This window comes from Heteronotia binoei, chromosome 21 (assembly GCF_032191835.1).
Source record: "Heteronotia binoei isolate CCM8104 ecotype False Entrance Well chromosome 21, APGP_CSIRO_Hbin_v1, whole genome shotgun sequence".
In the NCBI taxonomy this organism is placed as follows: domain Eukaryota; kingdom Metazoa; phylum Chordata; class Lepidosauria; order Squamata; family Gekkonidae; genus Heteronotia; species Heteronotia binoei.
The window spans coordinates 170,974,270-171,045,950 of record NC_083243.1 but is presented as its reverse complement, the minus strand read 5'-3'; the positions used below and the strand labels follow the sequence as shown (position 1 = coordinate 171,045,950).

Genomic DNA, 71,681 nt, shown 5'->3' with positions numbered 1-71,681 from the left:
TCTCTCTGCTATATCTATTTGGAGAATGAATACCGTACATTCTTTGCCCAGTCTAGGGAATAGATAATTAAATTGGTCACCTACTACTGGTCCAAATTCAAAACTTGAATTCTCTCCTGCAATTTGTCTGAATGATTTTGAGTCAGGGTGGACCACAGTGCCACTAGCAGACTAAGAGGAAGCTGCAGCCACCCCTACTTCCATTGGGAGTGGAAAGCGCTGTCAAACCGCAGCCAGTTCATGTTGACCCCATAGAGTTTCCCAGACACCAGATGTTCAGAGGTGGTTTGCCGTTGCCTGCCTCTGCAGATACTCTGGACTTCCTTGGTGATCTTCCATCCAGGGCTAATTCTGCTTAGCTCCCAAGATTTTATGAAATTGGGTTAGCCTGGGGCTGGGCCATCTAGGTCAGCCTGCTTCCATTAACTCATGCTAATACCTGTTCTCCTCCTCTGCCCTTGTTAACTAACTGACTTCTGCTCCTGCTTCAGTTCCATGAGAAATAACACAATACCTTTAAAAAACATTTTTTTTAAAATCTCCACATATTTGTAGACATTGCAGATTATTCCCTCTCTAAAAAGCAAGGTGAACTGTGTGGTTTTTTTTTTTTTTTACCATGAGCAAGAATAACATTCGATAGGAATAATGCACCATACCTTTGTAAAAAAAAAAATTCAACTCATCCTCCAGCGATCTCTTCACCTCCATCTAAAAGGTAGGTAATTATCTTGTTATATTAATTTTTGCTGGGGACTGGCTCCTTCTGGTCATGAACAAATGAAGAAGAGCAATTGAAGGGCACATTGGTGATCTAGCAACAATAATCCATGCAATGGTCACCTTCAGGCTGGATTACTGTAACTCACTCTATGCAGGGCTAACCTTGAGACCATAGTTCTCTCTAAACTGTGCTAGGGGGCACTTCTGCTTCAGTTGAGCAGTCGGGTTAAAACGGATAAAAGGAAGTTCTTCTTCACCCAAAGGGTGATATTAACATGTGGAATTCACTGCTACAGGAGGTTGTGGCGGCTACAAGCATAGCCAGCTTCAAGAGGGGGTTAGATAAAAATATGAAGCAAAGGTCCATCAGTGGCTATTAGCCACAATGTGTATGTGTGTGTGTGTGTGTAAATTATATACATACATATATGTATGTATGTATGTATATAATTTTTTTTTGCCACTGTGTGACACAGAGTGTTGGACTAGATGGGCCATTGGCCTGATCCAACATGGCTTCTCTTATGTTCACAACCTCCAGTGGAAGCAATAGAGGATGGGGGGACCTCCTTCTGCGGCCCGTAGCATTGGACCCCCTGGGACAATTTTTTTGAAACTTTGGGAGGTTTTTGAGGAGAGGCACCAGCAGCTATAATGATTCCCAGGGCTTTTTTTGCAGTAGGAATTCCTTTGCATATTAGGCCACACACTCCTGATGTAGCCAGTCCTGGAGCTTACAGAAGACCCTGTACTAAAAGCCCTGTAACCTCTTGGAGGATTGGCTACATCAGGGGTGTATGGCCTAATATGCAAAGGAGTTCCTGCTACAAAAAAGCCCCAGTGATTCCCATAGGCTACAATAGAGCTGAGGAAAAAAACAGATTTTTTTTTTTTTGCACATCCCTATTATGCTATGAAATTAAAAGACGTTTGCTCCTTGGGAGGACAGCTATGGCAAACTTGGGCAGTATAATAAAAAGTGGAGACGTCACCCTGCCAACAAAAGTCAGTATAGTCAAAGCAATGGTATTCTCAGTAGTAATATATGGCTGTGAGAGCTGGACCATAAGGAAGGCCGAGCGCAGAATAGATGCTTTTGAAATGTAGTGCTAGAGAAGAATCTTGAGAGTCCTTGGACTGCAAGATCAAATCAGTCAGTCAGTCCTAAGGGAGATCAACCCAGACTGTTTACTGGAAAGTCAGATGCTGAAGCTGAAGCTCAAATACTTTGGCCACCAAATGAGAAGGGAGCACTCCTTGGAGAAGATCCTGATGCTAGGAAAGACAGAAGGCAAAAGAAGAAGGGGACGGCAAAAAGTGAGATGGCTGGACAGTGTTAGTGATGTAACAAACACAAATTTGAGCAGACTTCGGAGGATGGTGGAAGACTGGAGTGCCTGGCGTGACTTTGTCCATGGGATCGCAAAGAGTCCGACTCGACTGTGCGACTGAACAACAAACTACACTTATCGGTATGATTGTAAGCTGCCTTGAGTCACAACAAAAGGTGGGATATAAATATCTGAATAAATAAGTAGTTTGGGCAGGTTGATAACAAGAACTGGGTTTGATTCCCCACTCCTCCACTTGCAGCTGCTGGAATGGCCTTGGGTCAGCCATAGCTCTGGCAGAGGTTGTCCTTGAAAGAGCAGCTGGTGTGAGAGCCCTCTCAGCCCCACCCACCTCACAGGGGGGTCTGTTGTGGGGGGAGAAGACAAAGGAGATTGTAAGCCGCTATGAGTCTCTGATTCAGAGAGAAGGGCAGGGTATAAATCTGCAATTCTTCTTCTTAAGCAACTGCCTGTTTGTTAAGTTAGGCAGGGTATTGACAGTGATTGTTCCTCCTCTGTTATACTGGACCTGTAATGCTGGTTGTCATATTTCACTAACAAAGTAGACTGCAAGAATCCTTCTCCACACACACACACACAAAATGCTGGTATGTTTTCTAAGACTCAGCACAGGATATGGTCCAAAGCCAGATCCACCAATATAGTGCACCTGAGATGGGCAGATGTTCTCCAGCTGCCAGGTTTACGGAGATAGTGGAAAGGAGTGGGTGGACCTGTTCTCCTGACAGATCTACCTAGTATATAGTGGAAAGGGGTGGGTGAAATTTGACTTGATTTGTTTTCTATTGTTTTAATTATTCTTAAAATATATATTAAATATGGATTAAAATAATTTATTCTGAGATTTTTACAAGGTTATGGAAGTAGTCTTCTAAAAAACTAATTTATGCTATAGTCAAATGTAGACTTGCTCACAAGTTTAATGCTACTAGTTTTAATTCTAAGGTATAGTGGTCAAGTGTGCGGACTCTTATCTGGGAGAACTGGGTTTGATACCCCACTCCTCCACTTGCAGCTGCTGGCATGGCCTTGGGTTAGCTATAGCTGTCGCAGTTGTCCTTGAAAGGGCAGCTGCTGTGAGAGCCCTCTCAGCCCCACCCACTTCACAGGGTATCTGTTGCGGGAGGGAAAAGATACAGGAGATTGTAAGCTGTTCTGAGTCTGATTTGGAGAGAAGGGTGGGATATAAATCGGCAGTCTTCTTAATTTTACTTATTTTTGCTGGCTTGTATTCCACCCTTTTCCTTTTTTTCCCCACTTAGCAGGTAGAATTTCTGTTCACAATACTGCAGAGTTTAGAGGGAACATTCCGAGTTGTGACTTTTCTGGAAACTTCGGCTGGTCTAGAATGCAGTGATGCATGTTCTTACAGGAGCACTATTAAGAGCACATGTACAACTGGTGCTCCGCCAGCTGCACTGGCTGCCAGTTGAGTACTGGGTCAAGTTCAAGGTTTTAGTTCTGACCTTCAAGCCCTGTGCAGTCTGGGATAAACACACCTTCAGGATGGTCTCTTTCAATATGTCCCCTGAAGAGCATTGCACTCACTAGACCAAGATCTACAGGTGATTCCCCAGCCCTAAAGGTGTTCTCTTACCCTCAACCAGAGGCAGGGTTTTCTCAGCTCTGGCTCCAGCCTGGTGGAACACTCTCCCTATTGAAATCCAGGCTTTGTGGGTTTGAATGCAATTCTGCAGGGCCTGTTAGACAGAGATGTTCTGCCAGGCCCACAGTTGAGGTAGCAGAGAGCCATCTATATTGGCCTCCGCTATCCCCCTGAGCATGTTGTTAACTTGTATTGCCTTTTGTCTGCCTGTTTTCCCAATATCAACAACCATTCACCTGCAACACTTGGGAGAACTCAGGTGAGAGCAAATGAAGAGTGATTGAATGGTGCCATTGACTGTTATTGTGTTCTACTAATGGATTTTATTTTAAATTGGGTTTAATAACTGATATTTTAAATATTCTATTATGTATTTATTACTTGTTGTAACCTGCCCTGAGCCTGCTTGCAGGAGAGGGCTAGAAGCCAAATAATAAGAACGTGCTTCAGTTATGATTTTCACTCTTCAGACCCAAGAATGTATCTTGCCCAGAAAACATTTTTGCAGGTTTAAAATAAAGCCTTCCCCCTTCCCCTCGGGGGTGAGGGGAAGGCAGCGGTCTGTGAACAATCTCTGGACAAAAACAGGTTACTCACCTGTAATTGATGATCTTCGAGTGGTCATCTGTGCAGTCACACACATGGGTTTTCCTATCAGGACGAACCCTACCTCGGAGATTTTAAATAGCTAGCCTAGGCGTTATTTTTGGCGCGCACTCCCTCCCGCTCTGGGGAGCAGGCATCCACTGCGCATGCCTGTAGCGCGAGGGAGGCGCCCAACCCACTCAGTTTCTTTCCCCGCCGCTGACATAATAGGAGCGCGGATATATAAGACAAGTAGCCAGCAGCGGGGACGGCTGGGCGGGCGTGTGTGACTGCACAGATGACCACTCGAAGATCATCAATTACAGGTGAGTAACCTGTTTATCTTCTTCGTGGTCTCTGTGCAGTCCCACACATGGGTGACTGATAAGCTGATCTGCAAGGCGGTGGGTGCTGGCACTAGAGTTGGAGGAAAAAATAGTGCAAAGGTTAGTGCAACATAGGCAGCACATTATAGGCTATAAGGTAAGTAACTACTCACCAAGCCCGGACCAGCTTCTTAGTCAAAGATGGAGCGAAGAACTGCCTGTCCAAAGGATGCATCCCGCCTAGCACGAACGTCCAAAGCGTAGTGCGTGGCGAAGGTCGAGGAGGAAGACCAAGCGGCAGCAGCGCAAATGTCCTCCATGGATACACCCCTGGCAAGGGCAGATGACGTTGACAAAGCTCTTGTAGAATGAGCTCTTATGGCAGATGGAACTGGTTGCTTCGCGAGCTTGTAGCACAGCTCTATAGCAGCAACCAACCACTTTGATAGTCTCTGCGTAGATATCTTTTTTCCCTTATGACGGCGGCCGTAGGCCACGAAAAGTCTGGAGTCTGTGCGGAACGATGCAGTTCGATCTATATAGTAGGCGAGTGCTCTTCTCACGTCTAGACAGTGTAGAGCTTCTTGGCCCTTATCCGTAGGCCGTTGGAAAAAGGCAGGTAAGGTAGTGGTTCTATGCAGATGGAATGCGGAGACCACCTTCGGTAAGAAAGCGGGATCTGGCCGTAACACCACCTTATCATGGTGAAACATGGTGTAAGGCGAGTCCGCTCTGAACGCGCAGAGATCACTTGCTCTTTTAGCAGAGGTGAGTGCAACTAAAAGAGCCGTTTTCCATGAGAGGAGGTGAAGTGGTATCGTAGCCATAGGTTCAAAAGGTGGTTTTACTAGTTGGCTAAGCACTAGTGACAAACTCCAGCTAGGATACATTTGCCGTAGTGGTGGGTGCAAATGTAAGATTCCCTTTAAGAAGGATTTCGCAGCAGGGTGTGAGAAGACAGTTCGACCCTGTACATGCGGGTGAAAAGCTGAGATTGCTGCCAGGTGCACCTTCAGAGAGGAGTACGTAAGGCCCTTTTCTGACAAATGCAGTGTATATGCTAAGATTTGAGGCATGGAAGCCGAGGAGGGTCTGAAATTATGCTTGGTAGCGTAGATGGAAAACCTTTTCCATTTCATGGAATATGACTTCCTTGTTGACGGTTTCCTTGCATTAAGGAGAACGTGTCTTACTCCTTCAGGAAAGTCTGAGAACATATCCTCCAGGCCGTCAGGCGAAGTCTGTTCGGGTCGTGGTGCAGAACCCTGCCGTTCTGTTGGGACAGGAGGTTGTGTGCCAGAGGGAAGTGATGGTAAGTGCTTTCTGACAGGAGGAGAAGGGTTGTGAACCATGGCTGACGTGGCCACCATGGCGTCACGAGAATGCAATCTGTGTTGTCCAGTTGAATTTTCTGTATGCACCGTGTTATTAACGGAAAGGGAGGGAAGAGGAAGTGTAGTGGACCGGTCCACGTCTGTATGAAGGCATCCCCTGCAGACTGTTGTGAGGGCGGACCTCTCATAAAAAAGATCGCACACTGTGCATTGTCTGGTGCAGCAAACGCATCTATTGACGGAGTTCCGAATTTCCGGAATACTGGCAGAAGGTATGACCGGTGGAGTGACCACTCGTGGTCGTTGATGGAATATCTGCTCAGTCTGTCCGCTTGAACATTCTGTATGCCAGGAAGATGTACCGCAGTGAGGTGAATCTGATGGGCAATACTCCAATGCCACAGGTGCATTGCTCTTTTGCAAAGGCGGGTGGATGCTGTCCCTCCTTGCCTGTTTATATAAAAAAACCGTCGCCACATTGTCTGAGGCGATCTGTACGTGTAGGCCTTGAAGAGATGGAAGGAACGATTTTAACGCTCTGTGAACAGCTAGAAGCTCTAAGCAATTGATGTGGAGCGACTGTTCGTACGGTGTCCATTGCCCCTGGACCGTGAGTACGTCGAGATGAGCTCCCCAGCCCCATCTCGAGGCGTCTGTTGTAACCACTGCTGATGGACTTGGCCGTAAAAAGGGCATTCCCGCAAGCAGGTGAGCTCGAACTGTCCACCATTCGAGCGAAGGGAGGATGTGGCTCGGAACAGTGAGGACCGTTCCTTGAGATTGGTGTTGGGGTCGAAACGCGCGGACGAACCAGATTTGTAGGGTTCGCATGCGTAGTCTTGCGTGTGTCAGAACTGCCGTTGTGGCTGCCATAAGTCCTAACATGCGCTGAATGTTGAAGGCCGCTTGTTTGGGTTGTTGCATTATTTGTGTGGCCAGCGTCTGAATGGAGGATATCCTGTCCACAGGAAGATACGCCTTGTGGTCCGTGGTGCACAAACGAGCCCCAATAAACTGAATGTCTTGAGTTGGGGTAAGGTGTGACTTTTGATGATTGACCTGGAGGCCCAGGTTTGCTAGGAGCGCAAGTGTGATGGAAATGTCCTTCATCAACTGTGTCCTTGAAGCTCCCACAAGGAGCCAATCGTCTATGTATGGGTAGGTTGCAACGCCGCGTTGCCTGAGGTACGCTGCAATAACCGCCATACATTTTGTGAATGTCCGTGGTGCCGTGGAAAGTCCGAAGGGCAGAGCTCGGAACTGGTAGTGGTTGTTGCCAACGGCGAAACGCAGAAACTTCCTGTGGCATTGGTGTATTGTCAGGTGGAAGTATGCGTCCTGTAAATCTACCAGTGCCATCCAGGAGTTTCTGGGGATTAATGGCAGAATCGATTGTAAGGTGATCATTCTGAATTTTCTGTGGCGGATGAATTTGTTTAGGGCTCTTAGATCCAGAATCGGGCGCTGTCCCCCATCCCTTTTCGGGACTAGAAAGTACCTGGAATAAAAACCTGTCCGATGATACTGGACTGGGACAGGCTCTATAGCCGCTTTGGCTGTTAAGGTGTCTATTTCTTCCTGAAGGGAAGGTGATGGGGGAGTGGAAACAAAATGATGTCTTTTTGGTGGTGCTTGGAACTCTATGGAGTAGCCCCTCAAAATAATGTTCAGAACCCATTTGTCTGTGGTTATTTGTTGCCAATTGTCGAGAAATGGAAGAAGCCTGGAGACGTGCTGAAGTGGTAGAGGTAGAAAGTCAAAGAGACTGCTTCGATGAAGATGCAGCCTTTTTAGGTGGTTGTGGTCTCTGCTGTCTCTGGTTAAAGGATTGCTTTGGAGGAGGAGCTTTACGTTTCCAGTATTCAGATTGTCGAGGGGATCTGGAACGTTTGAAGGGGGTTGGTTTCCATGATCTGGGCTTATAGCTCTGTTGTTGTTGTTGCTGTTGGGCTACCCCCAATCTTTTCGCTCGTTTGCGGCTGTCATCCACGGTGGACAGTATATCGTCCGTTGTGGCATTAAAGAGACCTTGGCCATCGAAGGGAAGGTCTTCTATCTTGAATTTTAGATCAGGCTGCAACGAAGAGGATCGAAGCCAAGCATGTCGCCTTAGGGCAATGGAGGCGGCCATCGCCTTGGAAGTGCACCCCACAGAGTGACGGATGGTGTTTATCTGTTGCTTTGAAATCCTGTTGAGCTCCTGAAGTAGCTTGCAGGCTTGTTTCTGGGAGGGCTCAGGCAGGGCAGAGACTAGCGTATTCAGTTGGGAGGAGATATTGTGGGAATACGCGGCGAAGTATGCTAGGTAATTGTTGATCTTGGCAGTTGCCGTCGAGATTGAATACATTTTCCTTCCAAGAGTATCTAACTTCCTGCCTTCCTTCTCAGGGGGTACCGGGTGGCGGGTCTGTTTGGTTTTAGAAGATGAATGCACTATCAGAGAATTCGGTGCTGGATGGCTAAATAAAAATTTCGAATCCGGTGCTTGGATCCTATAAAGGGATTCGATTCGTTTTGAAGTCGGGGGAATGGAGGCTGGGTTGTCCCAAGCTTCTTTGATGGCTTCTAGGTGTACCGGCAGCATCGGCAGAAAGGAACCAGCAGGTAAATCTGAGTGCACCAGGTCGTGTACCACGTCTGTCACCTTGGGTGCATCCGAAGTCAGAGTTACGTTAAGTGCAGAGGCCATATTGGCAATCAAGTCCAGGTATGTCTTTGCCCCTTCGGAAGGTGACAAATCCGCGGGCTTGGCGATATCTGAAGCAGGGGACCCAGGGGACATGGACTGTATCGAATCCGATGATTGAGCTTCGGATTCAGCATCAGAGTCAGGTTCGGGTTCAGGTAGGTCCGGTCTGGTTGGAGTCGTGCTTTTGGGTTCCACTGGAATCGCACCCCTAGGTTTAGAAGTCGAAGTGGAAGGAGTCGGAGACGGCTGTCTCGGTGGTTGCTTGCTCCGTTGGACAGGAGTCGCTTCCTTGGATGGGTTCATGTGATAATCGGTTCGGTACCGAGAATGATGGTATCCGCAGCATGCATGGGATTCGATGGAAGGAGACCTTGAAGCATAATGGCGTCGCCTCGGGGACATGGATGGGGACCGAGATCTCGGGTTGTAGCGATGGCGGTCCCTCCCTCTACTAGGGGATCTCTCCGGGAAACGCGCATGATGGTACCTATATCTCTCCATGCTGGGAGACCTGGCTGGGAACCGATGCGCATCGAAGTACCTGTAAGCATCATGTTTGTGCTGGATGGGATTCGACATATCGCGGAACGATCTAGGATTGATGTGGTGTCGAGTCCACTGTTGCGGGTCTCGAATCGGCTCCAGCGCAGGGTCTAGCATGGATCCATGCGGGGAAGGGGATCGGGACGGAATGGGAATAACTTCTTCCGTCTGCTGGTGCGGCGACTCCGTAGCCGGGGTGGTCACTTCCTGGGTGTCGGATCCGGGAGTGGAAGGCTCGCATTGCGTCTCAGGCTCATTCTGTTGTTCGGAGGATTTTCTCGAGTCCTTCGGAATCTTCGGGTCCTTCGGGTCTGTCGGTTTCCGCGGAGCCTTCGGATCGGACGGTTTTCTCGAATCCTTCTGGCCCTTCGGGTCGGAATGCTTATGTTTCTTAGTGTGCTTCCCGCCCTTTGGTTTAGTCGCCGCGGCCGTTTGTTCTGACGTTCTCGCGCCGTCGCCGGCTTTCGCGGCATCGCCGGACTTATGCTTGCTGGGAGCAATGGCCACTGAAGCTGCCGACCTTGCGCCGTCCCCTTGGGGAGTCAGTAGGGGAGGCGACTTACTTGCTGACGAAGATTGCGACATATCAGGCTGGAGCACAGACTCCATTAAGTGGCTTCTGAGTCTAGCGGCTCTGTTTTTTCGCGCCTGTTTGCAAAATTGAAGGCAGTGCGCACAGGCGTCCACTTTATGGGATTCTCCCAAACAGAACAAGCAAAGCGAATGCCCGTCCGATGTAGGGATTTTCGCCCTACAGCGCGAGCACCTTTTGAAAGTTATTTTACTGTCCCTTCCTTCCATACGCCCGGGGGGGGGGGTGGGGGTGGGGGAAGGGAGGTCTGAGGAAAAAGCGGGGAAGATATTTATCTAAATCTTTTTTTTTTTTTTTTTTTTTTTGAAGATAAGAATATGAAGAAATAGCGAAGGATGAAAGAAGAGGAAACTTGAGGAAAACGAAGGCTAGATATCTGAGGTAAGTGAGGAGCGCAACGAGGTAGGACTATCCCGGGCGGCGGTTGGAAAGAAACTGAGTGGGTTGGGCGCCTCCCTCGCGCTACAGGCATGCGCAGTGGATGCCTGCTCCCCAGAGCGGGAGGGAGTGCGCGCCAAAAATAACGCCTAGGCTAGCTATTTAAAATCTCCGAGGTAGGGTTCGTCCTGATAGGAAAACCCATGTGTGGGACTGCACAGAGACCACGAAGAAGATACAGAGGCTAATATCATGTGGAAACATGAAAAAAATCACACCGGCGGAATAGCTGAAACATGAGAAATCCTTGGTGTAGAAGCAGCTATGGTTGAAATCAAGCAAGGAGCTCCCCACAGCTCAGCTGCGCGGCCCCTGCGACTTTTCATGGGTAGCAGAAAGCAAAGGTTTAACCTTTAAATGGTCACAGACTGATACAAACAGGATTGGTTTGTGAACTGGCCTATCGGTTTATGATTCAGCCACAAATTGAACCATGAAAATGTGGTTTGCACCCATCCCTATGTATTTCTCAAACCCTTGTAATATTAGCTTTATAAATTATGAATATTTATTTTTGGTTCAATGCACTATCGTGTACTGTATTCTATTATGCCTTTTTAAACAAATTTAAGACAGCCAGTTTGATGTAGTACTTACCATGACCTGGGAGATCCAGACTGAAATTTCCCGTCAGACATTAAGTTCAGTCATTCACACACGCGCCCTCCCCATTCACTCTCCCTCACCAGGATTACTGTGATCATAATATGAGGAAAGGAGGACTATATGGGCCTTCTCAACTCCATGGAGGAAAAGGCAAAATAAAAAAGTCATAGATCCAGGTAGGCAGCTGTATTGGTCTGAAGCAACAGAACAAAGTAGGAGTGGAGTGGCACCTTTTTTTTTTAACAGTTTTAATCATTGCATATCTATTTTATTACCAAATGTGTCATTTTAATACTTATTAATTTAATTGTTTGTGGGATTTTATGTCGTGAGCCACCCTGAGCCTGCTTCGGCAGGGAGGGCGGGATATAAATCAAATCAAATAAAAATTAAAATAAATGATTAAGACCAACAAAGTTTTATTCCGAATAAAACTTGGTTGGTCATAAAGGTGCTACTGGACTCCTACTTCGTTCTATAAAAATGTCATAAATAGGAAATGCATATACAAACATCTTTTTAAAAAACATGGGATTGCAGCAGCTTTATTTATTTATTTGCCTCCTGCAAAATGAGCCTAGATTTCTCTGGCCTTCAGAATACCTTCAGCACACTTACCTGAATTCTACTGCTGATTCTGCATCAACTCTTGCCCCTGTTTCCAAGGTTTCAGGCAGGCTATTTGTTTTTTTAAATCATCTGTTAAAGTTCTACTTGCACATTTCAGTAAATCAAGAGTCTGTTTTGGTTTTTAAAAAATCATGGAATCCGGTTTTAAACCGCCACAAAAATGCTCTGTAAAGGAAGGACTAATGATGTCACAAAGCAGCAAGCTTCTGCTGCCAACTTGCAGCACTGCTCTTCCTCGATCTCAGCCCTGCAGGGCTAGATATACGAGCCAAGAACATGGTGAAAATGCTACCACAGCGCAACAATGCCTCTTTTTATAAACGTCTGTGTGCAGCAAGAAAATACCTACTATAAAATACAGTGAGGTCCCTCCCCCTAAAATCCTCTGCCTGTTCATTCCTATTGAAAGGAAGTTAATACAGCCAAGCGAGTCTGTGTGTTCTAAGATCCACTTGCATTAAAAAAAATTCCAAGAGTGTTGCTTCAGGCAAACAGAGAAAAAAATGGAAGGGAGTAAATTTAAGAAAGCCACATAGAATTATTTTGCCCATGAAAAAGCAATACATATTTCTTCACTTATCAGTATTTCATTATACCCCATCTTTGAAATCTGTTGCCAAGTAACAAGCCATATAGCTCTGGATATAGGTCAGAGGATCTCTCTCTCACACACACACGCACGCACAAAGAACCACAGTGCCTCTGTTGCCATAAAACCTTTATTTGTTTCAAGTGGCCAAAGACAAAAACAATCCATTTCTCTTTTGTCTGAAATGCATTATATGGCAGCAGAGAGAACAGAAGCCTCACCGCATTGTCTTCTCTCCCCACCGTGGGGTGAAAGGACAAGGGCCAGCGCCAAAGCTCCTTGACCAATTACAAAAAATAGACTTTATAAAATGGTATGCAATACAAGAAGGAGGGAAAAAAAGGAGGAGGAAACAGACAAGACAGTGACGGAGAGAATCTGGCCGCCATATGCATGAGTGAGAGTGAATGTGATACAAAGTGCATAAATGTGCCTCATCTTCCCTCTTTCTCCCCCATCCCTCCCCCCTGAAAGCCCTCAAAGATGTTAGATGGTAAACAAGACTCCCATCCATGACAATCTCACTGGAACATCTGCTGTCAAGACTCCAGCAGCTGAAGAGCAACATCTATAACAAAAAGAGCATGACATGAATTACAAAAAGTTGTTGAGGCTATAGGCTGCACCCCCGGGAAAGCCACCTGCAGAACTGAGCACTGCTGTCTGACTCTGGGTGAAGAACTTGAAGGTTAACTCTCCCCCATCCCTCCTTGGAGCAGCACATTTGAATTTAGATGAAACTCGTATGCTTCAGGCCATTTCACTTTGAAGTCTGATGCCCAGGCAATAAACCCCTTTTCCTTTCCTCATCCAAATCATCAACTAGACAGACTGTATGGATTGCATGAAATCCTGGTTCTGGAAAATGCCAAGCACATTCCAGCCCCAACGATGGACTTCTTTCAAGGAAATGGCAAGTCATACACAGCCACAGTCCATAGGTGGCAGCATTTTTCAAATAATTACAACAAGCTTGCAAACTGCAGCCTAACGGGGAACATTTCTCACCATGTTTTTCCAGTGTCAGCACAATTCTCCCCTACAGTTCTTGTGTAAACTGGTAGTGTACTTGCTGAGAATGATGCTATGTCAGGCACCTGTGTTCAGCCTGGCTCCTTGCTGTTCCCTTGCCTGACACCATTCACACAGGAATGCCCCCATAGTTCTAATGCCACTGTATATGGTGATCTATGGCCCACATAAAAAGAACCAGCTCCTTCACTGTGCTTTCTAGTCAATGCAGCCACCTGTAGAGGCTCAGTCCACCAAGAAAGAGCATGGCCACTCTGAATTTGAAGAATAAGCCACATCTGAAGGATGCCAGCATGCCAACTAACGAATTTTGCAGCACAGAGCACTTAGGTTCTGGGGTACAGAAGCAGAAGGAAGCCTCCTTCTGCATTTTCAACTATAACTTTACCCAGGGCAACAAGATCAGTCCTTTCTCCAGCTAGAGTGGGCTTATTCTGCAGCAGAACCAAGAACACACATCAATACTTGCCTAACAGGTGAGCAAGGCTGCCTTAATGGCTGGAGTTCTCAGTCCAGGAAGAGGCTCCCTGCCTTTGAATCAGCTCACTGCAGAATAATACACTGGGCATTCATTACACAGAAAACAAATTTCAGTGGCAGGCACAAGGCCTCCCCAGTCTAAGGAAACTGTTGTAAATAAGCAAAGCATATATGCACTAGAAAGCATCTATTCTGTGCAAATATTATTTTAGTGCAAATACAGGCAGCTCCGAAACTCCTAAGGTAAGACTGTCCTGGGACATATGATGGAGAGGACTTGAGGTAGAGGGATACTGGCAATGAAGAGATGCAACAGCTGCCCTTATATATCCTTCTTGCCCCAGGCAGATTAAGAGCCAGGAGTCTCAAGTACCAGGATCCTCCAATCTTCAATAGCAGTTTGGGAGCATTCTTGCTCGACAGGCACAGGCACTTTTCTTTGAGAATTCTGGACCAACTGCCAGAAGCCACAAACTCATCTTGCAGCTGCAGAACCCAAAGACCAAATGTACTGCATGTAACACATTACAGTGATCCAACATGCAGAAGGAACAGGAATGGAACAGAGCCACACTCAAGCCCTCTGAGGAGACACTTGCCTCAATATTTCCATTTCAAGATTTCTTCTTTTTCAGCTTCAGAACCTGCAGCCAATTGGGTGACGATGCTTCTGACCTGGGAAGGGTTAGGAAAAAGTTGAAGTGGTAATATGACATCACTGCACGCAGAAGTGAAAAACAGTTATCTGCTCTGCAAAGTCGAACTATATAGTGGCTACAGTATTAGAAGAGACCCAGGTTCAAATCCCCACCCAGCCATGGCAGGTTGTCGGGTAACCTTGGGGCAGTCACTCTCTTTCAGAATAACCTACATCATAGAATTGCTGTTGTGAGGATAAAATTGAGGGGGAGAAGGACAGTACAAGCCATTTGGGTCTCTGCTGTGGAGACAAGAGGATGGCTAAGCAAGCATCCCTTATTCCAAACCTCTCCATGCAACACACACACACAAACGTTTCCAACTTTCTTCAGAAAAGAAGAAACATCTGAAAACAACATTGGCCCAGGAAGCCAGAAAGAAACAACAGCAGCCAGGATGCTAACCACAAGGACTAGCATCACCACATGCCACTTTCCACCTCCCCCCACCTTCACACACCTACCCTGAGGTTTTCTCTGGCTTGGGCGGCAGCACCAAAGGCTTTCCACTAGCAATCTTGCATGATTTAGAGCGTTGTACGTGGGCCTCCTTAGCAGGACTCTGCTTGGCCTCACTGTGTGAATCCCCTTCCTCAGCAGAACGGTTTCGGCCTCTTAGCTTGGCCTGGGAACAGGAACAAGAGAATTATAAGCAGGTCTTAAAATTTCCTTACAGCTGCTCTGTACCTCCACCTTCTGACACTTATTGGCAACCTTTTGCTTTTCTTAACATGCCTGTCCCCTACAGCTCCTTTTACCATGAAGGTCACAAAGTCAGATATTAACTCCCCACCATCGCCACCAGTTAACTCTGAACATTATGATTTCAAACCAACAAGCACGAAACCTGCCCTAACACATTGGTTCTTATTATGTCATTCCTCATCCTACTTTCTATCTGCTCCATCAGATACTACCTTCAATGCTGAAGGGTTGAGGCCTGGGAAAAGTGGCACCTTCACCCCCTTTGACAGTGGAGAATTCCGGGGCCGTCTGCTCCTTGGTTCCTCAGAAGATTCTTCATCAGAGTGTACAAGAGATACTTGAGGCTCTAAAAAGAGACCAAAGAGACAGTATCATGACACGGGAGAATCTATACTAACACAGTACAGTTCATGCCAACAGCCTAAAGTACAGCACTTAGAACACACTGGCAACAGGCCACTTGGGAAAACCCTGCCAAAAATCTTAGCCACAACCAACCAACCATAAGCAATTCCTGGGAGCTTCTTGTGATGAAATAAATGTATAAGCAATATATAAGTGACACAGACCAAGCAATGCAGGTAATCGCTTGGTCTTTGTCACTTATATACGCCAGACCCAGTTTGCAGTATTCCATCCCACCTGTGGAATCTTTGAACATCCAGCTGTCCCTATCGCTCTCTGAAAGGGCACCTCCAGATCGAGTGACCGGTGCCCGATGTCCTCGCTTCCGGCCCAAGTTTGCCCGATCACGATATGCGGTACTGTCAAGGACCTCTGTATCCTGAAAGAAGCAAGGAAAGAAGAGTTCAGAACAAGCCTTCCACATTAGGGTTTGTAGAATCTTTCGGGCTCAAGTGCCATGTTCTACTGGAGAAAGTTTTTCTTCCAGACGTTTCGTTCTCGGCTGCGGAGAACATCCTCAGTGGCGTTGCAGCCGGAGCAGGCGCTCTGACCTTCTTGGCTGCTGTGCATTGAGTGAGGCCAGGGCTGCTGGAGAGCTGCTATTTCTAGGCTGGAGGGGGTGTGGTGAAAGGGCAATAGGTTTGTGGATGTGCCTTCCACAAATGCACAGGAATACCCAGCACATCCTCCTAAGTTTCTGCTCCTTCGGGAACAGAACTGAAGGCTATTCTCCATAGATATGACAAAGAAATTCAGTCTTCAGACCCATCCACCATGAACACTAACATCAAAGAATCCCATTGACCTGAACCTACCCAGCTGATATGACAAATGACACCCCAAAGTATAGTTTGTACTTGTCAATTTTCTTTTGACTGCTTCTGTCCATCCTTAAATATTTTCCTTTCAGCATATTTAAAACTGAGAAACCTACACACAAAAATATACATGAACCATGCAAGGAAAAAGAAATACAAGCCCAGTCGCCACAAAATTAATAAGAACGCTGAGAGCTGCAAGATGACAGGAAAGCATTTGCCTGCATTGCTCTGTAGTGTAACCCAACCCTGAAGTGTGAGAGGGGCGTCCTGCACTTTGGACACGATTGTTCTTCTTGCACATCAACACAACCAAAGCATGCAAGGTGGGCCCTTTGAGCAGATCAGCATATCTGGCTGCGACTCTGCCCCTTTATTGTAGCTAGAGTTAGGGACAAAAAATGTGAAGCTGGGGAGTAGGAGCAGGAGTGGAAGAGCCCATGTAAATTATTATAACACATTACTGGCTGAATTGAAATATTAGAAAGATGAATATTTCTTTCCTCTTGTTATTCGTCAACTTGGAACCACTTAAACAAAAAAGCACAAGCTCAACTGGGCAGAGGGGAATGGTGAGCAAAGTTACAAGGCCTCTGGTAACATCTGGAGATTTGAGGGCAGAACACGGGAAAGGGCGGGACCTCATCAAAGTATAATACCACAGAGCCCACCCTCCAAAGCAACCATTTCCTCCAGGGGAACTGGAGATCAGTTGTAATGCCAGGAAAACTCCAGGCCCCAACTGACAACCCTATCTAAAGTTCAGCTGTGAGGGAGGGAGGGAGGGAGGGAGAGGGATGGTGGCTCAGTGGTAGAGCATCTGCTTGGTAAGCAGAAGATCCCAGGTTCAATCCCCGGCATCTCCAACTAAAAAGGGTCCGGGCAAGTAGGCGTGAAAAACCTCAGCTTGAGACCCTGGAGAGCCGCTGCCAGTCTGAGTAGACATTACTGACTTTGATGGACCCAGGGTCTGGTTCAGTAGAAGGCAGCTTCATATGTTCAACAGGGAAGATGTGGCAAGTATTTTGTCAAGAGCTCTAGTTCAGAAACAGGCAGCATTAGGAAGACAATGATGCATTTCAAGCACAAAGCAAAGGTCCCTCAGGTCTCAAGCTCTCATATAAGTTCATATACAGAGGGGATGTGACTCAAAGCTCTTCAGAATGTCCTAGTTAAGTGCCTACCGTTAAGAAGATGAAGGTTTCCCCTGATGGTGCTCCAGCCCTGTCTGTAGTGTGGCCTTCTTGGGATATGGGTTGAGCTGCTTGGCTTCCATTTTGCTCTGGATGACTCAGGCGCCTTGCTTCCAGGGGTGGTTGACAACAGCTTCTACTGTCCAACTGGCTGATACCACCATCTCCACTGGGCCTAGTCTTTTCATCCTCCTTCACCTCCACTGAGGCAGGAGAGGCTCTAGTCTTTTCAGCTGCAGTCATCTGGTCATCAGTCAACATGCTGAGTGCTCCCTCTTCTGAATGGCAGCTATGGGAGGAAGTAGGTCTCTTCTGTTGAGCCACCTCCTCAGCAGCACTGCTGGCAACCATCTCTTCCAGCAGGTGGCTAGGACTGGACAATCGTTCACTATGAGACTCTCTGCTTGGGTGTGAGATTAAAAAAAAACAGTGTGAGACTCTTCTCACTACCCTCTTTAGTAGGGTCTTACATATTGCCATCATTCTTTCTTCCCTAATGAATCCCCCAAATTGATTAATCTTCCTACAGAAATATTTTGCTCTAACTGAAAGACTAAAGCAGTGTGAAGCAGTAGATTGGTCAGTAAAAAAAAAAAAATGAAGAAATATCTCCCACATGCAATTCAGTGTTACAGAAACAAGACTAGACAATGCCATGGAGGGGTATTCAATCCTACTATGCAACAATCCCCACCAAGAACAAACACGAACCACTGAGAAAAATCCTCTCTGTGCCCCATTTTACATCTTCATGACATAACCCAATGAAAACAAGTTAAACCAACTATTTCGTTACCAGGCGAGGCCCCAGCTTCAGCAAGCGATGGAATGCCACCCTCGCCATGCAGGGAGCTTTTAAAGCAAGCACAGGCCAAGGAGGACCCAACACCCCATTCCTTCTTGGGTACACAAGAGGAGAAGGATGGAGGGGAGGGGCTGGCCAGTGAAGGACTGTATAATTGACAGCTGCACACCAGTGCTTCCTTGGTTGCCTTTCCAACCTTCCCCTGCCAGAGTCATGTACCTCTTGCCTCCAGTGGCTTTGGACTATCAGAAACCAGTGCAAATGTCCACCATACAAGGCGTGTTAGAACTATATCATAGATTGAAGAGCTGATCAACATATTCAAAACAATCACAATGTACAGCCTCCCTAAGGTGTATCCATTCTGAGATGCTGGTAGGAGCTAACATGATCCTAAAGTGGCCGCAGGCTACTAAAGATGAAATAGAAGGGAAATGTAGTATGTACAATGTCCATAGCACCCAAACCAATGGAGTTTCCACACTGTGCCAGGCTAGAATGCAATGATGAAGAATGGGGTACAGGCAGATCCAGCGACAACTTGAGGCCAAGGCACATATCACAGGACTGCACACATTGTGACCCACCAAGCTGAACACAACAACCAGCCTGCTAGGTCTCGAGAGCCTCATGCAGACAACACAAACAGATGTAATCAGTGAGCTGCCTTCAGCTGAGCGGGTTTCAGGATGTGCACAGCTACTCTAGACCTATGTTCAACCACGAGCTAGGCAGCAATGGGGAATTATCTATGGTCAGGAACTCAAGAAGGTCACCCTAAAATGAAATCCAGAATTCAGCCATACAGAATTCTGGTTTTTTTGTTGTTGCCATTAAGTCAAAGTTGATTTATGGTGACCCGATAGCACTCTCAAGGTAAGAGATGCTTAGTGGAAGTTTGCCATTGCCTGCCTCCTTGTCATGGCCCTGTTATTCCTTGCTGGTCTCTCATCCAATTACAGGGCTGATCCTGCTCAGCTTCCAAGATCTGACAAAATCAGGTCAGCGCACAGAATTCTTCAAAAAAAAAAAATTATGAGATCATAAAACATGAAGGGTTTATGAAGGCGAAAGACACTGCAATCATGGAAAGGTCCCTTGATGAGTAGAGTACCACTCCTTGACCATGGCAAGCTCCTCCTGTCACCTTTCTGAAGGTTAAAAGGACTTGTTCATATTATTTATTTCCAGAGGGCCAAATACACAGACCCACTCACATTCAGAATAGCAATGACAAGATACTCTGAGCCGAGATATTCTGCATGTACAAACTGGAATTATCCATTCTGAAAGAACTCCTTCCAGACAGTAGCAGAGAAGGAAGAGCGCTATGCTTTCCAGGTCACTTTTTCCTGACACTGACTTAAAACCCAGACAGCCATCGATGGGAAATAGACTCCTCCTGGTCCAGTTCATCAGGATTCTTATTGAGCATTTAATATGCAGCCAGCCTTAGAGAAGAAAACAGATATAGCTTAGAAGAGAACAGCTTGGCTTGGGCAAGGTTTCCCCATCCAGAATGCTGTCCCATAATCACATATTCAGAATGCATGCTGGCATGGGTCGTCTTTGAGGTCCCCACATATAGAAGTACGATCATAATCCCCAGGGGAGTCGAGTGATGGCTGCTGCCAGACTGGAGGGAGCAGCAAGAAGGGGAAATACTGCATTCTTCCTTCCCAGCCATCTCTCTACTCATGAAATCTGTTTGGTCCTTTCTTCAGCTGTCTCCAGATTTTGAGTGTCTGGGACACAAAATTGTTCTCAACATCAAGCATCTCATTCTTGTACTATCTGGGCTAAAAAAAAGGACAGGTAATTACCCTGTAAAGGGAATACTCAGTCCTACAAGTGACACCAGGTAATCACCAGAAAGATGGGAAGGAGTGATGTGGAAGTTAGTCCAAATTCAGAAATTGGCGATTCTCTGTTGACTCAAGTTCATGGAGAAATAAACAACTCAACCAAAAACTCAGCAACTGAAATAATCCCGAACCTAAGGGCTGTCTGGGCCAATTCAGTGTTCAGCTTCAATTTAGCCGACAAAAGATTTATGCAACCAGACACTCATTTAAACAAAGCATAACAAGAAAAGGTCAGCAAATAAATCAGCATAATTAAAAATGTGTTCATGGAGTAACTGATTCAAGACAGCCACATTGTCTCTCCAGAGGAAGTTTTGGGAGTTCATTGTGAGATGTCAAGAGTTCACTATGAATGGCACATCTTCGGCATGATACCAGGTCTCCTTGGGCAGAACTGTGTGGCCCTAGTTAAGTCACATTCAGGTCCTTCTTGTTTGCTTCTCCAGAGAAACTAGCCATGACTCAGACTGCCAGATTGTGTAAGCATTTATTTTCATTAGGATACAAAAGACTACAAGATAACAACATAAATTAGGAAAACGACCCTTGGTTAGGTTTACTCCCACTGTTTTTAAAAACCATCCGTGGTTTCCTCTTGTCAACAAGGACAAGCAAAGTCACCGTTACCCTGTGTGACTGGATTTTCAAAAGACACTGGATGCTCAAAATAGTACAAGAATGAGATGCTTGATGCTGAGAACAATTTTGTGTCCACATTCCCAAAAAGGCCAGTTCTTATCATTAGGAGTAGTCTATTTTTAAAAGTAAGTCTGGTTAAAGTTTGTCTCGCTTCCCTTATGAATTTCTGCTTGTCCACACAGATTGTGTGATAAGAAGACCTGAAGTCCTGCCCCAGGATTATAACGGCACTTCAGCAAGCTTCCACAATCCTTCTGCCTCCTGGATTTGTGGGCCGTCTATACCTAAAAATCTGAGAGCCTTGTATCAAGCAGCAACAAAAGCATGTGGGATTCTAGTGGGATAACTGTGCTAGTCTGTTGCTGAAAAATGGAGTTTTGTGGCTTCCTAAAGAATAACTGATCGACTAAAACACAAGTTTCCATGTACTACAGCCAACTTCATGAGAAATATATTGTATATTTGAATGGAAAAGAAGCCGGTTATATTGATGGTGGGAAGCAACAGGACTTTCACTGTATGTAAAGAGTAGTTTTCAGTATGGAAGGGACAGAGAGAAGGGAGCAGGTGTATTTGCAACCTGCTTTTCTTATTTTGCTGTATGCCTGAAGCAAGCTGCTCCCTGATTTTATTTCCTCAGAAGTACAGGTATGGTTATCAGGTTTAAGGGCTGCCAGGCAAGATACTTCCTCTTTCACTTGCTCTGGCAATAGACTGGTACCTACCTACCCTGCTCAGGAAATCTGTCCTTCCCTGTGCAAGAGTGTGCCACTTCTACATCAACACAATCCTTAACTCACCCTACCTGCTCCTCTCTCCAAGTGCCTACAGAGCAGCCAAGAGGTTGGATAAGTTTTACCACAGGAGAACTATGAACATGCTTTGAAGGAGGAGTCTACTCCCCCAAGGCAATGCAAATTTACATCCCAACAGAGGACTCGTTCTCAGAGTATCCCAGCTGCATCATGTCTGTACCAAGGGATTGCTTATGCTCACTGACCAAAGCTCAAGAGGGTCCACAGCAAAAGCAGTTATGGGCCTATATCATGTTGGGATTCAGATCCCTGGGCCCCAGGAAATGTTGCACTTTGTATGGTGTTGGTGCCAGGCCTTCACTTCAAAGTTTGATGCGTCTGAGTGGAACCTATAATTTGCGTGATGCTCAATGTGATAATGGAACACGGCTTGCCTCTGTATTTATTTTTCTGTCCTACACAAGCCAATGCATTGGCAAGACGAAACTGATCATCGCTAAGAAAGTCAAGTCAAAGCTAAAAGAAAATCAAGGGTTGTAGAAATGCACAAAAAACTTATGGAATCAAGCATACCCCCTAATAAGGAGTCCTCCAATTTGCAGCTCAGCTGAATGGATTCTGAAGGACCAGTGAAATTGCAAGCAACGTTATAAACTGACACAAGACAGTCCGCAGAGAAAGAAACAGGAATGTATAGGAGGCACAACCACAGGTTGCAGGTATTTCTCTGTTTCCCACAAAGGCAGATGATGAATCTCAAAAGCAAACATCATCCCTACAAAGCAGGCTTTGTAGGTGAGAGCTTAGGTGAGAAGAGAGATATATCCCGTTTTAGAAGATCTGCAGAATATGCTCAAGGGAAGAGAACTTGAGCAACTGTGATTTCCCCTGCAGGCCTCGCAAAGGGACACAAGAGCATGACAGGAGGAGGCCAATGCTGTGGACAGGACAGCGAGCCTGCTGGTACAGCGTGTTGCTGAAGCAAGACAACTACAAAAGGGTGCAATTCAAAAGAAAATCTGTCTCCTTGTTCTCCAGTCCACTGAATATGGCAGGTAGCCAAACCAAAACACTGACCATACCGGAAAAAAAAAGAGTCAACATGAAAAGCAGCTTTGTGATTAGGCACTAGCCTGATCACATCACATTTTCATCCTGCACTTCCTTCAAGGTGGCATGCGCAATTCTCCCGTCCATCATTTCATCCCCACAACTACCCACTGAGATCGGTTAGGTAAAAGCTTCCAGATGAGGTCCCATTGCTGCTACCTACAAACAGGTCCTGCATCAGCCACAGTGTCCCACTGTGCTTCTTCAGCCAGGAAAAGACAGTAGTGCATAACTATGCCTGCATATTCTCTCTGAACCGGGCTGGAGAGTATCCACAGACTACCACTGGGTTTGTTTGTTTTTTAATCAGGAAACACAACAATTGAATATGTGATCTCTGCCCCTCCTAGCAGAAAGGAGGAGCACATATGAAGACAGCTCCATTTATCCTGGCTACCTCCCTTACCTCGGCTTTAAAGCAAAAGAAAGTCAGAATTGCTGCCAGACCTGGACTGTCTCTAAAGAGCAATGCCGTGGCTGCTGCCTATCCTGATTCCCTCCAAGCTTTCAGACTTCAAGAAGGAACTGCAAGGACCGCCTCATCAGCCAGACACCACAGGCACACAGAAGTTGCATTCAGATGTCACAGCAAACAATTTAAACGGTGGTCTGTCAGCCTTATGCACAAATACAGCTTGTTTGTTCTGCTCGCGTGTCCTCCTTACTCTTCTCATCTGCTCTCGCGCACAGAGGTTGACAAAACACTTCCTGGTTTGCTTAAGCTCTGCTTCAGCATTTCAATGCACGCTTCAGCAAATGGGATCTTGCTTCTCCCACCCACAAGCCGGGATCCAAAACTAGATTTAACAGAGATTTAATATCCCACTGGGGGCGGGGAGGGGGAAAAACAAAGTCCTGTTTGCCAAGGTGCCTGCATGCAGAAGTCATAGCAAACAGAACCCAGATTAAACTGGGATGTGCTCAAGCGAGTTCTGCACACAAGGAGAGGTGGACAAGTGGGATTCATACACAATGCCAATAAATTTGTTTAATTAGGGCTTGTTGTGGCACCAGATTGCAGTAGAGTACCATTACGTTAACTGCCAGTACAAGCAACAGTTAACTTGCATTGACTGGGAGAGATTCAGGGTGAGCAGCTACTCAATGACTAATTATTTACAAAATCTGATTAACAACACAGAAGCACAGCCAATGTATACTTTGACTCCCTTCTCAAGTTACTAGGCACTACTCTGCTCCCTTCCTCCCTTTATCAGAGGGTCACTATGGTTCTTACCTCTCTCCAGGGTCTTCACTTGTTCCTGGGTGTTGCATCTCACCGCTATCCAGACAAGGAGCTCCAAGGCAAGAACTTTGGTTGTGATGTTCTTCCTGAAGTTCACTGGTCCAGTCCATCTCCACTGGACCTGTTTCCTCAGCCTGCTCCAAACCTTTGGACCTCGCATCAGATACATCCTTGCTCTCAATGTCTGATCTGCAGGTCAAATCTGCTTGTCCCACACCAGGTTCTCTAGGCAACTCTGGATTCACAAGCCCTGCATCTGAGTGGGCAGATGACCTTGCCAAGCCCAGGGCCAAGGGCCAATCAGGCTGCTTCTCTGGAGCTTTTCTAGATTCATCTGCGCTGTCAGCCTTGGAAAGGCTTAGGCCCTTAAGGCTGAGATCTTGGGTCCAGTCAGACTGCCCCTCTCCAACTCCTCTGGGCTCATCCATGGCCACACTTTTAAAATCTTGAGTCTGGTCTATCAGGTTGTCAGATGTCTCCACCAAATCTATTGTCATTCTTAGACCTGACATATCCAGTGGGTCAAAGTTTCCTCCTTGGTTGTTCCTTGCAGCACTGCACTGCATTTTTTGTTCCGTTCCAGAGACATCAGTGCCTCTGACCCAGTCTCTTGCGCCAGCCGAGAAGCTGCTACCTTGCGGATCACTTCCACCAAGAACGTAAGCATCAGTCCAGACTGTCTTCTGGGCATCGAACTCTGCATCACCAGCCCCAAACACCGGGGTGCTGCCTCCACTTAAAATACCCACTTCTCTTTCCCAGCGTGTTTGGCTATCATTGTATTCGTCAATGTCAGCTGGCTTCCCAATGCTGAATTCACTGCTCTGGCACTGGGCAACCCCCAAATCAAAACTAGTGGGCCAGTCAGACTCCTTGCCACTTAGTTCAGGTTCTGGACAACTGGCATCACTAAAGCCATATGCATCAGGCTGGGCATGCTGCTGGCTGTCAACCTGAGATGCAGAATGGCTGGCACTGCATTTTCTGGTCTCTTCCAACTGCTGGTCACTGAATCCCATTTGCAGTTCACTGGCACTGGTGTCAGCACCGGTTTCTTCGGGCCAGCCTGACTGACAGGCACTGAATGCAGCCTCTTGATAGGGACCGTGATCATCCTCAGGCCCCGCAGAATGCCTGAGACCGAGTTGTGCATCCCGGTGGTGGGCAGGACTGCATTTATTAGACACATCTGATGGCTCAGTGTTCGCCTCTGAGCCCACACAGCTGTCGTTTTCAGCACTGCTGGGCCAGTCAGTCCTGTCAGCAGCAGCACCTGCAATATACTGGCTACTCCAGTCTGTGTTGCCTACAGCAAACTCCCTGCTCCCCTGATCGGCATCAGTGCAGAGCCTGGGCCAGCCTGGCTTCCTCACGTAAGACTCTGTATTTTGACATTCAGCAGAGTCAATGTCATACCTGCTGCTCCAATCAGACTCCCCAATCTGCTGGTCAGCACAGCTGCTGCCATAGGCAGTGAGCCAGTCTTCTTGGCCTTGGTTGGAATTACCCAGCAGTGGAGTCCCCCTGGCCCAATCCTGTGGGCTAGTAGCAAATTTCATATCCTGCCTGTCAGCATCACCAGCGTTGTACGAGCTCAGCCAATCCCGTTTGCCAGTGCCAAATTCACGATCCTGTTCCGTCTCGTCGGACCACTCCGCTTTGCCACTGACAGCCTCTTCAGCCCATCCCATGGCAAAAGCCATGGACTGGCCAGTCTCTCCAATGCCAAACTCGCTGCAAAGATCTTTCCGGGACCATCCAAGGAGATCCTATAAAAGGAAAGCAAAACAAAGAGGAGACCATATGGAGAGGGAAAGACTCGGAGTTTGTGCAAATTTAATAAAGAGGCCTCTCTTAAAACCCACTTATCTTAATACAATTAAGGTATTCAGCAGGCAGAAATGGACAACTGCAACTTAAGGTGTGACCAGGGCCGCCTCCCCCCCGCCCGCTGTATTCCTGAATTAAAGTTATACTCAAAAGAAAAAAATTGAATATATTCCTCTTCTAAAAGCCACATTCTTCTGAAGGCGCATCCTCATGAAAAAATGTGTCCAACTCATATGCAGATCTTGTGCAATTATCCAGCACAAATATAATTAAACTGGAAAGCGAGTGTAGCTGCAGCAAGTGTATCTGCCTTGTAGCACAGAGCCGATTCTCTACATACTTACGGCACTTATTTATCTACACAGAAGTGCTTTCAGTACAAAACAAAAACCACAGCGTGAAACGAATTTCTAAACGTTCAGGTGTGATAGGAACACGTTGGCAAAATGGTAAATAAAACTGCAAATAAACTGTAAATAAAACATGGCTATATAGAGTTAAGAAGGAAAGGAAATGGACGGTTAGCATAACACAGAACTCCATCAAGTCTCTTAACCTTCCGTAGCATGGCCTTCAGTAACAATTCATAAATCACCTAGGGTTGTTTCAATCAAATTTCTCTCAGAACGTATAAAAGTTACTGTAACATGGCCAGCAAACCAAAGATCCCACCATTCCTTTTCAGCAACATGGGCTGAAAATGAAGCTACACCTTCTCATTGGTCAAGAGGTACAACAGAACAGGCAGAACTATCTTTGATGTAGATAGGCAGGTGAGAGTTGAGGAGGGAAGCAATCAACCTTGGAAGAGCGGGAGGGATATTCCACATGGCAGAACCTTTTGGCTTAGCCTCCTCTCTTCTACGCTCTGCAGCCATCCAACCTGTTTAACCACTCTGCGGCTCACTTAAAACCAAGACCTGCCCCTCACAAAGACAAGCCCAGTCTGTTACCCAACAAGCCAGGAATGCACACCCACCTAGCCACCTTTGTATCCACTTAACCCATTCCATACCAGTCCTAAAATAACAGAATTAACAGCCCAGTGACATCGTCTACTTGCAACCCATTTTGTTGTATCTCAGGCAATTTTCTATACCTTCAGTAAGCAGAGATCCTTTACCTCTGGTCCTGTAGGGTCAACCAACTTGGGCGTATTTCTCCTCTTAGTGTCATCCGCACTAGGTGGAGGCGATGCTAGCAGTTCATCCAGCCAGCATGAGCTAGGATCCTGTTCAACCCCTTGCAGAGGGTCAGCACCACCAGTCTTGCTCTCCTGAACCAGATCCAGAACATACTCATCCTCCCGGCTAGACACAGCTGTCTGCATCTGGACATCCTCTGAGAATGAGATGCAAAGCTGTGCAGGGGTGGCAGACTGTTCTACACTTGGCAAGGGCTCCATTGCCTGCAAAGCCCCCTTCTCATGGGTTGGAACAAAAGGCAATAAGCCCTCTTCCTCCTCTTGAAAGCCACACTCTGTTGCCACCAAAGGACCCTTTAGCTCACGGCTACTGGGCTGTTTCCCATCAGAGGGTCCTCCAGGTGCAGGCATCTGCAGGACAGAAGAGGACTCTGGCTGCCCCACAGCCTGGCTCCAGGAATCCTTGCAGCCAGGAGAGCTCTCATCAGCCTCAGCTTCATCTTCTCTCCTGTTCAGACCCTCTGAACTTCTTTCCTCATAAGACCTTTTGGGACTGGAGATCATCCCACTCAACTCAGTTTCCAAGAGGCCTGTGTCTTCTGCCTCTGCAATGGGAGACCTGGGTGGAGACCCCAGTTGTCTCCCACCACATTCAAAAGTCCGGTTAGGAAATGACCATTCAAAAGACTGTGACAGGCTCCAATTGGACTCTCCCGCTGCTGCCTGCTTTAAGGGAGGACCCCCTCTTGGCAGGGTAGCCAAAGATCCCCCCAGCTCCTCCTTGCCTTTTTTGCCTTGGGGCTCCACAACTCCCTCTGAAGCACGCCGCAAAGGCAACTGAGAAAAGTGGGAGGCCTTGTCCTCTGCAGGGAATGCACATGTATGGTTCTTGGGAGAATCTTGGTTTCTGGAGAGCAAAATGGACTCTTGTGCACGAGATGGGGAGCCAGGAGGCTGATCAGAACTAACACAGTAGTCTGAAAGAGTGTTTGGGGAACCAGGAGACTCAGAGATGCCCAAGAGACAACTGGGAGTTTCTAGGCTATGATTAGCAGGTGGCATAAAAGGCATGCTGAGAGATGGTCCAGGAAGAAGTAAGCCTTCAAGGTCCCTTGCAGAAGGGCTGGGGGGGCATGGAGACAGTGACGTCTCAACAGAAACACTGGGGGATCCCGGGGGACAGGGGTCAGCAAGCGTCAGAGGGGAACCTGGAGCCTGGGTAAGACCACAAAACTCCTTAGTGGAAGATTTAAGGGGCTTAATAACATCTGGAGAGCCTGGGGGAAGCTTAGCTTGGGTGATGTGGATATCTGCTGGAAGATATGGAGCACCTGGGGCCTGGGCTGGTTCAGCAGGGGCCTCAGGGGACCCAGGAGTGACTCCAGAAGAGAGCTTGGCAAGGGGTTGATAGGTCTGTGGGACAGAAACCTGCAGAAACAAGGGAAGAAAAGGTTAAATGTTATCCTCTCTCCCTTCCCAAGGACTCCAGCTAACTCTAGAAGTACAACCTCTCTGGCCCCAAAGGATTGTTTTTCCACCTCCAGAATTAAAGAGGTCTCCCCCAATCCTGTCCCTTTACCCTAAACCACTGTGGTGTATTTCCCCCTTTTTAACAGCTCTTCCAGTAGAACCTGCTCTTAAAAAAAAAACCACCCCTCACCCAAACTGTAGACTCCACCCCCCCCCAAATCAAATAAGCCAGAAGAAAAATGAAATGCAAAGAGAGGAAAAGGAAGGGGAAAAGAAAAGCTGAGGAAGTCAGTCCACATGCTGCAGTCACATTGAGACCTTGTGCCCCACCCTGATCCTCGCCTCTCTCCAGCTTGGAAATAAAGCCAAGATGGGTGGTTCATTACTAGTGTGCTAATGGCCTTGCTCATCCCCTCCTCCCCAGGGAGAGGCAAAGGGAGTTAATCATTACCACCCTGATCTTTGTGAAGGAAGAGGGTGCTGTGCCTTCCCTGGCAGGGGATTTGGCCAGCAGCCCAGCACAGTTAGGAACTGCCTCACACATACCTGCCAGGTCACTGTGCTGTACATACTGAGTCACGGCTGCTCCTTCCCCACCCAGGCAAGGCCCAAGGCTCAGCCAAGCTCCCAGTATCTCGCTTGTTTGGGCCAGATTTTGTCCATTGTTAAGTTATTTTCTAAGTCCCAAAAGCAAAACAATACTGGGATCATCACAGGCATGTTATCAGCTATGCCAAGTGCATAAGCATGTATCAATGGGGAACTGCAATGCCCTTGCATTGTAAAGTTTGTGGTGTACCCCAATAACCATGCCTGGCACAGTCCACCATAACACACTGCAGCAACATAGGCCGTACTCAGCCGACAGAGATTGATAGATTTCCCATATCAAACTGGAAACCAAAGGGCATGAGTTACGCTAGCATTTCTCTCTATGCATGCTTGTTTGGTATAGTGGTTAAGTGTGCGGACTCTTATCTGGAAGAACCGGGTTTGATTCCCCATTCCTCCACTTGCACCTGCTGAAATGGCCTTGGGTCAGCCATAGCTCTGGCAGAGGTTGTCCTTGAAAGGGCAGCTGCTGTGAGAGCCCTCTCCAGCCCCACCCACCTCACAGGGTGTCTGTTGTGGGGGAGGAAGGTAAAGGAGATTGTGAGCCGCTCTGAGACTCTTCAGAGTGGAGGGCGGGATATAAATCCAATATCTTCTTCTTCTTCACACCATCCAAGCCTCACTCTGTACTGCAAAGCTGTCTTTCATTGTTGGTAACCAAGTCAACAGGCTTGGACACCATCTCTTCTTGAGTTGTTAACTTCCCAGTATTTTTTAGCCACAAAGAAGAAAAACAACCACTTAACCAAACACTCAAGATCCATGGCCAACTAGCAAACAGTATACCATTTTTTTAATGTTATACCATATAGAGATTGAAAATTTTTAACTCTCTGAGCCATCATCAAGGTACAGTGTTCCCATGCAGGCTTGAATATTTCAAACTCCCAAGAACCAGCAGCCAGGGACCTGTGTAAGCCAGCACCTACCATTTTTACAAGCCTGACACCATACCCTGTGCCGGAAAAAAGGACAACAGGCTTGACCTGAGACACCCAATTGTAGTGCACAATAGTCCATCGATTGTTTTGGTTACCACTTCTTGAGGAGAAGCATTCGCTGGGAAAGAAAAAGAGACACGCACCCTACAGAAAGGGAGCCCGGAAGGAGAGAGATGGCATCTACCCCTGAGACAGAGGAAAGCCAGGAAGGAGAGAGCCCAGCGGAGGAATTGCCGTGCTGCAGATAACTCACGCCAGGAGGTGATGGTGGACTGCGAAGTCCAGGCTGGTCTCCATCACAGCTCATGCTAGGTGGGCTGGAGCTGCTGAGAGAAAGGAAGAAGCACCAACATCAGGAGAAAGAACTGGCTACTACTGAAGACAACCAAAAGGAAATTTTGCTAACTATCATGGAGGTTTCACTCCACTGATTATTTTTATCCTGCCCTTTTCATGGAAAGCTCCAGGTATCACTGCAATCCCATCCAATGCTATTTCCCTTGCCAGGCAAACCACTTTCTTGCAGTGAATATCAGAGGATGGCCAGAACTCATAATGGTATCTTAGGATTTAAGACTACTGGCTTTCTCCAGTCTGACAATTGCCAAGATCAAACCTCAGCATGTTTACATAAGAAGCAAGTTCCACCAAGTTGAATGGAACTTACTCCCATATAAGCAGCTAGAGGCTTGTAGTCTTAACCTGTTGTAGCGATCATTCTGTCTTAACCACAGAAGTATTTCTAGCTCCAAAAATGCTGAATGAATAAAAACAACCAAGAAAGAATTGCTGGCAGGCCACCCTAGAGAAACATTAAATTAATTACCTTTATTTCTCACAGCATTCAACGGCTAAAAGATTTGCTGTTCTGCGTACCATTTCAGTAACTAACATTAGAATGACTTTACACTGCATCAGACAATGCAATCTTCCACAATTATTTAGAATGTTCTGCCATGGAAATCTGAACCTTACCTGTCTCTAGAGTGGAAACATAAGCCTCCCTCTGTTGCTGGCTGCTCAGATTCAGGTGCATGCTGACCATTCGAACTTGTGGTGTCTTCCTTGCTCCTTGACAATCTGTTCTCTTCATGAGAAGCCCTGTACACAGGATCCTTCAGTTCCATTTCTCTCCCTTCCCCTCCACTGGAACATCTCCGGAATACAGCATAACCCTTAGGCCCCAAGTGAATAGATGTGCCACCTTCCTGGCTGAAGAAGGTGCGTACCAGGCGAGGCTTGTCAGGGCTCTCCAGCCCTTCTTTGCTGGGCTTTTCAATCTTGGCCAAGATCTCCTCCACTGTGGTCCCAGGAAAACGTTCTGGCTTGGCTGCTACTGGCACTGGCTTCACTTTGAATGGGACAGCACACTTGCATATACTGGATGATTCTTCATACTTGTCCACAGAAGCCCCTTCTGCAACACTGGGTTGCTTTGCACAACCAGGCCCTTCTCCATCTGCAGATGGCTTGGTCACAGAAAAGAACGGAGGTGAAACCTCTTTTCCATTTGTACCTTCTTTTGGAGGACACTTGAAGCTAAAGGAAAGACGCTTAACAGAATTACCAGCCCCACTGCTATATGGCTTGGGTCCAGCCAGCAAATTGATCTTTTCTGCAGAGGGCACTTCAGAAAGAGCTTGACGCAGTACAGGGGTGGGTTTTGCTGGCATAGCTGGCTTTGGCAACACACATGGCTTGGGTTTCACTGGGGGCTTTGGGCGGGCATCCCCTGAGGAAAAGAGAAGATCCAGAATGATAATCCACTACCTAACCACTGTCAGCTTTGTATTACAGACATACCCCTGCCCTCCACCGCTAATCCACTTTTGCAGGGATAGATGTCAATCGATGCCTTACACAGAGTTACCACTCTAATGATGTACAAACATACTTTCCATGGGTAGTACTTCTCTAGCTGTCATATTTTTCTTATCTCACCCTTCCTCTACAAAGCTCAGGGCAGCATAATGGTTCTTACCCATTTTACCCTCACAGCAACCCTATGAGGTAGGTTAGACTGAGAATGTGTGTCTCATTCAACATTACCCAGTGAAGTCCATGGCTGACTAGTGATTTCAACCTAAGTACCTAATCTAACCATTAAACCATACTGATCTTGACTGTAGAAATTCCTACATCCTATTCCTAAGGCATCCCCCTGCCTCATGTGATTCTGTTAAACACAGAGTTTGGCTTTTATTCTCTGGTGGACCAATTCTCATAACACGGGGGGAAATGAAGGCCTCTAGAAGCTTGGCATATCACCCCAATCTATACATCAGTTTGCAACTCTTAGCTTTGTGCCATTTAAAAGCAGACATCTCAAGTTGTACCTGTCTCAGGGCTGCTTGATAGTTGTTTGGGCCCCCTACGGCCATTAGCTGCTGTACAAGAGAATGGGGAGCACAGTGACTGGGGCTTGGAATCCATCACATCACCAGGCTGGGACTCCGAATGCAATACATACATCAATCCCTAGGACACATTTTAAAAAAAAGAATTTAGGCAGTTTGTAGATAGCAATGAAAGAATATCAAATGATCACCCTGTTCACCCCACAGAATGCAAGTTTCCCCCATAATCTTCTCTTACTTTTCACAGTGGAATCCTTACCAGGAAACTGCCTAAAGACAGGCAGCCATCTCTCTCTCCCTCTTACACACACACACACACACACAATTTCATGTTAAGCCACTCCCAGGGCAGGCTGTGACAAAGATGAAGGGAGCGGGTCTCCCACAAGCATCCAGGCCATGACTCATACTGAAGAATCAGAAACAAACCTATAAAACTTGGACTTTCTAAACTATGCTGTCTTCTTATGCTGCACAATGCTGACTCTGGTTCCACCTTGTAAAAAAACCCAAAAACCTTGTCCTTCCCTGTCATTATGCTCTCCTTCCTTTTCATACCAAATCTGCCTCTTATTGCTGCCTCATTTCTTTGTCAGTTTCTGTCACTTTGCCATAAGACTCCCATTTTGCCTTTTTCAGTCAGAATCTCTCCTTTCTTTCCAAGTTCCTCCCTCCCTTCTTCCCCACGCACTTCAGTGCAGGAAGAGTTTCTGCTCTGCCCAGTCCCAGCTGTGTAGGCTTCCCACTGAGAAATATTGCGAGTAAACATCTGGACTCCCCCCCCCCAATTTCTCAATCTCTTGGCACAGCCACTGGAATTCAATGAAGTAAAGCTATGGCCTGCTCCCATCACTATGGCAACGGCCTCCCACTAGATTTCAAGAGAGGGCCAAACCCTGGCTAAGAAGAGAAACAGCCAAGAGCTTGGTTACAAAGAGTGCATGTCCCAGAGATTGTTCCAACTGGCAGCTAACATTCAGGAACAGAAAAGAACCCTAAGAGGAGATAGGAGGGCTGAGAAACAATCCCCTCTCTTTTCGACAGAAGGCTCTGAAACAACAAGCAAAAAGGCTTCGATTAAGGCACCGTCCACAAGGTTATAAACAGACCCCATTTCCAGGCTCCCTTAAACAGTCAGCTGAGTTAACAATCCTTTCCCTCCAGGCCCAGGTTAAGGGAGATTCAAAAGCAGGCAAACAGCCTCTGAGACCACAGATAGTACAACCATCTGTTTCTGTAACTTAGGCCACTCACATTATTAGCTTTACTTCTACAAGTATGGTAATCAAGGATCAATTGTCCAATGTATAGCTGTATATGACTGGTTTATTTTGTTATTTCTGTATCTCTTTTTTGCCTTATTTATAATCTGATATATGCCAATAAAGGCTTGTGTTTGTTTCCTCTACAAGTAACACAATAAATCTGTCTCCAACTCCCAGGCCACTCCTCAACCCTTCATATCTAAGGCACTTCCCCAACGACCCAACCTAGAACGAGTTCCACAGGCAAGTGCATTGTGATTCAACACCTTTCATAGGATATCTTCTCTACTCAAAATCTCTTGAGAACTGGTGGTGAAAAGTACCATCAAATCCCAGCTGACTTACAGTGACCCTAACCCTGTAGGGTTTTCAAGGCAAGAGATGTTCAGAGGTGGTTTGCTATAGCCTGCCTCTGCATCACGACCCTGGTATGCCTTGGAGGTCTCCCATCCAAATACTAGCCAGGGCCAACCCTGCTTAGTTTCCAAGATCTGATGAGATCAGACTAGCTTGAGCTATCCAGGTCAGAACTACTGCTCCAGAATTCAGGGAAGCACACAACACATTTAGTGATGAAAGGAAGAGGAGAGCTGAAGAAGCCAAAATTACTGGACATATAAAAAGCAATATATTAGACCATTGGAACTCAACTGAAATCCATTATACTAGAAGCCAAATACACAATGCCAAAGAAGAACCTTTCCAAAGTGAGAACCAGTGACAACAGATTAGTGGAGGTACAAAATACAGCCCACACCTAGAGGCAAATAATGGTGCAACCTGTAGGACAGAACCAATCCTTTCTACTCAAATGTCAAATACCAACACACAAACCATATTTCACCATATAGTCAGAACCACACAAAGATCACATTATCCTTCAAGCATATTACTTCCGTATATGAAAAAGCATATACACATGCCATAATGTGTGAACTGCATACCTGTTGGTGTGAGAGAGAAATGTACATTTCCCATATTTTTCAATGAATACTTTTCCTGCACTGAAGTGGTATTAGTACAGAAAAGTGGTTAAGTATGAAATAAGCTGCCTTATATGAAAAAGGAAACAGTATCGTATTATAACAAGAAATGTAGCTTGAAATGGACTGAATTTTTGCATACTAATTGCAACAGAACTTTCATTTTCAGAAAATCATACTTAGTTTTGCAAGAAGCCCTTGAGGGGAACATTCTTTACATACAATCAAAACTTTAGTTTGCAAGGCCCATAAAGCATCAAGCTTACATTCTCTTAATGATCTGAACTGTCTCAGATTCAAAATTTACTTGGGCCAATGTTCCAAAGTTCATTTTTTTCTAAAATCATGCTGCCCCTAATAGAAAGCAACACCTATATGCTACCTGATGTTTAGTAATGATGCAACGGAGCACATATGGTGGGCAGAATTAGAAAATGTTAGGCAAAAAGAAGCACATTTTAAAAAAAAAAATGAGCCTCAGGCTACAATGATGAAACAGAGATATGCAGAAAGGGAGTTCTAAAAGATGGTGAGGCAACAGGAGATAAAGAAGACAGACAGGTTCAGAGAGTCAAGAACAGGAAAAAAATATGTAAAGATGTTGTCATTTGTCATTTCTATAGCAATGCACATCTTTCAACTTCCAGCTTGTGAAGTAAAAGCAATACAGTATTGTTTCCACACTACAAATGGGGAATTGAGGCTGAAAGATGACCACCAAGGCTATCTAAAGCAGGGGTGTCGAACTCATTTGTTATGAGGGCCGGATCTGACATAAATGAGACTTTGTCAGGCCGGGCCAGGCTGTGATTAGGTAGCAGAAATATAAACTTTTTAAAAGACCCAAACAAAACTAAAGATTTTTTTTTTAAAAAAAAAACCCCTTAAAATAAAACATGCTTAAAACATTAGCACTTCTTGGTCTTAAAGGTGCTTTCTTTGTATTTCTCCCATGAGATCCAGGGAATCGGGCAAAGGAAGCTCTGGCTCTTTCCCTTCCCCCCCACCTCAGGGTACCAGGAAGGGGAGGAGCCTCAAACAATGGAGAAAATCGAGGTTTTCCTCTGTAGCTCCTGTGCAATTGAGCAAGTCTTGCAAAGCAAGCTGAGATACAGAAGGAAGCAAGAGAAAGGGAGAAGGAAGCAGACAAGAGCCAGTTGCTCAGGGGCCTGATAGGAGCCCTCTGAGGGCCTGATTCAGCCCCCGTGCCGCATGTTTGACACCCCTGATCTAGAGAGTTCATAACTAAGCTGCTATTTGAAACTAGTTTCCACAGAGCTAAATCCACCGCTCTCCCTAGTGACATTCACACAACAGGAGACTGTACAGAAGGGCCTTTTTGATACTTGAGAAAAGATTCATTTTAGAGTCTATCCTTACTGAGATCTGGAAAGTTATGTGTCAGTAATCCTCAAGAAAGAACCCACTCAAAGAAACTATAATAGGAATCTGCTGAGGAAAGATGAGGGGATGAAGAGATGGAAGGAAAAGAAGTGGGAGGAAGAAACCTCAGACTCAAGGACGCCAAAAGATGCATGTAGAAGAGCTGCAAGGGTAAAGGCTGAACCAAGAAACCTGTGAGATGACAAAATGCCCAAAGGGGCATACCTAGATAATTTGCAGGGGTTCCTGTTGCAAAGCAGCTCTATCTCCTCCAAGACATACTGCAATGCTTCTTGTGCAAAGGGATTGACTGGAAAAGAAGAAGCTATGCATATCATTCAGAGACCTTGCTGATACCATTGCTAAACATTAGCTGTCAGCTTCTCAACAGGTACACACAGCATGCTGCTTACAAACACACAATTAACTGCTTTTGATTCCTCTAGAGCTAGGAAGGAAAATAAGCCCACAAATACCACACTAACATTTTCACCTCTATTGCTTACGGTATATTTATTCCTGAGAATAAAAACCTAATTTCTCCCAAACCAGTGCATTTTTTATGTTACCAGGTGTCATGTCATTTTCTGCCTCCCTTTTTTAAAATGCCAGTTTGTAGTCACTTTCAGGTATTCTGTAAAAACTGTTGCACAGTTCTCCCAGGTATAAACTGAACTACTGCCACACCTGATTGGAATATACAACCCCAAACTCACATCTCACCATTAGCTGGCTGCCCTGCCATGATACCCATTTTAAAATGTCATTTCTCTGTTATAATTCCTGAAACTACTCCTGGGATATTACAGAAATAAGCCCAAAAGGGAGAGGGGGCTATATCATTATTTTTACTTCATTTTTACCCTGAAACTATAGGGAACTGCAGGTGACAATTTTCTATTTTACTTTTTTGTAAAGAAAAAAAATTAATCAAAGAAGAGTTCATGTCCTCCCAGCACAAACTATTTGCAGTAAAAACCAACAAATTAATGAGTCTTTCATGTCTTCCTCTCTGCAGCCAGTCTCTCCCCCCCCCATTTAGAATCAAAAAATAAGGGCAAATGGCCATTCCACCGCATTATTTTGTTTTTAAAATGGAGCGAGGGCCCATTGCAGCAGTGAAGAGAGGAAAGCTTTCTTAACTGACAATCCCCTTGTCCACTGCACCTCATTTTTGTCTTCTCCCTTAAGGAAGCATCAGAAAATGACCACACTGGGGCTATCATGTGGAAAGGGGTAGGCAGGTGAAATTCCCTTGGCAGCTGCAGACACTCTAGATAACGGAGAAGAAGTGCTAGTATTTCAGAAAAAGATGATTCGTTGTATGGGGACGTGCTACACAATTAGAACTGAATCAGCCTAGCACTCATATAGTTTCAGTAAGTAAGTAAGTAAATTTATTTTTCTATCCCGCCCTCCCCCGCCAAAGGCAGGCTCAGGGCGGCTCACAGCATTTAAAAAAGTTTCAGCATTTAAAAAATGTTATCTGTAAATATCCCTGTCCTTGCAATCTGTCTCACAGCTTAAAGGGACATATCAACAAGGCCATGGAGGGGTGGGACTCAACTGAATGTGAAGGGCAAAACTAAAGAATCTGAAAGGGAGGGGCTGTGGCTCGGTGGAAGAGTATCTGCTTGGCATGCAGAAGGTCCCAGATTCAATCCCCAGCATCTCCCACTAAAAATATCTGACAGACGGTGAGAGCCTCTGCCAGTCTGAGTAGACAGTACTGACTTTGATGGACCCAAGCGTCTGATTCAGTATAAGGCAGCTTCATGTGTTCATGTGAGATGACAGCAGAGCAGACATATAACCTAGAGCAGATAAGGTACCACCAACTGTGATACTGAGCAACTGCCCACATGCAGGCAAGTCCCTTAGCATGTTATGGCCCTTTATAGGAAACAGTTATTCTCCTCCTCTACATGCATACTATGGAAACTTTATTTCAGCTTGACCACATAATGGTAAAATTTTATTTGTATCCCGCCCTCCCCCGCCGAAGCAGGCTCAGGCACATAATGTTAATGTTGTTATAACAAGGGGGTGGGGGAGCAAATCAAGAAACCTCACCCAATGATTTAAAATTAGGGGCCTCGTAAGAGTGTTATAGCTGCAGTACTGCAGTCCTAAGCTCTGCTCACAACCTGAGTTCAATCCCCAGTGGAAGCTGGGTTTTCAGGTAGCCAGCTTGAGGTTGACTCAGCCTTCCATCCTTCCGAGGTTGGTCAAATGAGTACCCAGCTGGCTGGGGGGAAAGTGTAGATGACTGGGGAAGGCAATGGCAAACCACCCCGTAAAAAGTCTGCCGTGAAAATGTTGTGAAAGCAATGTCACCCTAGAGTCGGAAATGACTGGTACTTGCACAGGGGACCTTTCCTTTCCTAAGAGAAAAGGGCAGCCTATGGACAGATGGGCTTATTAAATACACAGAAACATCACATCTCAAGCGAAAATACAATGGCTTGTTACAAACCAAGAAGCACAGATTTATCAATTCCACTTATCGATTCAAAGAACAAGCCCCTTGCACACATAAAAACTCAACAGAGACAGGAAAGAGTATTTGATTAACAAGCCACACATTAATTGTAGCCAAAAAATGCAATTTTTCTCTCTGGTGATGAATGACGTAGGGCTATTACAAACAGAATTGAGAAAGCATGTAGGGAAATGTTGGCATATGACTCAAGAACATAAGGAGTACTGTATTTTTCCTATTTTAAAAAAAACAAAACATTGTATGGAAAGAATATCCATGAGTCCTTCATAAAAGGAAGAAGGATTGTAGAATGAAGTCACATAGAGAATTACTGACACAGACTGTGGTCTCCAGATGCAAAGAGAAAAGACTTTAAAAGAGAAAAAAGATATTTTGTGCTGGAAGAGAAGCCTAGTTACAAGGGTAGGTCAGGGGCAGCATTTTAGGGTCATAGCCTACAGAAAGCACTGTTTAGCAAGATAACCAGAGGTAAATATTTCCAAGTTGGGTGTAGATCGAATCACAGCCAAGAAAGAGAGGGAGTGGTAGGAGGCAGTAATGCAGAGGGAACTCCAGCCAGAAAGGGGTGGGGAACAGATCCATAAAGTACTGCCTTACAACTAAGGGGGCGGCTATATTAGTCGACAGAAAGGAGAGACAGCAGGAGCAGGGCCAGAATTCCAGCAAACAACCCGACCAAATGACAGCCCCACAAAACATGGCCACGCAACCTCTATTTCTAGCTATTTACCTGCGTCCCATATGCTTGTTACTGGCCTTCCCCCAGGGAAGACTATCCCCCCCCCACCCCTGCCCTCTACAGGCGGATCTCTAAGCTAAGGGGGTTTTGGAGCCATTTCGGGTTACAAAACCACAACGCACCCCCGCCCCCCATTTCGTGCAGTGCAATGACCCAGTCCTCATATCCCCCGATCTTTCCAAAGCTCCTAAATCGAAGCGTTTGAGGGTAACTCCGGCTCGCGTGCACACCGAACTCCTTTCCCAGGGCTCCCAAAATGCCCCCTCGGAGTCCCTCCCCCCCTTGAACAACCGCTTCCCAACGCACACAACTCCCCCTCCCCTAAAACCCCACAAAACCCCCCTGGCGGCGCCAGTATTTCCAGCTGTGATCTAAACCCCAATTCCTTTTGGGCAAAGGGGGCTGAGCGGCAGCGTTCAACTGCCCCGCAGTCTGTGGCCCACCGCGAAGGCGTCTTACCCGATTCGGAGATCCGCGGCCCGATCGAGGCGCGGCCGAGCCTCGCTCTGTGCATATTCAAATCAGGGCCCAGCTGGTCCCACCCCCTGTGATGCATATTCATCAACCATGCAAATAGGAAGCCGTCCAACACCACGTGTCACATTCATGAGGTCCGCGACTGCTCTGCCGAGGCATCGGGCGGTGCTCAATCGAGCCAAAGAAGCCGGACTTGTAGAGGAAAACTCCGCCTTCCAACCCGCATTTGGGAGTGGGGAATCTGTATTTGTTAATTCCGCCGCTTTAAAATCGCAAGTGGCTTGAATTTATGTATTTTTTTTTTTAAAGGGGGACGTAATGCTCAGTTTTCATCTCTATAGTTGGTTTTAAGTTGCGACTACTAAGGAAGAGTTCGACGCAATCGGGAAGCCCCACGCATCCACACCAGCGTTACAAATTAGAACTAGTTAATTCCAGCCTGATTCCTTCTCCAAATGCTCATTGGGCGCAAAAAGACTTGGAAGCCACGTCCTCTGACCTGGAAGTCCTCCCCTGAAACCAGATTTTAGGAGCGGGACTACTGCAAAGTGCTTGTTTTTTTTAGGGTTTATTGACAGGGACAATGCAACGGCCCATGCCCAGGGGTCATTTCCTAGAAAAGGAGGTGCCAGAGCTCATTAGTACAATTCATTTGTATATGCCACACACCCCTGACATCACCGGAAGGTGTACTGAATTATATCAGCCCGGCATCTCCCTTAAAATGCTTCCTGAATTATAATTGTCATAACAAAACCTTCCTCTCATCTTACTTTTAAAATTACTTTCTGCTATGTGGCCACAGTGCCATTGTGGGGAAGAAAAACAATGACAGTTAAGGCGTGGTAGAGATCTAAAAATGCACAAAAACGATGGAAAGCATAGCTGGAGTTCTTTCCATCTCTCTTGTAGCACTTTTTAGCCATGTTCACAAGTTGCAGTGAGTGCACACAGAATCCATGTACAATATATACTTAATTTTAGTTTACATCTCTGTGGAGTAATTCTTATCTTACATTCAACACATGTACTGTTTTGCAAGTGATCAGAACCTCACATTTATCCAAGTACTGGTCCCTGGTTTCATTTGTAAAGTGAATATGTATTGGCTCATTCTTACAAACAGATGTACTCAAGTATCAGCTGGTCACATATGTGCACAGGGCTAGGTCTTATAAAACTGCAGATGCAAAGTCAGACATGGCATATTGATACCCAGGAGAGCATAAGAGTTATGACTTCAGAGCAGGGTCTGCCAGATCCAAGTTCTTGCTATGGAAGCTGGCTGGCTGATTTCCGACCACTCACAGACTTCCAGCCTAACCCACCTCACAGGGTTGTGAGAGGTGAATGATGTAAGCTGCTTTGGTCCCCCCCCCCCCTCACTGTGGAGAAAGACTGTCCTTTTCCTATGTAAAGTCTGCAGGGAAGGCAAAGGCAACGGAAAGCTGAACTCAGTGGCAAATAAAGGGAAGGAGATAGGGTTGCCAACTCCAGGTTAAAAAATTCCTAGATATTTAAGGGGGTGGGGCTTGCAGACAGTGGGATCCCAGACAGGTACAATGCCACTTCCTCCTGGGGAACCACTGTTGCCAATCTCCAGGTGAGAAAAAAATCAAAGGTACATAACCCACCATGAAAACCAGCTTCTATTATCAAATTATACAAGGTCAACAAAAATAACACACTCATATACAATTCCACTGTCATAAATTACAAAACAACCATAACTTTTAGTCCTTGATAGAAAAGGAAGCATTAGCACCAAAAGTCCTCCTTTTCATCCTCTGGTAAAACTTCCCATCTCATTCCATGAAATCCTGGTGTAATACTCCAGATGTTTAATGTCTGTCTACAGATGCAGCCAATAATCCAAATTTCCAAGGACAAGGTCGTACTGAACCCTCGTTTCGCATGAGCTTCTTCAAGCTACAGTAAGCCTCTTCAAGCTGCGATAATCCTAAATGACATAAATAATATACAATAATACAATAAAACCATGTGCACATAAGCCATAAAAAACATTTTAAACCCTGAATAAAATCAGCAAACCTCTTAGCAATTTCTATAAATATTAGGCCAAACAGCCAGCATGTTTGAAGAAACACCTACAAGGTGCTACAGCGAGTCATGCTAAATGGCTTATATGCAGCAGGTGCAACAATTCAAAATGTTCCTTAAAGCTATAGAGTACCCAGCTATAGTAATGCTAAAAACTTGTTATTACAATGTCCAAAGCACATACCAACAATATTATTAACAAACAATATATTTTATAAAAAACATGCTAAATCCCAATCACTATTTAGACCATGAGGAAACATCATCCCTAATTTAAAAATCATGCGCATTTCCTGCTGATGTAACCATCTGCTACAATCCATCCTACCTTGCAAACGTGTTGGAAACTTAAGAAGTACACAAAAACGTAAAGAGTCAGGCTCATGATTAAACTGAATGAAGTGTTCCACCAAAGGAGCATCTACCACACGATTCTTTAGTCTCGATTTATATTCCAACACACGCGTACGAATAACACGTGTGGTGGATCCCAAATACAGTTTTTTACACGGGCACAAAATCACATAAATACATCTCTGTGTAGCACAGGTGGTAATATACCTCAAATATATTTTGTACCCAGTTTCTGGATGCACAAACACAAACATCTGCAGCGAAAGACCACAAGCTCCACAGGCCCTGCATTTAAAGTGCCCCCCCCTCCCGGTTCTAACCACCTCCCTTTCAGGTTGTACAATGTCGGCTCTAATCAGACAATCATCCAAATTCTTGGTTCTACTAAAGCCCATTTTTGGTATTTCCTGACATCCTGGTAATTCTCTCACCAGAAACCAATATTTCTTAATGATATTATAAATGGACTGACTCAAAGGGGAAAACTGCATAGCGCAGGTTATATTGTTACTACCCACATTTCTCTCCCGTGTTCTTCGAGAACCATCTAAAAGTCTAGACCTATGTGTCTGATTGATCCTTGAAACTGCCTTGGTCAAAATCCTGCTAGGATAACCCCTGTACTTAAATTTTTCAAAAATCCTGTCTTTCGCCTGTTCAAAGTCCTGTGCCCTAGTAGAGTTACGTTTGGCTCTAACCAGTTGACTATAGGGTAAATTAGCTTTTAAATGTATAGGATGACAAGAATTAAAATGTAAAGGGACATTCTTATCTGTAGGTTTCCTATAAATTTTAATCACCAAGGTTCTCTCCTTATATATATTGCGGATAAACAGACAATTGCGTTTCTAGATATATGTGTCTTTAAGACGGAAGAGGGAACCTTGGAACTGTAAAAAACTGAAGCTGTGGATCTTAGTGAGAAGTGCCTTGTCATGATTGGAGCTTAGAGAAAGCCTAGATGGTGAAAACAGATTCTGAATTTCCAGATACCTCATTTAGGCCTTATGCAGTAAAAATTTTCTGCAAGCCTAAGAATCTACATTGATCAACAGATGTTCACCCGTTCCCCTTGGCGTTCTTAAGGTGGTCCTTTGTTCTATTTGCTTCACAGGAGAATGAACTTGCACCTTCTATGAAATTGACTTAAGAAAAAGGACATAAGAACATAAGAGAAGCCATGTTGGATCAGGACAATGGTCCATCCAGTCCAACACTCTGTGTCGCACCGTGGCCAAATATATATATTTGGCCACGGTGTATATATATATATACACACACACACTGTGGCTAATAGCCACTGATGAACCTCTGCTCCATATTTTTATCCAACCCCCTCTTGAAGCTGACTATGCTTGTAGCCTCCACCACCTCCTGTGGCAGTGAATTCCACATGTTAATCACCCTTTGGTGAAGAAGTACTTCCTTTTATCCGTTTTAACCTGACTGCTCAGCAGTTTCATTGAATGCCCACGAGTTCTTGTATTGTGAGAAAGGGAGAAAAGGACTTCTTTCTCTACTTTCTCTATCCCATGCATAATCTTGTAAACTTCTATCATGTTGACGTTTCTCCAAGCTGAAGAGCCCCAAACGTTTTAACCTTTCTTCATAGGGAAAGTGTTCCAAACCTTTAATCATTCTAGTTGCCCCTTTCTGTACTTTTTCCAATGCTATAATATCCTTTTTGAGGTGTGGTGACCAGAATTGTACACAGTATTCCAAATGAGACCGCACCATCGATTTATACAGGGTTACATATATTGGGTCTCCTTTGTCCACATGTTTGTTCACCCCCTCAAAGAACTGTAACAGGTTAGTGAGACAAGATCTTCCCTTACAGAACCCATGCTGAGTCTTCCTCAATAACTCGTGTTCATCAGTGTGCCGACTCATTCTGTCCTTAATAATGGTTTCTACCAACTTTCCCAGTATTGAAGTCAGACTGACTGGCCTGTAATTTCCCGGATCTCCTCTGGAACCGTTTTTAAAGATGGGGGTGACATTTGCTACCTTCCAGTCCTCAGGAACGGAGGCAGATTTCAATGAAAGATTACATCTTTTTGTCAGGAGATCCACAAGTTCTTTGAGTTCTTTCAGAACTCTTGGATGTATGCCATCCAGACCTGGTGATTTATTAGATTTTAATTTGTCTATCAGTTGTAGGACCTCCTCTCTTGTCACCTCAATCTGACTCAGGTCTTTCAACACCTCTTCCAAAATAAGTGGTTCTGGAGCGGGCAAACACTTCTCATCTTCCAGAGTGAAGACAGAAGCAAAAAATGCATTCAGCTTCTCAGCCATTTCCCTATCCTCCTTCAGTAATCCTTTTATGCCTTGGTCATCCAAGGGCCCCTCTGCCTCCCTGGCTGGTTTTCTGCTTCTAATATACTTGAAGAAATTTTTATGGTTGGTCTTTATGTTTTTTGCAAAATGCTCCTCTTAGTCCCTTTTTGCCTGCCTGATCACAGTCTTGCATTTGATTTGCCACAGCCTGTGTTCCCTTTTATTAATCTCACTTGGACTAGCTTTCCACCGCTTAAAGGAGGCCTTCTTACCTTTTACAGCTTCCATTACTTTGTTTGTTAACCATGCAGGCCTTTTCTTATACCTTTTTGTGCCTTTCCTAACTTGTGGTATATATTTTATCTGAGCTTCTAGGATTGTAGTTTAAATAGCCTCTAAGCTTCCCCAAGGGTTTGGACTGTATTTACCTTTCCTTTTAGTTTCCTCTTCACATGCCTCCTCATCTCAGAGAATTTACCCCTTTTAAAGTTAAACATGGTTGTGCTGGTCTTTTGGGGCAACTCTCTATTTATACAAATGGTGAATTCAGTAACGTTATGGTCACTGCTCCCAAGCGATGCGATCACTTTTACATCTCTCACCAAGTCTTGGGCATTACTTAGGACCAAATCCAGGATCGCCCCACCCCTGGTATATTCTGAGACCATCTGCTCCATAGCACAGTCATTGAGAGCATCTAGAAACTCAATCTCTTTCTCTCGACCTGAACACATATTGACTCAATCAATCTGCAGGTAGTTAAAATCACCTATTACGACACAGTTTTTACGTTTAGCCACTATCTTTAATCCTTTCATCATATTATAATCATCCTGTATCTTTTGATTTGGTGGACGATAACAAACTCCCATAGTTAAATTTCCTTTTGGGTCCTCTATTTCAACCCAAAGCATTTCTAGAAGGGAATTTAATTCTCTGAATTTATCCTCTCTGACATACAGAGCCACCCAACCTCCAACCCTTCTCTCCCTATCCTTCCAATATAACTTATATCCAGGAATCACCGTGTCCCACTGATTCTCCTCATTCCACCAAGTTTCTGAAATTCCCACAATGTCTATGTTTTCTCCCAACACTAAACATTCCAACTCACCAATTTTACTTAGAACACTTCTAGCATTTGTATACAAACATCTATAATTTCCCAGGCAAGCTAGGCCCACAACCTTCCTCCTGCTGCCACGAGACTTTGGCACACAGCCCATACTGTTTGTCACCATCTCAGTTGACAACTCTGATCCATTACCCGGTAGAAAAGTAACAGCTAACCCTTCATCTCTTTGAGATGAGTCCTCCCGAACCAGGGACATTTCATCACCTGTCGGTTTTCCCCAAGATTTACCGTATTTTTCGCTCCATAAGACGCACCTGAGCATAAGACGCACCTAGTTTTTAAAAAGTGAGTCTTATGGTGCAAAAAATACGGTAGTTTAAAAACTGCTCTGCCACCATTTTGATTTAAGCACCAGCAGCCTGGTTCCATCTGGGAATAAGTGGAGACCATCTCTTTTGTACAGCTCCCACTTGTTCCAGAAAGCATCCCAGTGCCTAACAAACTTAAACCCTTCCTCCTTACACCATCGTCTCATCCACACATTGAGACTTCTAATTTGTGCCTGTCTCTCCAGCCCTGCACGTGGAACAGGTAGCACTTCTGAGAAGGCTACCTTGGAGGTCCTGGCCTTAAGTCTCCTGCCAAGCAGCCTAAATTTTTCCTCCAGGACCTTACGACTGCATTTCCCCACATTGTTGGTACCAACATGCACCACGACCACTGGCTCTTCCCCAGCACTGTCTATCAGCCTATCTACAACACGCGTAACGTCCGCTTCCTTCGCACCAGGCAGGCAAGTCACCATACAGTCAGTACGTGGTTTTGCCATCCAGCTGTCTACTTGTCTAAGGATCGAATCACCAACTACCAAGACCCCCCCTCCCTTCCTGCCCAGGGATGGTTCCTTGGCACAAAAGGATACCCGCTCACCAACTGAAGAAGAGATCCCTTCTGAGGGCGCATTCCCCTTATCCTCAGCACGGTGCCCTGTTCCCTCTCGACCCTCATGCTCCCTGACAGCAATGGGGCTGCTACGTTCAGAGTGGGGCTCATCTAATACATCCCCGAGAGTCTTCTCCGAGTGCCTAACTGACTGTCTATGCTTCTCCAGGTCAGTCACCTCGGCCTCAACAGTACGAACCCATTCCTTGAAGACCAGGAGCTCCTCGCATCGAGCACACACCCAAGACTTCTGTCCTGTGGGCAGATAGTCATACATGTGACACTCAGTGCAAAACACTGGAAAGCCCCCACCCCCCTGCTGGCATTCTGCCTTCATGATAGCTTTTTAAAAAATATACCGTCCCCTGTTATATAAAAATATACAAAATCCTGTTTGTTTATGTGGCTCCCCTTCTGGAGGGTCAACTTACCTTATTGGGAGCACAAGGAAAATAGGGATCTGGATTCCTGGTCTATACAGAGCACCCAGGCTAAGAGCCACAGGCCAAGAGCCCTTTAGCTCTCTGGCAAGGCACAGCTTAATGATGCAAAGAGGGTGGGGAACACAGCGACTCCTAATCAATCAGCAACAATCACCTTCAATCACCTTCAGCCCACTCTCAAACCAAACAGAGAGCAGTTCCCCAGCAACCACAAACTCAGAATTTTCAGCAATCCCACAGTCACACAAACTCAGAAATTCTCAGCAACTTCCCCAGCGGCTTAGAAAGCCAAACCTCACCCTTGTAGCACTTCTTCTCTGTTCTCTCTCAGAGCTCTCTGAAATGTGCTCAGCCTCTGGCAAGGCGCAGCTTAATATTGCAAAGAGGGTGGGGAACACAGCCACTCCTAATCAATCAGCAACAATCACCTTCAATCACCTTCAGCCCACTCAAACCAAACAGACATTGCCTCTGTGGACTTTTTATATATATATATATATATATATATATATATATATATATATATATATATATATATATATATATATATATATATATATATATACACACACACACACACACACACACACACACGTACATCATTAGGCATTTGGCTTTTCTCCTGTTGCTGTTTCGTTTGCTATAAATATATTTGGATAAGGCCACATATTTTTGTGTTAGAGTTACAGTATGTCACAGAAGTGAGTACACCCCCTCACATTTTTTAAATATTTAAGTATATCTTTTCATGTGACAACACTGAAGAAATGACACTTGGCTACAACGTAAAGTAGTGAGTCTACAGCTTGTATAACAGTGTAAATGTGCTGTCCCCTCAAAATTACACAACACACAGCCATTAATGTCTAAATTGCTGGCAACAAAAGTGAGTACACTCCTAAGTGATAATGTCCAAATGGGGCCCAAAGTGTCAATATTTTGTGTGGCCACCATTATTTTCCAGCACTGCCTTAACCCTCTTGGGCATAGAGTTCACCAGAGCTTCACAGGTTGCCACTGGAGTCCTCTTCCACTCCTCCATGATGACGTCATGTAGCTAGTGGATGTTAGAGACCTTGCGCACCTCCACCTTCCATTTCAGGATGCCCCACAGATGCTCAATAGGGTTTAGGTCTGGAGACATGCTTGACCAGTCCATCACCTTTACCCTCAGCTTCTTTAGCAAGTCAGCGGTCGTTTTGGAGGTGTGTTTGAGGTCATTATGTTGGAATACTGCCCTGCAGCCCAGTCTCCGAAGGGAGGGGATCATGCACTGCTTCAGTATGTCACAGTACATGGTGGCATTCATGGTTCTCTCAATGAACTGTAGTTCCCCAGTGCCGGCAGCACTCATGCAGCCCCAGACCATGACATTCCCACCACCATGCTTGACTGTAGGCAAGACACACTTGTCTTTGTACTCATCTGGTCGTCGCCACACACTCTTGACACCATCTGAACCATCTGCAGGGCTGTCATCCCAGAAGGAAGCCTCTTCTAAAGATGATGCACAAGAAAGCCCGCAAACGGTTTGCTGCAGACAAGCAGACTAAGGACATGGATTTCTGGAACCATGTCCTGTGGTCCGATGAGACCAAAATAAACTTATTTGGTTCAGATGTCATGCGTGTTTGGCGACAACCAGGTGAGGAGTACAAAGACAGGTGTGTCTTGCCTACAGTCACTGTTTCCATGTGGTTTGGGCAAGCAGTGCAACCAGCATCCCTAGGTTGGGTAGGCAATCTCACTTCTTGCAAATGTGATAGCCATGGTTGAGATAGTTTACATTTCTCCTGTGATGCAGCAGTGGGGCATTATTTAGGAATGTGCCCTCTAAATGGGCTGTATTACCTTTTCTATCAAGTACAGAACCTATCAAGTACAGTACAGAACCCATCTGTATTAAGAGAGGGAACTTATTCCTTAACAATATATCAGGAATTCCCCCCTTTTTTTCTGGCAAGCCTTTCTTATCTGTTGTATATCTTAAGTACTGATTGCCTCATTGTGCCTGGTAAATTCAGCTTCTTCTGGATTTAAGTACACCTTTGTTGATTCTTATAATTGAAGCATCTGTCCTTATTTTACTGGCTATGAAAAAGTAGCCACAGTTCAGTTCAATCACCTTTATTGGCATTAAAGGAGAGATAAAAGGAAAAAAAAATAGATGTATGCACATATGCATACAAATAGATAAAACATACCAACATGAGACAAAATAATGTTCTAAAAGGGTCTAAAATTCGTAGAAAAATAAGTCAAAAGTCAATCTGTCTAATACGAATTTAAATTACAATACATTACTGTGTATAAGAAGAGCAGCCTGCAAAAACTTTGCCATAGCATCAGTTGTGTTCCCATCTTTGTTGTTTAATAGATACAGCAGTTTATATGAATCAGGAAGCTCTAAGACACTATCAAGAATTAACAATAAAATGCTGTGCCGAATATTAACATAATAACAGCATTCTAATAACACATGAGATACAATTCAATTGACCCACTTGCACAAGGGCATAGTCTGTTAGCAAAAGGTGTACTGTTAAATCTCCCAGTTAAAATTGCTGAAGAGAGGACATTGAAGCTAGCAAGATAAAAGATTCTGCATAATGCTAGAGTCTGCAGTTGGTAAAAGTAGCTAGCAGGAAGGCCCACAGTAGGCCATGACTAAGAGGGGAGCATGTCTTATTAGCTGCATTGTACATTTCAGAATCAAAGCGATGGTATTCCCAGTAGTAATGTATGGCTGTGAGAGCTGCACCATAAGGAAGGCTGAGCGGAGAAGAATAGATGCTTTTGAGATGTGGCGCTGGAGAAGAATCTTGAGAGTCCTTTGGAATGCAAGAAGATCAAATCAGTCAGTCCTAAGGGAAATCAACCCAGACTGTTCCCTGGAAGGTCAGATGCTGAAACTGAAGCTCAAATACTTTGGCCACCAAATGAGAAGGGAGCACTCCCTGGAGAAGATCCTGATGCTAGGAAAGACAGAAGGCAAATGAAGAAGGGGACGGCAGAAGATGAGATGGCTGGACAGCGTTGCTGATGTAGCAAACACAAATTTGAGCAGACTTCGGAGTATGGTGGAAGACATGAGGGCCTGGTGTGACTTTGTCCATGGGGTCGCAAAGAGTCGGACTTGACTGTGCGACTGAAGAACAACAACAGTTCAGATAGCTCTGCCTCCAATAATCTGTCCCATATTGTTCACATTGCCTCTAATTCTGAAAGGGAGAGAAGAGATTCAAAGGAAATATTCAATGTTCTTAGTTTGTTTTCAATATTGATCAGCCATGGGGAAATTTTAGATTCTATCAAGAATTGGGCACAGTAGCTAGAGGGCTCAGATAGACCACGACCTTAAAATTTTGGCCACATTCCAGACATAAGGCTGCATACGGAACACAAGATGGAACACCCAAAATCTTCCATAGAAAGCCTGAGTGTACTTGTTCAACTGCTTTATTTATTGAATCGATCGAGATAGGGGCTCCATAGAGTAATTAAGGGCCAATTTTCAAATTAAAAACTTTTAGCACAACCGGAGTCTGTAGATTCTACCACATTTGTAGACAAATAACAGAGCACACATCTGGTTGCCTTCATTTAATTTGTAAATTTCAAGATTTTAAAGTCAACTAACAGCATAAGACTGCTTCATGTGTTCATGTGAAAGTTGTTACCATGTACTTACTTGTGGGCTAGCCTGAGGCATCTAACTGAATTTTGCTGGGAAAAGACTACTAATGCAGATGAACTGTGGGCTTAATATAGCAAACATACAAATGCATTCTTTTTGCTGTTGTTTAACTACAGGGCTCAGTCTCCGCTCAAACTGACTAAACTCTTTTGCAATTGGTTGTGGTGTTGCTAGGTTTCCTTTTAAATAGAACTCTTATCTTTTGGGCCCTGGGGCGCAGAGAGTTAAAGCTGCAGTACTGCAGTCCTAAGCTCTGCTCATGACCTGAGTTCAATCCCCAGTGGAAGCTGGGTTTTCAGGTAGCCGGCTCGAGGTTGACTCAACCTTTCATCCTTCAGAGGTTGGTAAAATGAGTACCCAGCTTGCTGGGGGGGAAGTATAGATGACTGGGGAAGGCAATGGCAAGCCACCCCATAAAAAGTCTGCCGTTAAAACTTTGTGAAAGCAACGTCACCCCAGAGTCGGAAATGACTGGTGCTTGCACAGGGGACCTTTCCTCCTTTTTTCCTTATCTTTTAGGGCAGTTAGAAACCCATAAAATTGTAACATTCCCAATTTATTCATGAGTTGACTGTAATGCCACACTGTGACCTCTGTGAAATGAAAAGTCCCACAGAAAACTGGATCCCACGCACCATCAACAGCTACAGCATAGTCCAAGAAGTTCTCCAGTAGTAATACATCTGTCCATTTTTAAATGAAGAGTTCAGCACCTGTTACTGTGGATCTCACAGTGATCGTGAACTTCGTCAGAAACTACCGTGAGACCTTCTTTCCCATTTATTTCCATAGGCAATTCCCCCTTTCCCATTTATTTACATAGACAACTCCCTCCTGTTGTACATCAGAGTTATATTTTCTGCTCACAAAGCTGAGGTCTCAAGAACATTAACATCTTAGATCTGAAAGGATGCACAGAAAGTCCAGAAGCTGAAGAAGAGTTGTTTTTTTATAGCTCACTTTTCTCTACCCTAAGAAGTCTCAGAGCAGTTTACAATTGCCTTCCCTTCCTCTCCCCACAACAGGCACAAGAGTTCTGAGAGAACTGTAATGGGCCACGTTCACCCAGCAGGCTTCATGCGGAGGAATGGGGACTCAAACCTGGTTCTCCAGATTATAAAGCCAATGCTTTTAACTACTACATCACATTGGCTTTTATTTATATGCATCATTAGGTAAATCACAGCTGCTTGAAATTCCTATTGTAAGCCGCTGCAATTTAGGGTTATGTTCCTCTCCCCACATACATGATTTTTCACGTTACTGCCACATAGATGGTTACGCAGATTATAGCAGCAGCGCACGTGTACTCTGTACCTGTATCAAAAAAAGGAGTAAGATTACATGCTTGCAAGTTCTCTGTATACATGTACTTGAAAGTGGAATCAAAACTGTGGAGTGATATCTATTGCGAGTTTTATTCACATACCTAAGTATTGCATCAAGAATGTACTGAACTCTAAGCACTGAACTCTAAGCACTGAGCTAGCCACCGCAGGCAATTAATTATGGGACAAATTTTAAAAATTATGAGGTAGCATTATGGGGGGGGCTGTTTTGTTTTTGGCCACTAGATGGGGACTCAATACAGGCAATATTCATACCGGTCTCTTGGAGCTGGCCCTTCACCACTGTTCCTGCCAAGATCTTTTGTTTATTCACAGATTTACTTTTCTGACATTAAGTCATAGCTGAGTTATGGCAACCCTCTGGGGTTTTCATGGCAAAGACATCCAGAGATGGTTTTGCCATTGCGTGCCTCTGCTTCCTTGGTGGTCTCCCATCCACAAATGAACCAAGACAGCTCTTGCTTACCTTCCAAGATTGGGCTACCCTGGACCATTTAGAAACAATAAGGAGTTTGACATAGATTTTTTGTTAAAAGTCTTGTCATCACATTATTTACAGCAATTCTGGGCCAGTAGTAGTCAAGAGCTTTTTTAGGAAGACTAAGTGTGAAGAGGCGTCAACAACTATGAAGAAAAGAAATATACAGACAAGTATGGAGGATTTTCTGTCACTCAGGACAGTGTTTTCCCAAAACAGACATTTGAATTTTCTCAAAAAGGTAGAAACATAAACCCAATAAACACACTTTATGGATGCTTGAAAGTTGTTTGCATCTATAAAACTGTTTTACTGGAATACAGAATGAGGTGGAGCTAATCAAGCCACAGATCTTTAGAAATTGCCCCAACTATAAATATAACTGTGCTTTAGGATTAGAACCAGGCAGAAAGCCTGAAGTCAAGTTGTTAGGCAGTGAACCGAAGCAGATGATTTATGCATATAATAGGGGGAAATAATTAGGAGTGAAAAGTCATCCATGTCAATTTTTTTTCTTTCGGACCTATTGCAAGAAGCAAAGTCAAATGGGTCTCAATCATGAACAAATCTTACAGCACTCCTCATAGCAAGTCGCATTGAACTGAGGACATACTTTTAAATATCCACAGAGCAGGACAGTTAGTCTGTTAAAACGATTTATCACACTATTCCTCAGCTCGACTTTAGACCCACTACTGCCTCAGTTTCCTTGATTCGTTTGAGAAAGCAAGCCAAAACAGGACAGCTCATCTCTAGCCTGTTTTGCCACAGTGCTTCCTTGTCCCTGCACCCAGAAGCACAAACAGCAATAGGGAATAGGGAAGGTCATAATAGCTTTACCTAAATAGATGTAAATTTACATGTAAGAGATGATATTTTAGCATTAAATCTTTTTTAAATATAAGGAAAAAAAATACTTATAATACTCCTCCATTCCTCCATATACCACCTGTCTCAAATCACTCATATGCGCTAATAGAATAGGGATTGAAGTGGGTAGCTATGCTGGTCTGAAACAGAACAAAGTTTAGTCCAGTGGCACCTTTTAGACCAACAAAGTTTTATTCAGGATTATGCTTCCGTGTGCATGTACACTTCTTCAGATACAAATGGAATAGGCTGGTGTTACAGGACTTGTCAGACAGTGCTAAAATCCCCAACCGGGGGGCAGGGCGCTCAGTAGGTAGCTTTAAATTTATAACCATCTCTCAGCCTAATTTACCTTCTAGGATTCTTATGAGGCTAAAATGGAGAGGCAGGGGGTACAACCATATACACTGCTCTGAACTCTCCAATAGAATAAATTCTTTTCCCCTCTTGTGAGCCAACAAAAGAATAAGCCACTCCTTTGTTGTGTCTGGCCACTGTATTTTAAAGACTAAAAATTCAGCATATATTGCTTGATTGTTCCATATATCATACCCTCCGTAAGGAAACTAACTTGCAAGCTTTCTTTGTCCCCAGATCCATCTACTCTGCCACCCTGTCATTATTTACTGAATGACACTGAGTGGGAGGTTACTGAGGCTGTGACAAAATTTTGGTTGACATTCTTAAATGTAAATATGATCTTGTATAAATGCACATATGTTTCTTTCTGATTTTATCTCCGATGTTTAACTTTTTACATTCCATATAGTCTTATTTGCAATTGTTATGCCATTAAAGGTTTGGAATTCAACTAAAAATTTATCCCAGCGTCTGACAGTTCTGATTTATGAAAACTCCACTGGAATAAACTCAGATTTTCTGGATTACTTAGAGATACCCCTGGACTCCCTTTTTATTTGGTCAAAATACATTCCTGCTAGAAAACATTTGCTGAAGTTGTAGGCTATACTGCAGATAGATGCATCTTTCTCCCATTTACTTTTGGCGACAGATATGCACATTTCCAGTAAGTGGCTAGTAGAAGCTAGGCTGCAGAAAATATGGGATCCTTGGGAATTTTACATTTTGCGTTGCTTCCAAATGTGCAAATTGGACCTGCTGGCTCCAAATGCTATCTTCTTTGCAGCCTCTTCAGAGCACTCCAGCAGCAACCAACTCTTTGCCCTACAGAACTGCACAGCAGGAGACTGGTAGGTTCTTCCCTGCCAGGCCTGAGCAAAACAATCCAGTGCAGATTAAATTAGCCCAAGGCAGAGAATGCTCTCTGACTCACAGGTGATTGGAAAGATGGGTCTCAAAGGTTCCTATAGCCACATTAATGGATGGCAGAGGACCGGTAATCCACACTAATTGGATCATGGCTCAGTCCCCAGGCTCAAATTAGCTGTCCTAGCAGGAAAGGCTTTAGGCTGCTTTAACAGTAATGGGGCTAGATAGAAAACCCACCTTCATACCAATTACCACCAAGCCTTTACTTCTGCAAAAGAAAATTAGCGCTGAAGCAGAACAAAGGGGAAAGGACAGAAAAGTATATTTGGTCTCTTTGCAGTAAGAATAGGGATTGACCCCTAGAAAGAGGATCCACTTAAAGGGGCATTTGGTGCTCTTAGCCAACAAATTTAAATACAATAGTGGCAGGCCCATGCACTGAAAGGAACTGAAACAAGGAAAGGGGCCACTCAAGTGAGAGAAGCTGACCCTTCCATGAGTGTAGCTTACCTCCTCACAGCACCGCTATTCAAGAGCATTTTGCCCAGTCAAGATCTCTTCCAGAACAGGCATTGCCTACTTGAGTAAAAAGCATCCGGTCAGCCCTAGGCTCTTCATCCATACTTCTTCTCTACTAAAATCAGAGATGTCCACCCTTTTACAGGGATGGGAGTTCTGCATTCACACAACTACAACAGTGCAACATCATCTGGACTTGCCTACAAACCATGTCAAGAACAAATGTGATTCTTGGCTAGTTGGGGGGAAGGGGGTAATTTTTATTTCACTGATAATAACCATCCTAAATTTGATGTTCAGGTACCTAGAGCAGTTAAAAGCCAGAGGGCAGTGTGTAGGGAAAGCCAACAGCAGTATTGGGATATTGCTAAATCAAAGTTCAATACTAGCAATGAATCAAACAAGCTATGGGTTGAGTGGTGGCTGAAATTATTCAAGCATGGTACAGTTCCACATAAAAGTGTCAGTGAGTTCTGTTCTGGCTCATCCAGAAATTTAAAAAAATTAAATATTGCAATGCGGTTCAGCCTGTGTGATAAAGCTGAGATATAGTAACAATATGAGGTGCTTAAGAGACACAAAAGCTATACCAGGGGTGGCCAAACTGTGGCTCAGGAGCCACATGTGGCTTTTTCACACATATTGTGTGGCTTTCGAAGTCCCCGTTGGCCAGCTTGGAGAAGGCATTTAAAGTTAAAATTGCTCTTTCCATCTCTCCCTTCCTCCCCATCTATTTGCTTTCTTTCTACTTTTCTTTCAATTTTTCCTTCCACCCTTTCCTCCTTGTGGCTCTCAAACATCTGAAGATCATCTCAAACATCTGACATTTATTCTATGTGGCTCTTACATTAAGCACGTCTGGCCACCCCTGGGCTATGTACAGCCTTAAAAATAAAGATTAATAATGCCTTTTTCTAAATTTCTGCAGCATCAAGGGAATTGATTGTAATAGCATACTGGCCTTTTTTACAGGATTGCTGTAAGGATTGCTGGAACTACGTGGAGCACTCTGAGCACTTATTAAAAAGCATTATATACCTATTTCCCCTGTGTGAATTACAATAGTCTGAAATACACAAATGCACACTGAAAATTAAATTATTTAAATTGACTAATCAGGAAAGACCATTGGATGAATAAGCCTATATAATATGAAGAGACACTGAAATCATTAAGTAGTATGAAGAGATGCTTTCAATCTGTCCTAGAATACAAACAGCAAGTGTCAAACAATCTTCATTAGTACCTGTTAGTACATAATTAGTATAACATGCAGTTCCATCTATTCCACATCCAGAAATAGAAGTAACAAACAGCAAAAATGGTAAGTGAAACATCAGCAGCTGAGATAATTTAGCCAGAGTATGACTGCAACTAGACAACTGATGGGGCAGAGGATTGGCTCAAACTATTAAGAATGTCAGAAAAAAAACTGGAAAAGTTATTTGCTCTGAAACTGTAGAAGCAGAGTTTATAAGTAATAGGTTCAAAGATAAATAAAAAGGAATCCTTAAAGGCAGGGCTTTTATTGAGCAAGAACACAGTTCTGGCTGACCTGGTGTCAGGGGTGTGGCCAAATATGCAAATGAGTTTGCTTTTTTGTAGAAAAAGCCCCGTGTGCAACAATGGTGACATCAGGAGTGTGGCCCAACATGCAAATGAGTTCCTGCTGGGGGGGGGGGTTTCTACAAAAAAAGCCATGTTTAAAGGTATATTTAGTCTATGGAATCTAATGCTAGAGGTCATGTTGGTTAACAGCCTAAATTGCTGTAGAAAAAAAAAGTAAATGTTAGTCAAAAGCCACCTCCAAGATTAATGACGTATCCCCAAGTATTCAAGATAGGGAGGATTACAATGAGATGGATATATCAACCATACAGTTTGTGTTTGTCTGGCCGCCATTAGTGAACAAAAAGCTGAGAAAGAGGTGGACAGTCCTTCGTGTTCTTGCCTTGAAAACCCCATGGGGCACCATAAGTCAGCTGTGACTCGAAGGCAAAGGGGTTGGTGAATTCCATGACCTGAGCCCATGGCCAAACAAGATGTTTTTAGCCCCTTCATCTATAAAACTGACTCTCCAGACAGCCAATTGCAGAACATGTCCCTGCCAAAAAACAAGCTTTCAGCATTCAAGGCCTGCCCAAGTCAATACCATTCTCTCCACAAGCATATGCAGAAACATTATGCACCTATATTGATTGGTAGCTGTTGGGGTGCCGTATTATGTCAGGAAAGAGGAAGCCAGTTGCACACTTCTCTCCTCTTTGAGTAATATTACCATGGCTCTGCAATGGCAAAGCACAGAAGAAACTCGCCACACTTTTTAGGGTACCAGAGGTTGCTACGGGAAAGCTCAGGAACCAACAGTCCCAAGTGTCAATGTTAGCAATGCTTAAAAAGAAGCAATTATTGCTGTTGGAGCCTCTCGCATTGCCAGACCTCATCACTATTGACTGCTTGCCTGCATTAGCCAAGTCCCAGCAGTACACAACAGTCCTTTAAACACAATTAGTGCAGCTGCTAATGGAAGGTAGTACAGTTAAGAAGATGTGGCTCTCGTACAAGTTCTCAGGGAGGGAAACAACCACCAACTCTTGTCTAGGAGGGGAGGGGGCAAGAGAGGAGGGTCTATCCCTGCTGCAGAAAAACTGGCTGCCCTCTCTTTCCCCGTGCAGCTGGATGCTGGAAGATGCAGGCTCATTTGTACCGCCGTTGTGTTGAATCACACAAGAATAAACCCCATACAAATTCATTTGGTTTTTATTAAATCCATTAGCCGCAATAAAACAGAAATACAAAGAGAACTTTTTTTTTCTTTTTTAGAAAAAAACAAACCCACAAAGTGAAACCGACTAGGAGGCTGCGCAGTGTCCCAGCTTCCAGCTGTTTCAAGGCCACCCTGACAGGATGCAGCACGTGTGTGGAAACAGTATCATCTTCTCTCTTCAGATGGAGTAACCAGTCCAGGCTGCAACTTGCAGGAAGGGAACAGCCTGGGTAGGCCTAAGAAGCATGGTAGGTACTTGCATATGACGCCAGTTTTCCAGTCTTAGTGCCTGGATGAGTCCAGTCAGCCTCATTTTGGCAATACAGCAATCACACCACCTATAAAAGGGACAGGGGAACAGGTGTGCATGTTTTCTTGCTAATCTGAGCCTGAGGCAGACTCTGCTGAGCTGGGTGGGGTGCTAGCGATCTCTTCCTCCTCCTCAGAATCCTGGAGAATAGGGAAAAAAAACATACACAGATTGTTAAAGAGGAGAAACACATTCAAGATTAATTACAAGCCTTAAGGGGGTCAATATTAACTGAATCAACTCAGGAAATGGGAGCTAGATACCACTGGGACCAGATCAATTTAATTCTGGCTCAGAAGCCCGCAGGATGTTTAAGCTGCACGATGAGTGCAAGATCTTGAAAATATCGTAATACTCCAACTGTTTTACTTGACTAGAACTGTGCCCTATCATTGGGGACAACATAGCTGAAATCAACAGCGTTCATCGAGAGGTAAGGAGAAATTGTGAGTTGTGGGGGCTGTGGCTAGAGTATCAGCGGCAGAGTATTTGCTTGACATGCAGAAGGTCCCAGGTTCAATCCCCAGCATCTCCAGTTAAGAAAGGACTAGGCAGCCAGGTGTTGTGAAAGGCCTTTTTGCCTGAGACCCTGGAGAGCTGCTGCCAATCTAATAGACAATACTGACTTCGATAGACCAAGGGTCTGATTCAGTATAAGGCAGCTTCATACATCTTCAAATGAACAACGACTCTCTTTAAGCATCTTTGGGAAAGAAAACCTCAAGGTTTTTAGAAATCAGAATAGAACCAAAATGGAACAATGTCAAAGGAAAAAGACAAGAGATACTGCCCTTAGCCTGTACTGTTAAACTTCCTTTTTGAGCAATAGTGATGGTTGATTTTCATTTTTTTTTACTTTTATTGCATATTGATATATTGGATATATTTCTTATTTTACAAATAAAAACAAAAGAACTTGGAAAAACAATGAATTCAACTGTTGCTATAGTGTATGATTTAAATGTGAAGATTATATGCACAAGATGTAGCCATGGCAACAGGACTGCCTTCAGGAGATTCTCAGCTTTGCTAAAACACCAAGTTTCTAAGCCTTCACAACTGAAAAGCATGGCAAGATCATGAATCATGAATATATAATAACTAGGAGTAAGGCCCGTTGTGAAGAAAAATACGGGCTCTAGAAGGAGGCTCTTGGGGAGTGCCTGCCACCCTTGCTGTCTTCCCACCCACTCAAGTGAAGTCACTGACCCGCCCCCCCCCCCCCCCCGCACCTCAAGGGGAGCCAATGTCTGCCATCTAGAGAACAACTGTAAATCTGAGTGATCTCCAGTGCCTCCCCAGTAGGAAATGGCACTGTACCTATCCCTTCTCAAACCCCACCCCTAACCTGGAGTTGGCAACCCTATCTCCTTTTCTTGTATTTAAAACAATTTTATTGGTAACATAGGGTAATAAATCTATTTTTTACATCTTTAATAACTTCTTTTATCTATCCCATATATTACTTTCTACCCACCCCTCCGCCCGTTACTTGGCCCCCGCCGGTGTTATTTACTTAAAATGCTAATATTTAAAGGTACCCTTAACTATTAAAACAAAAAATTATATTCTTCTTTCTAAAACTTAATCATTATCAAAAATTGTCCAATGTCCTTTTATTTTCCACTCTTTTTCTACATATCTTCTAAACTTTTTCCACTCTGTCTTAAAAATCATAGTCTTTTAATATTCTTGTTAATTTGTCCATTTCACTCCATGTCATAACTTTTATAATCCAGGTATTTTTTCCTGCTTCCACAACTGCGCATATAATGTCCTAGCAGCTGAAAGCAAGTACCAAATTACAGTTCTATCTTCTTTTGGAAATTTTTCCATTTGTAATCCCAACAGAAAAGTCTCTGCAACTTTCTTAAATTCATATCCCAAGATCTTAGAAATTGCTTGCTGAATCATCTGCCAATACTTTTTTGCTCTTTCACAAGTCCACCACATATGGTAGAAAGAACCTTCATATTTTTTACATTTCCAACATCTATCTGGCATCTTATTGTTCATCTTTGCCAATTTTTTAGGAGTCATATACCATCTATACATCATTTTAAAACAGTTCTCTTTAATACTATGACATGTCAAAAGCTTCATAGAGTTCTTCCACAAGTATTCCCAAGTTTCCATCTGTATTTATTTACATTAACTGCCCATTTAATCATTTGAGATTTCACTACTTCATCCTCCGTAGACCATTAAAAGTAATTTATATAGGTTTAAAATTAATTTTGAAATTAATTTTTCATTGTCTTCAAGCAGAACTTTTTCTATTTCTTTGCTCTTTTCTTATTCCTTCAGTTTTAATATCATTTTCCACCAAGCTCTTTATTTGTTGCATTTGGAATCAATCATATTTATTATTCAGCTCTTCAGCAGTTTTCAATTCTATTTTGCCACTTTGTATTTTTAATAATTGATTATATGACAACCACTTTTCTTCACCTATCTCAGCCGTTATTTTTATTACTTCAGCTGGCACTATCCATAACAGTCTTCTCTCATCTCCATATTTCTTATATTTCATCCATGTGTTTAGCAAATTATTTCTTATATAATGGTGAGAGAAAAAAACGTCCATCTTCATTTTTCCATAATACAAATACACGTGCCAGCCAAATTTATTTCTGTGACCTTCCAGCACTAAGAGTTTTTTGTTTAACAGCGTTATCCATTCTTTTATCCACACTAAGCAAACTGCTTCCTGATATAATTTTAAATTCGGTTGCTGAAATCCACCTCTCTTTTGCATCTGTCAAAATTTTCATTTGGATCCTTGGTTTCTTTCCAGCCCACACAAATTCTGAAATTTTTCTTCGCCGTTTATCAAATTGTTTACTATCTTTCACAATGGGAATAGTTTGAAACAAATACATTATTCTTGGTAGAATATTCATTTTAATTGCAGCTATTCTACCCAGCAATGACAAATTAAGTTTATTCCATTTTAACATATCTTCATCCATTTTACGCCATAGCTTCTCATATTTTTAAACAGATCAATATTCTTCATTGTTATCTCCACACCCAAATACTTTACCTTGGAGGTAACTTCACAGCCCGTTAGTCTCTGTAATTCTTGTTGCTTATTTATTTGCATATTTTTACATAAAAGTTTTGATTTTTCTTTATTAATACAAAATCCTGCCAACTCCCCATATTCTTGTATTTTAGTTAACAACAAAGGTGTGACTTGTATGAGGTTTTCATTTATAAACATTATATCATCTGCAAATGATCTGTAAGTAAATCCTTTTATTTTTCATCTTTCTATTTCTTTATCTTCTTGAATCTGCATCAGCAATATTTCAAGAGTCATAAACAATGGGGAAAGCGGACAACCTTGTCTTGTACCTTTGCTAATTATCATATCTTCTGTAAGATCTGCATTTATACATAGCTTTGCACATTGTTCAGTGTATATTGCTTTTATCATTCTTATAAAGCTTTCTCCCAGCTCCATTTTTTCCATTACTGCAAACATAAAGTCCCAGTTTAAATTGTCAAATGCTTTCTCTGCATCCACAAAGAATAATGCTACTTCCTTTTCTGGATGTCTTTCATAATATTCTACAATATTTACAACAGTTCTAATATTGTCTCTTATTTGCCTTTTGGGAAGAAACCCTGCTTGATCTTCCTTTATAAAATTTATCAAATGTTCTGCCAAGATTCTTCTATATATTTATAGTCATGGTTTGATAGCGAAATTGGTCTGTAATTTTTAACATTCATGACATCTCTATCTTCCTTTGTTATCAATGAAATAACAGCTTCCTTCCATGTGTTTGGTATTTTCCCTTTCATTCTTATCATGTTCATCAACTTCTGCAATTTCGGTATTAACTCATCTTTAAAGGTTTTAAAATATTTAGCAGTATATCCATCTGGCCCCGGTGCCTTTCCATTTTTCATTGCATTAATTGCTGCTTCAATTTCTATTTTTTCAATTGGATCATTCAAAACTTTTCACATATTTTCTGTTAAGGGCTCTATTTTTATCTTTTGTAGATGCTCATCCATCTTTTCTTTATTTTAACACCTTTAAACAACTTGGCATAATACTTAAAAAATTCTCTTTTTATTCCCTCTTGGCTAACAACCTCTCTTCCATCTACCACAATTTTAATAATAATAATATTTTATCTCTTTTTCTTCAGTTGCCAAGCCAAATACTTTCCAGGTTTATTTGCTCCCTTAAAAGATTTCTGCTGCAGTCTTTTCAAATTCCATTCCAATTCTTTATTTAACAAATGTCTCATTTGCGTTTGTAATGTAATTTCCCTTATTTTCTTTTTCCCTGGCCTTTTTCTCAACTCCTTTTTTCTTTATTTCATTTTGAATGTCCAACAGCTGTTTTTCTTTTGCTCTCTTGTCTTTATTATTCAAAGTAATCAATATTCCTCTCTTTACTGCTTTATAGGCATCCCAGACAGTCTGAGATTCTATATCCTCTTTGTCATTCACTTGAAAGAAAGCTTTAGTTTCATTTTCTAGGTATGTCACTATTTCTTTATTCTGTAGTAAATCTTCATTCAATCTCCATCTTCTCAACTTCTTAGACAATTTTGTAATCCACATTATTGGGTTATGGTCAGCCCCAATTTTGGGTAAAATCTCTATTTTCCTAGTTATAAGACCTAAATCTTTAGTGCCCCACAACATGTCAATTCTAGAAAAAGTTTTTTGTCTTGCTGAAAAAAAGGTATTGTCCCGCACTTCTGGGTTAAATTTCCTCCATATGTCCTCCAAATTTTCTTGTTTGACCAATTAAAAAAAAAGACTTTGGCAATTTCCTTCGTTATTATTTCCCCCCCCCCCCAGACCTATTCAGTGAATTCTTAATTGTTCCATTAAAGTCTCCCATTAGCAAAACTTGGTCATAAGTCAGTTCATCAAATTGTTGTATAATGTCTTTTTAAAAAGCATCCTTTGCATCATTAGGCACATACAGTCCCAATAACAACTTTTTTTTGCATTTAATATTATTTCTACTGCAATAAATCTTCCATCTTTATCTTTAAATACTAATTTTGGCTCCAATTCTTGTTTAATATAAAAAATCACTCCCCTTTTCTTCCGTTCAGCCAATGAAAAAAATTCTAACTTCAATTGTTTATTCCATAAAATTTTGTAATCCTTTTGTTTAATATGCACTTTTTGTAAACAAACTATATTACAATTTTGCTTTTTAATCCAATGAAATGTTGCCCTTCTTTTTTGTGGTGAATTTAGTCCATTTACATTCCAAGACAATAATTTGTAATCCATCATGGTGCAAATTCTTTATCTTCTTCATAAAATCTACGCAGTTCCTGTGCATTTGTAATTGTGATTCTTTTCGCCTGAAGTTCAAAGCTCAAACCTTCAGGTATTATACATCTAAACCTCATTTCATTGTCCCGTAATTTTTCTGTCAGTTTTTTGTATATTCTTCTATCATTTATCACTTGCCTTGGCAACTCCTTCCTAATGCTGCCACCCACTATCAATGTCTTTTCAAAGGTTTTGTTCATGATCTTTCCCACCATTTCTTTTATCATATATCTTATGACAACATCTCTTGGTAAATTATTTTTCTTGGCATAGAGTGAGTTCACTCTATACATATAATCATACATATTTTTAGTCTCTTCAGGATCTTCCTCCAAAAATTCTGCAATTATTTTTATTATATATTCTTTCAGGTCACCATCTTCCTTTTCAGGTATTCCTCTCAGACATATCTGAGTCTCCATCAGTTTGCAGTCATGGATTATCACTTTTTTTTGTATTTTCAACAAGGTGGAGTCATGTACTTTCATTCTCCCCTCTATCTCCTGCACTTTTTTAAATGTTTCCTCTGTCTCCTTTCTGAGATCTTCCATATTTTTTTTAATCTCTTCTATAATTTCTTTTTTTGATCAGTTATCATCTCTCTCATGCCTTTCATCATTCTGGCCTCCATTGCCTCTAATTGATCCTGCATTTCCTCCAATGAACAAGCCCTTGTACGGGTTTGCTTGTGTTCTGACATTTAAAAACACTGAAAATTTTGATCTCACCAATTTTAAATTTGACTATCAAGTTCAAAAGATTAGAGCTTGTTTTTTACAACAAGCCTAATTTTGCCATCCTCAGAGCTTCCCAGACCAAAATATTAATTTTATGTTTTTAAATCCTTCAAAATGGCGGTTGCGACTTTTTGCTTCTTTCTAAAAAAATTTTTTTTAAAGGCTTCTAAAGTCCATTACAAATAATATGTCCAATAGTATTTATGCTCTTATCATCATCTCAACAATTTTTAATGTCTCAAACACTTAAAAAAATATTATTTTAATTTTGACCTCCTTGCAATGGCCACCAATGTTTCTCAATGGTATTATAATCCTAGAGTAGGCTTTTTGTCAGCTACTTCCTGCTTTGCTTGCCACCAAATCTCGTTTTCACTGGTAAAGAGATCTCACAATACTTGACGTACTTCCTGTGTTGATTGTATATGCTGGTCTGTGACGATGGTGCTCTTTTTTCAAAACCGCAAGTAGACCAAACAATAAATTCCTTTCCACTTTTTAGCTCTGTCCTTTAAATTTACAAAGTCCAAATTTCACCTCTTCCTCCCTTCTTCTTCCAAGCTTTCTAGATTTTTATTTCCCACCTTCTGAATTTATTCTGTTTAACTGTAAAAAGTCCCGAATGAAAGATAATAATCTGTACATTTTCTGCCAGATCCACACCGGTCTTCTGTAGCGTTAGATGTTTAGCAATGTCCAAGAAGGTTAGGATTCTGTCGAGCTTATGTCAAATAAATGACTGAGAACTTCTGCAGATGATGAAAATGCAACTCTTCTCCGGAGACCCCTCAAAGCCTCAAAAGAGCCCCCCCCCCCCCCGGGACTACCTTTTTAGCCTAGGTAAATCTCCTCAAAGTTTTCTGTGCATATCTTGGACTAATCTCTAACTGAGAAAAGTAGGCAGTAGGCATTAATTTGCCTTCCACTACCCCAAACAGAAGTTCCAGCCTGTTCCTGTTCCAAGGGCTTTAGACAGGTCTTTCCAGTTGTAAGCAGGAGCCTTCTGCATATTACAGAATTACTTCCACACAAGGCTTTTTTTGTAGCAGGAACTCCTTTGCATATTAGGCCATACCAACCGCCCCCTCCCCCCGCTGTAGCCAATCCTCCATGAGCTTACAGAGGTCTTAATACAGGGTCTACTGTAAGCTCCAGGAGGATTAGCTACATCAGGGTGTGTGTGGCCTAATATGAAAATAAGTTCCTGCTATAAAAAAAGCCCTGCTTCCACAATTCCCTGTCCACCTTTCCCTATCCCAGTATTGCCTCCCTACAATATCACACACCTCTTGAGTCACTCTGAATTCTGTGGAGCCCCAAATAATGTAAGTATTCAGCACCCTGACAAAGAAATGATTTGTCTCAAACGTACACAGCAGCTGAAGTAGAAGAGGTACGTAACTTAGCACTTGCAGAACAAAAGGCCATCCCACAGCTTTCAGAGATTACTGAAGGAACATCACATACCTGGTGAATGGAACACCAGTCCCAGGTAGCAAGGAAAAAGAGTTAAAAATTCTAACCAGAACTGAACACACACACTTCTCTCCCTGCAATTCACTGTACCCAACAGAGCACCCACCTCCTTCTTGTCCTCGCCTGAGGAGCTCTCATCACTGGACACAAACTCTTTGCTCTTGAAGCTCTCGCCTAGTTGCTTGGGAGCGCTCTTGCTAACAGAAGATTTTGAAGGTGTAGTTTTCTTCTCTGGTTTGCCTTTCCCTGGCTTTTCAGGCTTCTTTTTCTTCTTGGATTTCTCCCTGAAAATGAGCAAGTACACAAGATGCTGAAATGGCAGAGTTGCCAAAAACCATGAGACACACAATGGAGAGAAAGGAAAGTGATTTCCACCCCACCACCCCCATTCCCTGAAAGAAACAAGTAGTTTGATGCTTTTCCTTCCCATTCATGAGGGTTTATTACCCTGGGAAGACCCTAGTACTCACTTTTTGAAACTGTCTGACTTGCCCCCCTCACTGTAGTCCTTCATGGCCTTCTCGTAATCCCTCTTGGCATCTTCAGCTTTGCGCTCCCATTCCTACAAACAATAATTTTCACTCACCATTCAATATAGCCTACAAAAGATTAACATGAGCACCATTCCTATTAACACTAGGGCCAAACCTATTTGCCTCCAGTTTTCCAGGCATCTATATGGAGATTGGAAAAATTCAGGAAACACCCACTAAGATTTTTCTTAAAAAATTGCTTTTAGCTCTTATACACATTGTGAAAAGATTTTTACACAGATCTGTTATATCTGTTCATGATAGGATGGATTTGACGACACACTTAATGTTCAGTGGTAGGGCTATTAATCCTTAGAAAACTACTGAGGCATACTCACAGAAAAGCCTCTTAATTTATTGGTGGGGTATGGATATCTTAAATAAAGAGAATCATCAGAGCATTGTTGGGACAGGCTAAAGGTTCAGTTGGTTCATCATCTTGTTTCCCACAGGACCCAACTTGATACTTCCACCAGCTTGGCACAAAAACAGCAAATGGTACTCAAGACAAATTGCTTCTGAACCAGGGGATGCCATTTAGCCAACATGTTCTTTGGCCCTTGTTGAATATGCATCGTTTTAAAGTCACCTAAACTGGTGTCCCTAATGACATCTCCTGGCTGTGAATTCCACAAGTTATTTGCAGCTACGTAAAACATTTTCTTCCTCTGCCATGAATTGACTGCCACTCAGTTCTACTAGATGACTTCACTAGTATTGAGAGGAGAAAAGTTTCCCTTGACTTCTTCCTCTCCGAACATACACTGTTATTGTCCTTTCTCTAAACGAAAAGCCTCAGATACTTTAGCCTTTCCTCTGCCCTACAGCATTCCTTCTTTACTTCATCCCAATCCTCAGTAAAACATTTCCAATTCTGCGAGTCTGTATAAATGCACAGAATTTATGTACCAAATCTGATATTGTGGCACAAGCTGCACAACACTTTCATCAAAGCATTTCTCAAAAATATATCTGACCACCATTCCTATTGCACAGGTGACCATCCCCACACTTCCCCTCACCTACCTCCTTCTTCTCCTTTGACATCCCTTTCCACAGTTCGCCAGCCTTCTTGGATACATCAGTGACACTCATGCCTGGACAATCTGACCTGATCTTCTCACGGTTGGCATTGAGCCACAACATGTATGCAGATAAAGGTCTCTTTGGGGCATTGGGGTCTTTCCCTTTCTTACGCTATTGAGAAAGAGAAGGGGAAAAATTATAAAGCAGCTACCTCCCCATAAAAATGAGATTTACCACCAATAGCCCATTACACTACATAGATTGGTTTTGCTGGCCTTTTTTTTCTAGCATCAGTCCCTCACAGTTTTGGAGATTGGTTCTGGTACAGCTTTCTCAGCTGCTTTAAGAGAGGGGTGAGGAAGTAAGCTCAGAAGCCTTTCTGGGTACTTGGGAGATCACCACATGGCCTTTTGTCTCCAGTCCTGAGTGCAGATGGAAAAGGGGATGAGATGGAGGGAGGACATGCATGAGGAAATGGGGACGTATGAGTGCAAGTACACACAGCTGTGGTGAGTGCAGCCCACGGGTCAACTTAGAACTTGCATTTAGCTTTCAATGGAGAGGTGTTCCACCCCTGTGCCACAGCACGTCTTATTATAATTCTTCATTACTATCTTGGAAGTTCCAGGGTAGCAGAATATACCCTGCCTCATAGCAGTATGATGCAAAAGTTAATCACTAGACATGGGCAGAACTGAACCACAAATTGCGATTCAAACATGAATCAGACCAATTAATGGTTCGTTCCCAACAAGTCTGGATCTTGGTGCTGTTTGGTTCATTTTCCCAGACAGCCCAGCACTGATTCAGTCAATTCCAAGCAATTCTGGAAGCCCTAAAAGCACTCATAGCAGCTTGATTGGCAGCTCTGAGAGCCAATCAAAGAGCTCCCATTCTGCAGCATGAAGAGCTGTTGTGAGATTGGAAGCTGAGCTTTCCTGGAGGCACCTGCTTTGTGGGGCAGTAACTCAGACATTCCACATCCAATCTTCATCAAACTTGGAGGGTGGATGGAGGAGAGCTGACTGAAGACTCCTGGTGAGTGCTACACCTCCCAAACCAAATGAACCAATGAAACAAGGATCAGATCAGAAATAAAATGAATCGGGAAATGAAACAAACCACCATTTTCTATGATTTATGCCCATCCCTATTAATTACCCTTCCAAAGAAAAACTTTGCCAAGTTTCACTGAAATCAGCTATAATTTCTAACCATTACTTTTGATTACGGAACACCTCTCTTCAAAGCAAGTACTGATACTTTCTAAACACAACACATTTTTTTAAAAAATCGCCTAGGAAGACCATGCTGATGCCACAAAACCTTTCCCTATCAAGTAAAGCTGAACAACTGAGAAAGGAAGGCTACACATTATGGGCTGCCAAGGACTAATGAAATCTTAACTATATCAAGGCAGCTGATTGAAAGTCTGAGCAGTGGAAATGTCCCCAATTAGCTAAGCCATACCGGCACACAACACAAAAATGATCACATGCAGAAGGAACAGAACTATACATTTCCAGTTTTAAGAGTTCCTTATGTGTAAATACTTTGGCAAAGACACCTCATTTAATAACCATATATAATAGTATACTAGATTGCCTTCTCACTGGTATTCCCAATCCTAAAGGCAAGCCCCAACCGTCCTCTCTTGTGCCCAAAATAAGCCAGGGAACTGAATTATTATTTCTTTACAAGTTTTATTCCCTGCCTTTCTACTCTCATCAGAGCCACCAAAGCAGATAACAGATTAAAAATATACATAATACGAACATATCTTTAAGACCACTAAAATCGAATAAAAACATATTAAAACAATTAAAACCAAAATAACATATAGAAAATAACCAACTAAACCACAGGGCAAGGAGGGGTCATGGAAGGAACATCAAACAAAACAAAAGTCTTCACCTGCTAGCAGACAATGACAACAGAAGGGGTAGGCAAGTCTGCCTGCAGAGAGAGTTCCAGAGTTTTGGTTCCACAGCTGTGTAGGCCCTCTCCCAGGTAGTCAGTCACCTAATCTCAGGAGGTGGAGGCACTTGAAGCAGCCCTCAAAGGATTAATGTAGGGGTCAGCTTGGCTTGTAAGGGAGCTGGCAATTCTTCCAGTATGGAGGTCTCAAGTCATATAGGATTTTAAAGGTCAACAGTAGCACCCAGAAACAGATTGGGAGCCAATGTAGAAAGGTCTAGGCTGGAGTGATATGGACCCTATGACCCACCCCAGTCATTAACCTGGCCGCAGCATTCTGCACCAATTGATGTGTACTGAATAGACTGCGGTGGTCTATTCTAGAAGAATGCTTTTCCTAGTTGTATTCAGAATCTGACAGGCTTCGTATCTATGCTGTTCTCACCTCAGATTGCTTCTTGCGGGGCTTGCGTTCTTTGACAATTTTGGCTTTTTTGGCAGGTTTCTTCTTCTCATCACTATCTCCTTCACTGCTAGATGAGCTGGCTGAGGCATTGCTGTCAAACCTGTCACAAAGAAAGGTCACATAGCAGTCCACAGGCTAACAATTAGATCTTATCTAACTTTAGGTATTGCCAGTCCTGACCACGAATTCAGAAATATCAATTCCAGAGTAAAGGGTACAGAGTGGGTAGTAATTGTTTTGATTTGTTCCAGCACATCTTTCCAAAAGTCTTGTAACACTGGGCACTCCCACCAGCAATGGGCATATGTTCCTATCTGACCACATTTTTCCAGCACAGAGATTTACCTTTTGAGAAGGTAGCTTGTCTTTGCAGAGTAATGTACCATCTGCTACTGGATTCTTACTCTTTTCTGCTGCTACAGACAGACTAACACAGCTACCCATCTTGAGCTAGCAAAATTTTAGGCATCCCAGATCAAACATCGTACTTACTCTTCTGCCACATCCTCTTCCTCTTCCACAGGATTGAAGGATTCATCTGGAAAAAGAAAACCCTTGTTTCTAACTTAAAACAATGAGAGAAATGTCAAAGACAGCAATGACCTCCTCTCCACTGTAGCCAAGACCACTTCTATATCCCAAAGATGGGGGGAGGGGGAAATGGTTCACCTGTCTCTTCTCCAGAATCCTCACTGCTGTCATTTGCGTTCTCCTCACGGATCTTGCCTTCCTCCTTCATACGTTCCAAGTAGGCATCGTGCGAGTCCTCATCTGAGCCAGCATACTCATCATAGTTCTTATTCATGCCCTAGAAACACATATAAGGGATGCCAAGGGAGCTGGTGCAAGACCCCTCTATTTCACAAGCAGACAAAACCTTGCAATATTTTCCATATCGAAAGCATGCTGATATTCTAAAACTACAACTCCCAGCATGCCCCTGGGCGCACATACTACACAGGAAAGATTTCTCATTATGTGCATACAAACACAGAACGTAGATTCCCCCAAAACATAGCACATCACATGCTGCCTCCATAGTATACTGGAATTCACCTTAGTTTCCCCCCCACCAGAGGATAGGGAAGAAACCATGCTTAAAAGTGGATTATGTGGAAGCCACTCCTTGAGCAAAGCAGGCTACTGCCTCTTCTCTGTGGTTCATGCAAGGTTATACTATGGTGATTAGGAATGTTCACCACAGCCATGCAGAGGAGGAGACCTGAACCAAGAGGAGGAGGGGACAATCGCACAGACCTTTTTCTTCTACAAGGAGAGAACAGAAATTGAGAAGGAAGAAAGCTCTGGAGAGAAAGAGAAACCTCACCCCACCCAAGTAGATCAAGAACAGGAATGGACAGCAGTTGCCTTTCCCTGTCCTCTGTTTTGCCCAACCTCCTGAAACAGGTACCTCCTTTAGTCCTCGGTTCTTGATGTTCAGCTTCTTGGCATTCACAAAATCAAATAGTTTGCCATATTCCTCTCTGCAAGAAAGTAAATGATGCTAACATTTGCAAGTCTGTAGCAAATTCCACAGACCCAGTGACCAGGAATTGGGAAGTGACAGGTCCAGTCAACACAACAGAGATTTAATGGCTTTGCTGCTGCCAGGAAAAACAGATTCAGTTTGCCCCCTATACCACAGAAAGGCTGTGATACTTCAGAAGATCTGAACAAGACAGGGACCTTATGTGAAAAATATAGACATTATGGGTCGCAAGTAGCAAACAGGAAGTAAAGACGTGTCTTTTGGTATGAAAGTCGCTTAACAGTGACAAGCAGTTCTACATTCATGATGGAAGACATACTCCATTCAACAAAATGATTGATGGAAAGAGGCTTCTGTTTCCAATTACTATGATTAGGGTTACATTCACTCACCTTTCTATGCTGCTGAAAGTGTACTGTGTCCCCTGCTTTGTTTCTATTTCAAAATCAAAGGAGCGTGTAGTAGTGGTCCCACGGGCAAAGTTTACGAAAGAGATCTCATCAAAACGGATGTGAACAGGTGGCTTGTGTACATAGATGAAGCCACGCTCCAGAGGGTACAAGAGCCCTGAACTGGCCTTGTAAGAACAAGTGATGCACTGTGCTCCAGAATGCCTGTACAGGAAAAGAGTGATCATGCTACATCTAATGTGGCCACAGAACAGCAATTTTCTCTCATGGCCCACAGTGTTCTACAACCCAGAGATACTGGTTGCTAGCCATTAGATCCAGCTCTTTGAAATTGGGAAGGAACATTGGCTGGTACACACAAACGTAAGAAAACTTACAACTTCACAGTCCATTCTAACATTCATCTAACAGCAGATTTTTGGTTGCTATTCTCATTAAAAGTAACTTAGACCTTCTCCC

General features: G+C 43.7%; 2 protein-coding genes across 6 annotated transcripts in view; both read right to left on the bottom strand.

Annotated features, from left to right (window-relative positions):
• Positions 1 to 13,874: 13,874 nt before the first annotated feature.
• Positions 13,875 to 39,569, bottom strand: TNKS1BP1 (tankyrase 1 binding protein 1). 5 transcript variants are annotated; one of them, XM_060263175.1, is made up of 11 exons: positions 39,451 to 39,569; positions 32,098 to 32,239; positions 30,737 to 31,493; positions 30,015 to 30,087; positions 26,718 to 28,166; positions 23,756 to 25,533; positions 17,336 to 17,747; positions 15,571 to 15,712; positions 15,141 to 15,274; positions 14,680 to 14,848; positions 13,875 to 14,195 (listed from the first exon to the last, which is right to left on the bottom strand). In XM_060263175.1, exons 2-10 carry the CDS (start codon positions 32,231 to 32,233, stop codon positions 14,684 to 14,686), a joined length of 5,046 nt encoding a protein of 1,681 aa, XP_060119158.1. In that variant the 5' UTR covers positions 32,234 to 32,239; positions 39,451 to 39,569; the 3' UTR covers positions 13,875 to 14,195; positions 14,680 to 14,683. The 5 variants fall into 5 exon arrangements, with proteins under 5 accessions (XP_060119158.1, XP_060119154.1, XP_060119155.1 ...); XM_060263171.1 differs by having other exon boundaries at positions 13,876 to 14,200; positions 14,688 to 14,848; XM_060263172.1 differs by having other exon boundaries at positions 13,876 to 14,200; positions 14,688 to 14,848; positions 17,336 to 17,744.
• Positions 39,570 to 57,513: 17,944 nt separating this feature from the next.
• SSRP1 (structure specific recognition protein 1) overlaps positions 57,514 to 71,681 on the bottom strand; it is a 20,494-nt gene continuing 6,326 nt past the window's right edge. The window contains exons 9-17 of the mRNA XM_060263108.1: positions 71,205 to 71,426; positions 70,735 to 70,807; positions 69,993 to 70,131; positions 69,816 to 69,861; positions 69,303 to 69,423; positions 66,941 to 67,111; positions 65,852 to 65,943; positions 65,488 to 65,665; positions 57,514 to 57,986 (exon numbers count right to left, since the gene is read on the bottom strand). Of these exons, the coding sequence (XP_060119091.1) occupies positions 57,915 to 57,986; positions 65,488 to 65,665; positions 65,852 to 65,943; positions 66,941 to 67,111; positions 69,303 to 69,423; positions 69,816 to 69,861; positions 69,993 to 70,131; positions 70,735 to 70,807; positions 71,205 to 71,426 (1,114 nt within the window). The 3' untranslated portion in view covers positions 57,514 to 57,914. The remainder of the gene's footprint in view (positions 57,987 to 65,487; positions 65,666 to 65,851; positions 65,944 to 66,940; positions 67,112 to 69,302; positions 69,424 to 69,815; positions 69,862 to 69,992; positions 70,132 to 70,734; positions 70,808 to 71,204; positions 71,427 to 71,681) is intronic.

Bases quoted from the DNA above. Each gene is read 5' to 3' on its own strand.
- TNKS1BP1 (XM_060263171.1), bottom strand. From the start codon at position 32,233: ATGTATGTATTGCATTCGGAGTCCCAGCCTGGTGATGTGATGGATTCC. The intron at 17,748-23,755 runs GTAAGAACCATA...CTCACACCCAAG, and splicing joins AGTGAAGACCCTGGAGAGAG to CAGAGAGTCTCATAGTGAAC. The intron at 14,849-15,140 runs GTAGTATCTGAT...TCCTGTTCCCAG, and splicing joins TCAACCCTTCAGCATTGAAG to GCCAAGCTAAGAGGCCGAAA.